The sequence below is a fragment of the Herpailurus yagouaroundi genome, unplaced genomic scaffold (assembly GCF_014898765.1).
Source record: "Herpailurus yagouaroundi ecotype Mexico unplaced genomic scaffold, PumYag 163, whole genome shotgun sequence".
Taxonomy (NCBI): Eukaryota; Metazoa; Chordata; class Mammalia; order Carnivora; family Felidae; genus Herpailurus; species Herpailurus yagouaroundi.
The window spans coordinates 41,057,073-41,119,360 of record NW_024412404.1 but is presented as its reverse complement, the minus strand read 5'-3'; the positions used below and the strand labels follow the sequence as shown (position 1 = coordinate 41,119,360).

Sequence of the window (62,288 nt, the reverse complement as noted above, 5' to 3'; positions counted from 1 at the left end):
TTTTAAGTGGCACCTGAGTGTCTCAGTCAGTTAAATACCCAACTCTTGATCTTGGCTCAGGTCACAATCTCACGGTTTGTGAGTTTGAGCCCTGCATCAAGCTCTGAGCCAACAGCACGGAGCCTGCTTGGAACTTTCTCCCCTCTCTCTGCTCTTACCCCACTTGTGCATGCTCTCTCTCTCTCTCAAGGCAAATAGATAAACTTCAAAAAAAAAATTTTTTTTTTCATAAATCTGGGGCGCCTGGGTGGCTCAGTCAGTTAAGTGTCTGACTCTTGGTTTCGGCTCAGGTCATGATCTCACAGGTCTCATGGGTTCAAGCCCTGCATTGGGTTCTGTGCTAGCAGCACAGAGCCTGCTTGGGATTCTCTGTCTCCCTCTCTATCCCTTCTCCACTTGCTCTGTCTCTCTCAAAATAAAATAAACTTAAAAAAAAAAAAAATCCTAAAAAATAAAGTCTAATATAGAAATTCCATTATGATCCAGCAATTCCACTTCTGGTATTTATGAAAAGAAAACAAGAACACTAATTCAAAAGGATATATGCACCCCATGTCTACTGCAAAAGTTACAATAGCCAAGATAGGAAACAACCTAAGTGTTCACTGACTAATGGATAAAGATGTAGCGTGTGTGTATATACACAATATGTGTATATACACTCAGTTGTAAGAAAAGAATATGATCTTGCTATTTGCAACAACAAACACTGTATGATTTCACTCACATGTAGAATCTAAAAAACAAGCCACAAAACAGGAAGACTCAAAAATACAGGGAACACTGGTGGCTGCCAGAATGAAGAGGAGTGGGGAGATGTGTGAAATAGGAAGGGGATTAAGTGGTACAAGCTTCCAGTTACAAGAATGTGAAGTATAGCATAAGGAATATAGCCAATAATACTATAATAAATGTATGGTGACAAATGGTAACTAGAGTTGTGATCATTTCATAATGTATACAAATATAATGCATATAAACATCGAATCTCTATATTGTACACCTGAAATATTGTATGTTAACTATACTTCAATTAAAAAAAACAATTAAGGGGCGCCCAAATGGCTCAGTTGGTTAAGCGTCTGGCTCTTGATTTCAGCTTGTCACGGTCTCGCAGTTTGTGGCATGAGCCCTGCACCCAGCTCAGCTCTGGAGTGAGCAGCCTGCTTGGGATTCTCTCTTCTGCCCCTCCTGTGTTTGCACATGCTCTCTCATAGTAAATAAAAGCTTAAAATATGTGTGTGTGTATGTATATATGTGTATATATATGTGTATATTTTATATATGTATAAAATATGTTTGTGTGTATACACACACACACACACACACACACACACACGTTATTCGTGTAGAGCAGCAGGTGCCATGGCTGGCCACAAATGTGGCAAGAAATCCCTGAAGCAGAAGAAGGTGCAGGAGATGGGAGGAAGATAAGGTTTGGAAGCAAAAACACAAAGAGAAGAAAACTTGAGCTAAAAGTGCAAGCTGTGGGGAAAGGCCTCCTGGCCATAGGTGGAATTAAGAAATGTGGCAAGAAGTAAGCTCTTCCTTGTGCCTGAGGCAATGGTGATCCTTAATTCCATTTCTGTCTTTCCTGTCATAGCATCTGTTGCTATCTATAGTTAGAATGAAGAGTTGTCTTAGATCCTGTTATACATTTAAGAATAAACTCTTGTAGGGGTGCCTGGGTGGCTCAGTCAATTGAGCCTTTGACTCTTGCTTTCAACTCAGGTCATGATCCCAGGGTTGTGGGATCAAGCCCTGCAACCCTGTATTACAACCCTGTAACACAATTAGCGTGGAGCTTGCTTAAGATTCTCTCTCCCACCCTCTCCCCGGCTTGTGCACACTCTCTAAAACAGAATAAAATAGGGGCGCCTGGGTGGGTCAGTCGGTTAAATGTCCAAATTTGGCTCAGGTCATTATCTCATAGCTCGTGGGTTCAAGCCCCACATTGGGCTCTGTGCTGACAGCTGAAGAGCCTGGAGTATGCTTTGGGTTGTGTCTCCCTCTCTCTCTGCCCTCACTCTGCTCAGGCTCTTTCTCTTAAAAATAAAATAAACATTAAAAAAAATTTATTTTTAATAGAATAAAATAAACTCTTGTAATATCCACTGTGTAGGGTCTCTGGCTGGCTCAGTCCATTGAGCATGTATGTGGCTGTTGATCTTGGGGTCATGAATTCAAGTCCCACTTTGTGGGCAGAGTTTACTTAAAAAAAAAAAAAAAAAAAAGGCACCTGGTGGCTCAGATGGTTAAGCATCTGACATTGGCTGAGATCATGATCTCCTCATGGTTCATGAGTTCAAGTCCCGCATTGGGTGAGCATGAACCCTCACTTCAGGTGAACACAGCCTGCTTTGGGTAAACAAGAGCCCTACTTCAGTTGAGCCCAGCTTCTCTCTCCCTCAAACAAACAAAAACTACTGCAGGTCTATCTGTAATAGCAAAATACTGAAAAAATCTAAACATCTACCAGTAAGTTACCGGTTTGAATAGCATTCTATTTCCATACAATGGCGTACCATGCAATCATTAAAAATGAGCTGTTATGAAATGAACTCCAAAGTTATGAAACACTGCATATAGCAAGCTACCCCATTTGTGTAAGGGAAAAAATGAGTGGATGCACGTAACAGTACATTCAGAGAAAACTATGGAGAAGACACAGAATCAAGTCCCAAGAACTAGGGCTAAGAGGGAAATTTAAACTTCACTTTATGCTATTAGATATAACAAGCATATTTGAAAATGGATGCATGAGAGGAATGAAAAAATACCAATTCTTTTAAACAGCTTAGAGTAGTGGTTTTCAATCTCAGCCTCTCATTAGCATCACCTATGAGTTTTAAAGAATATTCTAACACCCAGGCCCCACCAGAAAGCACCAGGATCTCACTCAGCTAGTCTGGGATAAGCCCTTGAGTATCACTGTTAAAAGTCCCCAGATGATTCCAATTTTCAGCCACTGTTATGAAATCACAGATTTAGACCAGGAGTTAGCAAACTTTGTCCAGAGGACCAAATAGTAAATATCAGAGGTTTTGTGGGCCATATAGAGTCAGCCTCATATTCTTTCAAGCACTTATAAAATGTAAAAATCATTCTTAGCACCTAAACATTACCAAAAAAGGCCATGGGCTGAACTCACCCATAGGCCATTTTGCCAACCCCCTATTAGACTATGCATAGCCTGGGCTATTTTGCCTGGAAAAGGCACCATGACACAAGGTATGGACAAAAGTGAACAATAAAAGTCACTAACAAGAAGGTTCTACAATGAAGTCACAAGTCTTCATTCCAGCCCTCTAACTGGCCCCCAAATTCTGGTTTGAGTAGGTGGGAGGGCTCTGAACTCAATAAAAAACTCCCAAGACACATTATAAACCAGCCAGTTTATTATTTTGTAGTAAGATGTGTAACTTTTACCATGCAGACTGATGTACCTATGTCAGCATGAACAGTGTATGTTCTTCCTAGAGGCAGTTACAGGGAAAACCAAGTAATTATCAAGTTACTTGGCAAGTGTGGAATCCAAACAAGGGGAGGCTAAACTTAAAACCTAAACCTTAAAACCTCCCTCATCCACAAAGCTAGAGCACACTTTCCCACCAAAGGAACAGCTCAGATTCGTTTGCTGTTGTCTCTTTCCTCCCCATCCTGCTCTGGCTAATAAGCACGGTCATCTCCAACAGCTTTACGATAAGCTAGCTTGGCCTCGGGAGTCTTCTTTCTGCTCACTGGTTTTTATCATTCTCTCCACTGTTACTGACAGTTAAGGTTCTGAAAGGGGCACATCGATTGCTCCCATGTTCCAACTACAAGACACCATAATCTTGTTAGGATGCGTACCAACTAACCCCACCCCACGTTAAGTCTTACCACCTAATATGCTTTATGAAGGTTCATCCTAGTTCCATTAGCACATACACAGGTTACCTATAAATTCACCTGACTAATGTAACCTAATTCCTACTGAAGACTGAGAATTTTAATTATAGCTTTTATTCTTTTGTTTCGATCAGATTTCCAACCATGTAGGAGTTAATGAAATCAATTTTGTGTCACCACTGTTACCAAGACAGAAATACCAAGTGATGTGTACTTTTCAGATTAAATTAATGTCATTTTGTTCTGTAAAATGTAAAAACCAAGACGCACTCCTCAACTTAGTACTATTAAGGGTCATCAAAAAAAGCCTTTGAACAATAGAAAAGTTTTATGTTTTCAAATTGAAAACTAAACACGTATTGCAAACATTAGGTAATGTTAAAATTACAGAAAACAAAATATTCAGACTAACCCCACAGCATTCACACAACAGAACTGTGTCTGCCAACAAAAGTGAATTTTACCCCAAAAAGTAGTTAAGTCCATGCTCGCTGAAAACCTCAGTCCTAGACCCCATGAATGGGGATGAACTACACACTGCATGCTTACCAAACATATACACATTAATCATTCTTAACTGCCTCTTCCCAGAGCACTGAGGGGTAGGACGGATGAAATGTGGACCCGTGTACTCACACAGGCAGAATTCTTCAATTATAAAAACTCGTACATGTGACCCTCACTATGTTTTAGGCAATAGCTAAGATTTTATCTGTGGGAACCCACCTCTGAAAATCACAACAAAAATCTATAGGAAATGATTTAATATAAAATATACAAATTTCTCAGTATGAGGACTTCCACAGAACAGGGAAAAGGGAATGACAACAAAAAAAAATTTTTTTTTTCTTAAAAAAAAAAAAAAAACACTCCTCTTATGTTCTCCTTACTACTCAACACTCAAAAACAAATCTGTACAAAACTACGGACACAGAAAAGGACCAGAGAAGTTGTGACAATGCAAAGTCTTCGGACCTATTCTAAACTGTCCTCACCAAGACCCTTCCTTAAGAGAGCTGATGGTTCCCAGGTCCACTGGGGAAAGCAAGTGGTCTCCAATCATCACCCTACTTCGCCACAAATGGCCCCAGGTCATTCGCTGTCAAACTTAATGGAATTGACCTGGACAGAGATGGAGCCTCCCCGGTAGCTGCCACGCTTCTTCTTGGTTTTTTCATGCCGAAACGATTTGCCTTTGGTGAACTTCAGAACCTGATTGGCTCGCTCCCCCCAGTCTCCAGCTGCACCCCGCTGGTAAGCAGAGAGAAGTGGTTAATACACAGAAGGACAATAACAAGGCCCTGTTACTTTCTTCTCTTTGCTCAAGGCAACCTGAACCCAGAGAGCTTCCCACCAACCTAAACCAAAATGCTGTCCTCTCTTCCACCCATTCCCCTCAAGAATAGCCAACACCTGCACGCCCCTCACCTTGGCATCAAAGGAGTTGTCTGCCACTCGAGCATCTACCTCGATTTCCTCCTCCCTGATCCTTCGGAATGGTGATGATGCCCTTTTTTCTCCCTGGAGAAGAATGAAGTAAGAAACTAAACATGTTCTGTCATGTAACAGAAAAGCCCTCCTCAGCTACACATAGGAGCATTTAGGGCAGGCCAGGCAGAGAGTTGTCAAGATGATCCCAGATTTTTCTTTCTACTCTTTAAAAGCGGACTCCTGAGAAAGAAATAAGATAACTTACTTTCTTCCTTTTTGGAAACGTGTTGGGGGTCTGGGGCTTTATCTTCTTGGCTTGAGGAGTCTCCGCCTCCTTGGCAGCTTCATTCTGCTTCCGCTTCTTTCCTGAACCTACAAAACAGCCAGACTCAGGAGACCAGTTTCCTATTCCTCCTCCCAAGTTCCCACACACTGAATGCATACAACTGGAAGCCTAATCGTAGGCCTCCCCTCCCTGTCCCATCCCCCAAAAGTATATCCCACCCAATTCTTTGGATATGGACCTGGCTTAGAAACTGCGGTTGTCTTTTTCTTTTCTTCTTCCTCATTGCTGTCCTTGTCTGCTTTTCCATTCTGGGTAGTCAGTGCAGAGGTCCCATTGGTCTTCAGCGCTTGTGGTCTTATATTGCCTTTGCCCTTAGGCTTCTCCTCCTCCTCCTCACTGGAATCATCAGAGGAAGAGCTGCTACTCTCAGCCTTTGCTTTCTTTGTGGCGGCTGGCTTGGAAAAGACTACCACTCCCGCTGTCTTCTGTGGCTTCTTTTTAACTGGGGATTTTGATATCTTCTCTTCCTTCTCTTCCTCACTGCTAGAGCTGTCTGAATCAGAGCTGCTGTCCCTACCACCCTGAGAGGACTGTTTGGCAGCCGGAGATGGAGCTGCTTTGGCCATTGCCTTTGACTTGGGGGTGGCCACAGTCTTCTTTGTCTTCTCCTCTTCACTAGAACTGCTCTCCTCCTCACTGGAGCTGCTATCAGCCTTTCTGGTCAGAGGCTTCTGGACATTGCCTGCACCTTGCTTGGGAGCTGTGGCTGATTTAGCTGCAGGTTGCTTGGGAGTGGCAGCTGGCTTACTTGGGAGATTCTTGGTGGTACCAGTTGACTTGGCAGGAGCTTCATTCTCAGAACTGTCAGAGTCTAGACAGAGAAGACAGAATAAACAAGTCAAATGGAAGGGAGCCCCTGGAGTCCCCACTGCCCTGATGGCCTCCATATGCTTCACCTGAGCTGTCTGAAGAACTCTCTGATGCCTTCTTTGCTGGAGCTGGTTTAATGGTTGTTTTAGAGATGACTGTCTTAGCTGGGGGTTTCTTTTCTTCTTCAGAACTCGAATCTGGAGAGAACCTATGGCATTAGGCTGGGACCGGAGTCCCGACCCAATCAAAAGCAATAAAAAGAAGGATGCAAAGACCCACACAGCCCTGTTTGTCCTGCTTCAGCGAAAAGCAAAAGAGACAGAGGTATTTTTGTCTTCCATATTCCTCATGTAGCTTCCCAGACCCAGTCTCCACAGGTAGGGACTCACCAGACTCATCACTGCTGTCCTCACTGCTCTCTACAGGCTCTTTCTTCTCTGCAGCTTTCTTGGGAGCCTGGGTTCCCAGGGACTTCTTGGATAGGGCAGCAGAAGGTGGGGGGACTGAACTATAGGGACCTGTTTAAAAAAGACAGTGTCATGGTTTTAATGTACATATAATAATTCTTTGATTCTGCTCCCTTCTAGAAATGAAGCTTAATTCCTCTTCCTTTGAGTGTGGGCTAAAATTAGTGAGTCATTTCTAACCAAAAGAATATAGCAGAGATGATGGCATATCGTTTCTGCATCTGGGTTGTAAAAAGCAATGCAGATTTCTCTGGGAGAAGCGAGCTGTCATGTCAAGCGGTTCTAAGGAGAGGTCCATGTGGTGACTGCAGAGATCCTCCTGCAGTTGGATCTGGTCACAGTCATGCAGCTTGAATCCTCATGTCCAGTTACCTGGTTTTTTCTTAATGGGTTTTTTCTGCTCCTCCTCCTCTTCACTTGAGGAGTCCTCGCTACTGGAACTCTTTTGGGTAGGGGTGGCTGCTGCTTTCACTGGAGCCTTGACCACAACTTGCTTTTTAGGTACAGTCTGCATTATACAGACAAAGTCAGTTACCACAGGAAAATGCTGGTCCAACCAATCCTGCCAGGAAATGGAGAAACCCCCACCCCCGTGCCCAGTCCTCTGGTAGAAGTTACGGCCCAAACCTTCTTAGGTATGGCTGCTGCCTCCTCCTCCTCTGAGTCATCACTACTGCTGCTGCTGCTGCTGCTCTTACTGCTGGCTGCTTTGCCATTGGCTATTTTAGGTGCCACCCGAGATGGTGTACCTAAGAAGGAAAAAAAAAGCGTTAAGAAGTATCAAGCCTGGGGGCGCCTGGGTGGCTCAGTCGGTTGGGTGTCAGACTTCAGCTCAGGTCATGATCTCACAGTCCGTGAGTTCGAGCCCCACGTCAGGCTCTGTGCTGACAGCTCAGAGCCTGGAACCTGCTTCGGATTCTGTGTCTCCCTCTCTCTCTGCCCCTTCCCTCCTCATGCTATCTCAAAAATAAATAAAACCATTAAAAAAAAAGAAGTATCAAGCCTGTAAGGGACCATAGAAACCTGTAGCTCAGAACTTAGGAGTCTACCAGTCCTCTTGCCTTTAGAGCAGGCATGAGGGGGACTGCTGTGGCTAACTATCAAAGGATGACTTTCCTGACTAATTTCAAGAATAAAACTATCTATAAGATAATGATATAATGTAAATAATTCAAATATGCTCTATGAGATCTTTCATTCCAACTTCCATTCAGAGAAGCTCCTATAAATCATAACCTGTCACCATGAGAGAACTATAGAAGTTTAAACTCTCACATGCCCTATGGAGTGAATGCACAGGAGAAATAATGGTAGTGAAAAGGACAAAGTATAGAGATAGAAATGGTCACTACAGAATGGGATCTATGAGAATATAAATCGTCTATGAAATCGACAAGAATGGCAAATGGATACCATTCTTAAAAAGTTTTCCTTACTGTAAGCTATCTCTAATACCGAACTCCTAATTACGTAATCTTCACTTATTAATAAAAAGCTTCTTAAAAAAAAGACACTAATTTTATACCTAATTGTAAACTTTGTCAGAAGTCTTGTTTTGTACTTGTTAAGCTGAACATAATTTTTGGATAATGTTTAAACATTACTTTTCATACTTGAAATAAACATTTATTTAAAAAAAAAAAAAAGACACTAATCAATACCTCTAGTTCAACAACCACTACCATTTCACTCCTGTGCTGAATGAACAATTTTGAAAACATGCTTATTTTTTTTTAAATTTTTTTTTCTATGCTTATTTATTTTTGAGAATGACAGGGAGCGCAAGCGGGGAAGGGGAAGAAGAGAGGAGGAACAGAAGATCTGAGGCTCATGCTGACAGCAGTGAGCCCAATGTGGGGCTCGAACTCATGAACCATGAGGTCATGACCTGAGCTGAAGTCGGACACTTAACCAACTGAGCCACTCGGGTGCCCCTGAATAAGCAATTTTAATACCAGTCCCCACAGCAACCCCAGACTGGGCTTTTGGGAACAGAAATAGTACCTGATTTGGCTGAGGCTTTAGCTTGAGCCTTAGCTGCCACAGGTATTGTCTTTGGCTTCTGGTTCTTTGGTGCCTCATCTTCTGAGCTTGAGTCTGAATCAGAATCAGAGCTCTTGGCCTTCTCAGGAGGAGCTTTGACTGCCTTGGGTTGTGGCTTTACTCCCTTCTGTGAGAAAACACACAATAAGGGGGAGAATCAGCAAACTTCTTGTACCCAAAGTACATCCTAAGGTAGAAACCATCCTAGACTATTTTTTAGGGGCTAACTAACAGAACAATAAAAGCAAGGGGAAGTTAAACAAGAAAGCATCTGGGAGTGGCTGGCTGGTTTAGTTGGTAGAGCATGCAACTCTTGATCTCAGGATCATGGGTTCGAGCACCATGTGTGGTACAGAGTTTACTTAGAGAAAGACAGAAACAGAAAAAAAAGAAAGACAGAAAGCAAGCAAGCATCTGAAAAGAGCACCAAACTCTTCATAAGAAACAAAAATATCAGCCCTGTCCCTGCCATTCCCTACTTAGAGCTCCCAACACCTACCTACAAAACAGACTCTTACTCTTGGGAGTCTTAGTATCCCAGAGAAACCTAATATCACCTGGGAAAACAAAACGGGTTCCTCTAGATTAAGAGTACAATTTCAACCTCGCATATCCTTTCCAAACTTCATATTTCTATCATCTCTCTCAAAGTCCTCAGATTTTCTTCTCCATGGTCATTTGTTATATACCACTGCCATCCCTTGGTTCCAAGCTATAAGCCAGGATTTCAGGTTTTTTCTAATTCCTTAAGCAACCTCTTTCCTCCCCCAAGTTGCAAACCTGAACAGGCTTTTTCTTCTTGTCCTCCTCCTCCTCATCACTGGATTCTTCACTGCTGCTGCTCTCTGTTGTTTCAGCCGAAGCCTTTCCACCATGCTGAGGCAGACTGGCCCGCTTGGCAGGTACAACTGAACAAAAGCACAGACCCCAGTGAAAATCAGCCATGGGTACTGGCAGGCTACAAATCCCTTTCTGGGAACCACTAACCCCAACTACCTGCCCACCCTTACCAGCTTTCTTAGCTGGAGGCCCTTGGGTTTCTTCCTCCTCACTGCTGTCCTCACTGCTGTCACTGGATGAAGTCTTCTTCTTAGCCTTCTTAGTCACTGGTCCGTTTACCTGTAACTTCCGCTTTGGGGCCTTGGTGGACCTGCTGAAGTAGATGAGGCTAACCTTTGAGGGCTCAGGACCTTCTCACACCAAGGAACACAGCCCGACCCCTTGGGGGGAAAAATAGCCACAGTGGTACAGGGAAGACTTACTTGAGCCAGAAGCTGTAGATGTCCAAGAGGGAAGAGGCGTTGGCGTCCTGTTGGGTCTAGAGAAGAAAAAAGAAAGGTCAATAAGAAAATTTTATCCTGGTTGTTCTAGGGGAAATTAGATCTTATTTTATTCTCTCATTAAAAGTAGCCAGTTTTATATCTGCTACATTTGCTGTAAATGTTACACCTTTGGAAGACTTCTCCGACTTGCTTAAATTAAGAGAACAATAGCCTGTTTATGTACTCCCCCAATTTTTGACATCAAAAGTTTGGGTTACTCCTGTATATAGTTTTTGGCACCATCTATTCCCAGTTCAGTCCTATTTATCACAGTTTTTAAGAAAATGTGCATTCCCTTTATTTTAGCAATGCATTGCCTAGAAATGTATCCTTACCCATGAAACAAGAACACAAACATTAATACGAGAGTGTTTGCTGCAATGTGGTTTATAATACCAAATCACTGGAACCCAGCTTCCAAAACTGGTTAAAAAGCTAAGCTATATACTCAATACAAAATTCCATTCAGCTATTAATTACAGTGATATAGATTATTAGTTGATGCAACAAAAAAACATAATGGCAGGACATTACAGTATCAATAAGAGTATAGGCTCAGAATCAGATGAGTACAGGTATGAAACTCACCTCTATCTGTTACTACTGTGTGACTCTGAGCAGATTATTTAATCTTTCTGAGACTGTTTTCTTCACTATAACATGAAGATAATACTATACATCTTATTAAGTGGTTTAGAGAATTAGAGATAGCACACATAAAGGACTTAGTATCTGGAAACACCATGTAGCACTTAGTAAGCCATCCAACAAGGATTAGTTTTTGTCACATAAAAGAATCCTGATTCTCAAAGGCCCAATTCCACCCAGCCCCTTGTGGAAACACTTTCTGCAGCCTCCCTAACAGTCAATTCAAAAACTGTTCCAATATGAGGGGTGCCTGGGTGGCTCAGTCGGTTAAGCATCAGACTTCAGCTCAGGTCATGATCTCACAGTCTGTGAGTCCAAGCCCTGCATCGGGCTCTGTGCTGACAGCTCAAAGCCTGGAGCCTGCTTCAGATTCTTTGTCTTCCTCTCTTTCTGCCCCTCCCCCACGCTCTCACACTCTCCCAAAAATAAACACTAAAAAAATAAAATAAAATAAATTTTTTAAAAGTTCCAATATGAAAGCAGTTGTAGGAGATCACATGGCAGGCTGTCCCAGCTTAAAGAAGTCATTTCTAAAGCTGATTTGGTTCTGTTCTTGTGCAGCCTGATTCTGCCACAAAGAAACCTATCTTCTTAGTCAAAGGCTAAAAACACTATCAAAGACTACTACACTCTACTCTCATGTTTGCTCTTCTTGAAAGGGAGATTCCAAACCTCTCACCTCCCTAGCCACCTTCTCTTTACATGTGTTTAAAACATCTTTAATTAATATAACTATCATAACAGCTTTCGCTCATTGATGCTTCCTGAGCATCAGGCACCTAGACTGTCACTTCATATTTATGTTACTAAAATTCACAAAAATCCTATAAAGTGGATGATGACATTCCCCATAGGAATAGAAACAGAATCAGAGAGATTGGGCAAGCTGCTCAGGTTATACATCCTAAAAAGTGACAGAGCCTGGTCCCAAATCTAAATGTGCCTGATTCCACAAGTCGAAGATCCAAGACCACTGCTTGCTAGGGCTTTGATGCCTTTGATGCCATCTTATTTTGTTCTTTACTAACGAAAAATCCCATCCTTCATTTATATATAAAAGCAATTTTATCATTGAGTCCCGGGTAAATTCTGAGAGTTATGGTCAAGTCACGCTTTGCATCAACCAGCGTAAAACCCAAAGGAGAAACCAAGAGCCCCCAATGCCTCCGGCAGGACACCACGCTCCCTCCTCGCCGCACTCCGCCAGCCACGTGACCTGGGCCACGAGGATCCCACGCTGCTGTCGTTGCACCGCTCACCAGAAAAAAGCAAGACTCTGCGCTATCTACTGAGATCTCGTGGGAGACCAGGTGCGGAGACTCTAGGCTCTAGGCTCTCGGCTCACCGCCAGGAGCTCAGCACAAAGGGTCCGCAGATACTGCACTGGCAGACCCCAGAGACCTCCGTACCCGGAAACCTGAACCTGTCAGGGCCCTAAGTCCTGTGGTCCTCCCACCCCAGCCTTTGCCCCAAGCCCGCACTCACAGCGCCTGTTGCCTTGGCGAATTTATTGGCCACCTCCGACAGCTGGTTATCGCGCAAAAAGCCGAGCACGAGCGGATACAGGTCGCTGGGAACCACGCGGCGCAAGCCGGCGTCCGCCATCCTCCGGGCAATACGCGTCACTACCGTTGCTGACGCGCGCAACGCAGGAACTCGGGAACCCGGCGGAACGACGGCGGATCCGTTGTGACGTCATCGCGCGGCGCGGGGGCACAGCGGAAGGGGCGGGCACTCCCCACAGGGCAGTTCCGCCTCCACTTTGGAGGCAGGATCGAGGCGAAATCTGTAAGGTCTTTCCGGTGCCACAAGTGTCGCCATCTTGGTAAGGGCGGAGCCCTTCGTCCGCCACCTTGTGAAGGCGGAGCCCTGACGTCACGTGTCCCGCCCTCGGTAGTGGCGGGAAATCTCCAGCCTTCCCGCGCTCTGCTAGAGCCCCTTTTTTTCAGAGCTGCGGTTTCCGGAGCCGCAGCTGGGATTCGCATTCCAGAGTGAGCCGGGAGGCTTGAGCGGTCCTTGGACTCTCTAGACTAGGGTCACAGGCTCTCCCAATCACTACCGTTCGCACGGCCAGAGAATTCCCACCCTTCATCTTCCCTGTCTCCACTAAGCAGAAGAGGCCGTTAGATACCACCCCAGCCCCTGTACTCCCACCTCAAATACAGAGGATCCTTCATTTTATCCATGGTAATAGAGGGACGATTCCCCAAAAATGCCCCTACCTCATGATTTGCCCATGAGACAACCCCTTCCTCTCTTACATATTCATTCAGCATTAGGTCAGCTCCATGAAATGTAAAGCCATTGCACCAACCCTGAGCAATACAGCAGCAGCAATCTCTTCAAATCTATAATCCTGGAAATAATCCTCCTACCTCCGAGTCACAGTTCACACCTGAACTCTCCCTGTGGGAGAACTAGAAAACCCTCCCAAGTGTCTGTCATGATATTCAAAAATCAATGCCCAGGCCTGCCAAGTTAATTCCAAGTTTTATCACATTTCAGTTCACATTAGCAGACATCAATCCCTTTATCCACTACCCTTTGACTACTTCCCATTAATAAACCTTCTGAAGGGTAAGGACCCACTTTCTCAGGGGACCCATGTCTCCTTTGCTTTTCTCAAAATAGGCACTCTGCTAACAGATATAACTCCTACAACTCCCTCTTTCCCAGAGGTCTGTCCACATGCATGTGTTCTTCTGAGTACCTCTTGTGTACCAAGCGTGCTCAAGCTAAAATGGTACATGTACACAGAAGTTTCTGTTTAGAGATCCTTCATTTGGAACAACTGCAAACTTCCTCCAGGTTCTTGATGGTGAAATCCCTTCCTTGAGACTACAGCATCAGCATCCCTTTGTTTGAAATGCAGAATCTCAGGCTCCACCCCAGAAGTCAGAATCTACATTCTGAAGAGATCCCTTTTAAAGTTTGAGAAACACTGCCCTAGAAGACTGATTTCACAGACAACACAACCTGAGGAGACAAGTATCAAGTCCAATAGGATTTTGCATCAAACCAAAGAGGGGTCCTAGGAACTAAATGGAGGTAAGCACGTCCCTGATTGTATTCAGACTGGAAAAGTGAGTATGTCTGGCACTAGCACCATTGAAAGAAGCACAACAGCACTTGGAAATTGTTTGTAGTTCGTGTTTATTGGTCTGCATAGTGCCTTAGAACTTCCAAACACAGGGGAACCCCTCAGCCCCATCTTAACATAGGAATGAGTTAACTTGTTTCAATGCCTGTTATAAAAAAACAAATAACCCTTCAAAAATCTGATTTAACACATTTTTTATTTCACTTTTTTCCATTTCTTTATAAAACAGTCATCTCACTAGCAGCTCTCTCCCCTAAATTGGGGGAGGGGAGGGTGGAGGAGGTTGGACACCTCCAAAGAAAGAGGGAAGGGGGAGAAGGGCCCAGGGTTACCTCCTGAGGTTCTTCTGGGCCTGTTTCAACAATGTGTCAAAGTCAAGAGAATCAAATTTGCTCTTTACAGGAGCAGGGTCAAAGTCTTCCCGGTTGGAGTCTATAAAAATAGAGACAGACATCAAGGTCTCTGACAATACTTCCCAATCACAGGGTCCTCAAATGGCCAGCCTCCTCCCACCCCAATAATGGATGGAATAACATCAATCACCCTGGTTTTAAGTAAATAAGACTAAAGAGCCCCCATTTCTCCTCTCATCCCACCCCCTTTGTGTTCTTTGTGTGTCACATAGAGACAAGTCTACCTAGCTCCACTCTCAAAAGGCTGGAAACCCTTCTGGGGACAATATGAAGTATACCAAAGCCTCGGGGTCTCCTCCACTCACCAAGATCAGAATAGCTTCTCTTGCAGAACTGCCTGCGGCCCCCAAAGCAGAGATCAAAGGGCTGCTCATCTGCCTGCCTTAGCTTGTGGCCACTCTCGATGGCTGCAAATGCCTCTTCAGCATAGCGGTAAGTGACGAAGCCGTAGTTGTCACTGGTGAGGAAGGTGAGGCAGAGGCTGGGATGGCTATTTAGGCACTTGCCAAGGAGAAGAGATACTTCCCAGGGTAGAGAGAGACTCGGGTAGTTCTTCTTCCCCAAATGGCCAACCCTCTGACTAGGAGTGAAGGTGTCATCCTACATTGCCTAACACACCAAAGGAAGGAAGGGGGAAAGACAAAGCAGCATCAAGGTAGACAAATGGGGTGGAAAGGACATTCTGACCTATAGGTCCAACCTTACCCTTGGACACGGAAGTGGATAGTGCACTCCTCAATCTCTCCAAAAACAGAGAACCTCTGTTTCAATTCTGACCGAGTCATGCGGCCAGGTATCTTCCCAATGAAGACCACTCTTCTCTCCTCCTATGTTGAGACAAGGAAAATTGACACACCATGAGCCAAGGCCACTGCTGCAGAAGGCTCTCCAAGCTCATGGCTCAGGGGCAAGCCCCATCCTCCCAGGACCTATTGCTCTACTCACTATTGCACGCTCCTTCTGCAGCACTCTCTGCCTTTGGTAATGGTCATGTGAACGATAAGAGCTGTACCTGACATGAAAAGAAGGTGCCATCAGCCCTCCAGACATTAGACAACTCAAGTCTCAGAACGCTCAAATTTGGGATTTGCATCCCAGATACAGACTCCCTGATCACACACTCACCTCCGCCTCCTGTCACTTCTTCGGCGGGGGGATGGGGAGCGGGACCGGCTTCGGGAACTGGATGACGAAGATGAGGAAGATGAGGAAGATGAGGAAGATGAGGAGGAGGACGAGGAAGAGCATCTTCGGGAACGTCCAGAAGAACTGCAACTGGATCTAGAGAATAAAGAGGCACGCAGGAATGCTGGGAGTGGTACAGATATATTCTGCTTACCTCACCTTGGCCCCAACCTTGCCTCCCTGTCCGGAAGCTCAGGACCAAAGGCAAAACAGAGGAAAAAAGATCTAGAAGAACTCCACAGATGACCAAACTGAACCCTCATGAATTTTAGGCGTTTTTGGAATGTTTTAGAGTGTTCTCACATAGATCATAGTTATTTTCAACTATGCAATTAACAACAAAAACGTTTAACAAGTCAAAGAAAAATAAATGGAGACTTGGGAATAAAGGGCTGGGCCCTAGGTCTAGCTGGGGATGCCAGGCCTGGGTCTCTGGGTTCCTGCTCCCCTAACATGTCTCATAGCAGTACTGTGACCAGGATGTAAAAAGGAGGTGACTTGCTAGACATGGAGTAGAGGTCATTTCTTAAGAGGTCATTCTGGCTCAGGGGCACCTGGGTGGCTCAGACGGTTAAGCGTCCCACTTCAGCCAGGTCATGATCTCACGGTTAGTGAGGCTGAGCGCCACATTGGGCTCTGTGCTGACAGCTCAGAGCCTGGAACCTGTTTTGGATTCTGTGTCTCCCTCTCTCTGCCCCTCCCCAACTCGTGCTCTGTCTTGGCTCTCAGAAAATGAATAAACATTAAAAAAATTTTTTTAAAAAAGAGATTATTCTGGTTTAAAAACAAAAAATTACTCATGGATTAAGTAGGAAAATCTTGGTCTTTAACTGAGAAAAAGGTATTGCCAGAAAACGTATGAGGCCACAGTGACAACCAAAGGAACTGCCCAGACTCTTTCCTGGACAGATGATTAGAAGAGCTGCCATTAACAAGCTACTTATCCCACCTTCCAATTTCCCACAAGAAAAGAGCAGAAGTGAGGACTGATAAAGTATGTAAAGGATCAAACACGGGCGAGACGCAAGCCTAATGGTCTCCCCAAGGCAGGGGTCAAGGAAGCAGCAGACCTCGGTGATCCCCAAACTCAAACAGGGTATAGAAGCTAAATTCTCACAGCTTGCCTCCTTCAATAATCCAGGAAAGGGGGAGAAGACAAAAGCCAAGGACAGAAGTAGAAGCCTTAATGCCTGAAAGCATCAAGCTCAATATGCAAAAGCTTTCTAAATAAACCAGAGGAGAGCCCATGGACTTCCTAAATGAAGAGGACCTAACAGGCCATCAGAGCTCACCTTCGCCACCTCTTGTGTGGGGGGGAGAGGGACCGGGACCGGGACCGGGATGAGGAAGACGACGATGAGGATGAGGAGGAAGATGCTTCGCTGGTCCGGTTGGACCCAGAGCTGATAGAACGGCTGCTGCGGCCACGGCAGCCCTGCCAGCCCCGGCTTGGGGGGCTGGCCGACCTGCAGGCTTTTCGGTAACAGCGCACCGACCGCTGCTTGGCTGAGGGCTCAGGGGGAGTCCTAGTGTTCATGTCATTCCGGCAAGGTGAGGCCTCAGGGGAGAGCAAGGCGGATGGGGCAAGGCAAGTTGCTGGGGCATCTGCCTGCTCACTGCTAGTCCTGTGATCAAGTGGCTCCTGGGAGGCAGCTGTGCGTGGGGGCAGGGGGGCGGCCAGGCCCAGGGACAAGACGGGTTTGATGGTGATGTCCTGATGGCGTTTGACGTTCCATCGGGAGCCCACCTCTGGAATGACTAAGGCAGGCGTCTTTTTGGGGGGAGTCCTGCTCCGGACACAATAGTCATGGTCCCCAGAGCCCACATGGACTGGACTAGGGCCATGGACCCCTTCTTGGAGGCAGGCTGCAGCTGGATGTTTGGCCTCTGTAACTCCTTCAGGCTTCAGGGTTCCCTCCTGGGCGGTGGACTTAGGAGATTTGGCTTTGGCCAGCAGTGAAACAGCAGCCAGGGGCTTCCATAATTGGTGGGGAGGGGTGGCTGGTGGGGTGAGCCCTGTGAGGGGAGGGAGGATGGAGATAGCAGGATGAGATCCGATTCTACACTTCCAGGGGCTCCAGAGACCCCTACCTCATGTCACAAAGTACACCAAAGGTCAACAGCCCAACTTCTCCCACTATTGCAACTATTCCTTCCCCCAAGTTCCCCATCTTGGGGACCAAGCAATATAAACCCAGACAGCTAGCGTCCTCCTGAACCCCTCAGCCTCTCACTGCCCAAACCTAGTTAGTGACCAGCTCCTATATGGTCTACCTCTCCATTCTTAGACCCAGCCCTCCCCCTACACTGCCTGGGCTGCATCTGCCTGGACTCCTGTAATCACCTTCCAATGATCTCCTGCCTGGGGCTTCATGCCCATCCACCTGTTTTCTACATTCCTGCTACAGGGAACACCCCATAACCAATTGCTTCTTCAATGCAAAGATAAAGTCCAAACAGCTTAACATGGCATTCAAAGTTCCCTTCATCTGACTTCCTACTTAACACTTCAGCTTTATCTCTTGCTTTAGTTCTGCCCACCACCCTCATCAGCCACTACACTCCAGTCAAATCAAACAACTCATAATTCCCCAAAACATACCAGGCTGGTTTCATTTCTTCAGTTCTCCAGCAGCTCCATCTCCCCAGAATGCCCCATCCCCTAAATCTAATTGGTATTAGTGATCTTCTCAAACCTCTGCCTCAGGGATAACACCAACTGTACATGACCCTCCCCTGACTGACCCATTTCAGATCCCACTATAAACCACAAAGGCTCCTTTAACATACGATCTCTGATACTCAACATGCTCGTTTATACATCTGCTCCCTGGACTGTGAGAATCTCAAGGATGAGGATCAGATCTCTGTATTCCCAACAACTACACACACCCAGTGCAGGGCAGACTCTACAAACATTCGCTGCATAAACTAATCAAAGGCAGAATTCCCCACCCTGAACCCACCTGCCACGTTGGCCAGTTCTGGGGCTTGTAACCGGTCTAGGGGCCTCTTCTCCTGGGGAGTGTCAACGTTGCTGGCGGGGGAAAAGGGAAAGCCTGGTTCATTGCCTCCTCAACATCTTGTATATGTTTTCCTCATAAAGCAACGGGAGAGGGGTGTGTGCAGAGAAGAATAGGATACACAAACTGCCCCTATCATTCTCCTCCAGCACAAATGCGATCTTACTGACTGAATGTAGTTTGGGTCTCAGCTCAGCTCTGTCCAATTCTAGGAGGCAGGCTGGCTATGACCTTAAATACCCCCCACCTCCTTTAAGCCAGGAGACTTGCCTGCCTAGCTCAAACCAACCCAAAATCAACATGGATGGGAATATGCTTGGCAGAACAGGATAGGGTACTATGAACATGAAAAATGAAAAAAGGCCTCTCAGTGCTGGAAGACTGAGGAACAAGGAGGTCCAGGGTACTTCGTCCAAGGAGTCAGGAGAGCCCTAGCCACCAACATCTTACCCCACTTGATCTTTTATCATCACTAGTGTTGAGCAAGCTTAGCACTTGATAAAAGGAAGGAAAGAAATCCCCAAAGGCACAATTTGCCAGAAGACAAAAGGCAACTCCAGGACATCTGGAATTCCAGACTGGAATCAGCCAGAGGATGGTACACACCCTCCTACCTACCACCCAAGACAGTGCCCAGTAGTGATGAGCTGAGGAGGGGAGGGGGAAACAGGGAAAGACTCTAAAGCTGACTAAAAGCCCTGTAACAGAGGCATCCAGTTGACAGTCCTGAAGCACCGGCCGGCTGCTGACCAACAGCTGTAGGGTAACTCGCTCATATGTCTCCATACTCACCCTGAGTTTCCTACAGCCAAGCTGTCAGCAGGAGCCGGGGGAGGGCACTCCTTTTTGGCTGCAAAGAAACCAAATTAGTTAAAAGGCCAACCAGATGTTCCAGATTGAGGAGGCACAGAAGGGCTGGCTCTGAGACCCAAAGAAGAAAAATCCACTTTGTGTACATATTTCACTGGACTCTCCCCAGAGAGATCCATTCTCTTCTAGTAGGTACCCAGGTACTATTTTTAATCATGTTTCTGCTCAGAAATATCTGTTAACTTCCCAGTGAATCTGAGATAGAGTCCAAACTTCTAAGACTAGCGTTCAAGGTTCTATATGACCTAACTTCCCAGTCTTGGTCTATTCTGGTTCTACACTTATACCATATTACATTTTTCCTTGTATTGTAGATAACTTGTTACTAACTCAGGGGACATTTATGTAATTTTCCTCCCCTATTAGACCATAAGCTCCTTACGAACAGGACATAGTATCCTCCAGAGCACCTAGATCCTTGCTTTGTACTGAGTAAGCTCAGCTATCCACTGTCTTCCAAACATACAATCCTTATACTTCTGCCTTTATTCACTACACACGCATCCTGTATTTCAGAGCCCAGCTTAAGAGCCAGTTTTCTAGAAAAATGTCCCCAACCAACCCAACCCACCGGGACCTCCACATCCAACTACTCTTTATAATTCTTGCCATGCTTACTGCCACCTGTCCCTGGCTTAGACTGTATTGTCCATGAACCTGGTCTTCCCCTTGCAATCAGATTGAAACTACTTCTCTGGGACTGAGACCGCCCCTCCACCATTCCCTTCCTTCCACCTAAGCAACTACAGGGCTGGGCCCAAATAAAGCATCAATAAAAAGGGGTTATAGGATAGCTACCTAGGTGCCCTCACCTTCAGATTTCTCAAACTGCTCCAGCAGACTGGACAGGTCCGATGCCTCAATTCCTGTGGAAGTACACAACACAGGATTGGAATCCAGCCCCTATCGACTGAGTGCCCAGGTCCTGGAATTCCCAAGTCATCTCCCAAATCAATTCCCTTGATGCTGTCCCTAACCACTGTACTAAGCAAACCAAGGCAGCAACACAAAGCAGAAATCAAACAAACCCAGAGCTCTGTCTCTCAAGAACCCTCCAAAAAAACAAAGAACCCTCCAAACAAATCTGACAAAGACCAGTCCCTATGAGAGTGGTTTATCGTGTTCTATGGAGGACACTCCCCATCCAACCCCCATGCCTTTCACATCAACTAAACCATGTGGCACTTACCAATCTCACTGATGAAAGCCTGCACCACGTCCTCAGGGCCTTGAGTCCGTGGGGTAGGCAGGAAGGAGAGTTTCCTTAGACGGGCTGGGTGGACAGCAGGCACCTTAGTTACAGTGCTCTGCTTTAGTGTGGGTGTAGGAACAACCTTGGTAACAGGAGAGGGGGGCTTCTCCCTGGGCCTTGTCTCCTGGATCTCAGGCTTTAGCCTCTCTGATGCAGGCTCCTCAACATCCACACTCTCAGCAGACAAACACGGTAGAGCCTTAATCTGGGGGCTTTGCATTGGGGAGGACACCTTAGGTTTCAGATGAGGAGACACAGGCACTGACTTGACTTCCACCTTGGTGGGCTCCACCTTGGTGGGCTCTATCTGCAGAGCTCCCTGGCCAGTTGACCCAAGACTGAGAGGAGGAGCCATTGGCACAGAAAGTACACTTTCAGGAGGGCCAGCTGGGATGCCACTGGGCTCCACCTTGGGTGGGGGAGCAGCTCTCCCAACAGATGCCAGAGGCAAAGGAGGTGGTGGCATAGAAGGCCAGAATGGAGGGTGTTGCAGCCCTGGACCCCATCCCAAGGGCCCATAGGCACAGCTGGAGCTGTAAGGTGGGACTGGGGCTGGAGGGGGTACCCAAGGCACATTGCAAGTGGGGGGCACAGCATAGGTGCCAGGAGTACCAGATACTAGGGGCACTGTTGGTGGCGGGGGGAGGCATGGGTAGCCAGAAGGGGACACAGGGGGATAACAAGGCCAGGGTGGCACAGGAGCATAATGAGTATAGGGATCAGGTGGCACTGGTCCCATAGACATTGGAAGACTGGGAGGCTGCAAGGGAGGTGGGGGCAGACTGGGGATCCCTTGCCCACCTGTAGGAAGGGGCATCATGGGAGTCATGCCTAGCCCACCTGGGGGAAAAGGCAAAGCAGTGGGCATTGTGGAGGGCATGGACTGCACAGTAGGAGGTGGAAGTCTTGCTGGTAGTGGCATCTCTTGGGATGGCACCTGTTCAGTGGGAGTTGAGGCCACAGGTTTGCTTGCAGGTGGCTCAGGACTAGGAGAAGCAGGGCTGGGACCCATAGGCACAAAGCAAGCCTCAGGAGGAACCTCAGGGCTTCTCTGCAGAGTTGTCTTCTTGGCTGGGGCTGGTGGGATGACAAGACAAGGGATGTCTGCCAGCCCTGTGGGGGTCTCTGGGAGACTAGGCCACTTCCCAGCTGGGGGCTGGGGACTCCTCTCTTCTGCATCTGCTTGGCGCTGCTGCCTTCGTCGCCGGTACTCTGATAGGCTAAGAGGCCGAGGTCTGGCTTCCTGGGTTGTGGCACTGGTACTACTTTCTACCTTCAAAGGACCCACAACCTCCCGGACTTCGGGGATGATGGCCTTTAGGGGGTCCAAGGATTCTGACTCCAGAAGTAACTGGGGAGCTGGACTCCCCTGGACTGAAGACACTGCACCACGTCTGGGATCAGATGGCCTAGATTTAACTAGCACAGGATCAACTGGAGCCAGGTCACTGGGAACAGAGTCAACTGGTGCTGAGTCGGCTGGGACAGGGTCACCTGGTGGCAAGTCATCTGAGATGGGAACAACCACTGTAGGGTCAATTTCTGCTGAGTCAGCCAGGACTGGGTCAGCTGGGAGAGGGTCAACCAGCTCTGAGTTGGATGAAGCAAAGTCAACCAATGCAGGATCAACAGGTACAGGGTCAACTTGAACAGGGTTAACTGCAGTGGGATCAGTTTCAACAGAGTCAAGTGGCATGGGGTCAGCTGGAGCAGAATCAACCAGTGAGAGAGGAGTTGGAACAGGGTTAGCGTGGATGCTGTCTACCAGGTTGGAATAAAGGTCTAGAGGATCTTCTTTAGCAGCACTAGCTTGTCCAGCACTACTCTCCAAGTTCCCAGAGCTAGGTTTCTCCAAGGCAGCTGCCCAGGCCCGAGCCCAAGCCCGGGGCTTCCCTCTACTACGGGGAGGTGCGACCTCTCTTTTAAGTTCCTCCTGAGGCAAATTTCCTGCCTGTGAAGTTATCTCTGTGGCCACAGTAGATTGCCCACGAGAAGATGACCTCAGCCTCCTGGCATAGCCTTCTGTACAGGCTGCTGGCTGCTCTTTGCTCTTCTTCCTCCTGCCCTTTCGAGCTCTCTGGGAACTCAGCATTGTGTTGGCTGGTGGGTTCTGAGACTCCTTGGGCATCATTGGTTCTATGACCTCCTTGGGCTCTAACAAGCAGACTGACTCCAGCTTTTCCTCTGACAACCCCTCTTTCTGAGGGCAGAGGTTTTCCTTGGGCACAGCAGCCTCTGTCTCTGACTCTAGTGTAGGCATGAGTAGCTTCAAAGCTGGACTGGCCTCTAGTGAGTCATCCAGAAGCACAGGCTGGGGTCCACTAGGAATCTTCCGTACCACAACTGGGATCTCCAGGTCATTGCCAGCTGTGGCTGCCTGGCCCACAATCTCTAGCACCACACAATCCTCAGGCAGTGTCAAATCATCCGGCTGCTCCTGAAGCTCATCCTCGAGTGATGTCAGGTGGGTGAGGTTGGGCAAGCAGTATGGATGCATGGCCCGCACCAGCTCACTCAAGGAGGAGATGCTCTCGTCGCCAGCTGCCTGCACTGCCATCTCTGCTGCTGCTGTTTTATCTTCCTCCTCCGGGCAGGCCAGGTGCATAGGGAAGTCTGGAATACTGCTCACGGAGTTGTCGAGCTCCCCAGCAAGCATCTGGCCACTAAAGCTGGCCACCTCCTCCTCTTCTTCCCCATCGCTACGCTGCTGGGGAGGAGGGGATTGGCCCCAGCGGGCTCTTGATCTTGAGGGTCTCCAGCTAGGAAGCTTAGGGAAGGAAGTCTCTAAGAAGGAGGGTGGGGAGAAGTCCCAAGGGGGATCTGAGAGAGACATCTCAACCTGCGGAAGAGAAAAGAAGCTACAGATGTTTTCGCCAAGGATATATTTTTCCAGGCCTGTCCCCACATACTTCTCCCTCCTGGGAGTCTCCGAGGCTCCCTAGGTCAGGCTTACCCCACTCACTCTATTACTGCCTGTGCTGGGCCCCAGTGGGTCAACTGGGGTGATGAGGTCACGTTCTGGAGGTGTCCGGGAGAGGGTGAGCAGCTTGTGCAGCTGACAGGGAGAAAAAGACGTGAGATGAGTTTGTGCTTCACAACTATATAAGTAGGCCCACAGTCATGGTTCTAACATTTGCACCAACCACATACCCTCTTCCCCTGGTCCCACACTCACAGAGGAGCCCTCCCGAGGTGACACAAGCAGTTCTGAGTCAGGAATGCTGTCAAACGGAGACAGGTTCTCGGAATCTGCATTGTCCAAGATCTCTGTCAGAGCTGTGAGCAGTGACACTTCATTCTGGTCCTCCAGAGATAACCTGCTCTGCTCCAGAAAGACAAAAGGAAGTTCCTACCATTATTCCTAATGGTCTACTGGCCACTCAGAATGACTGCAAGCCAAGAGAATCAGCCTCTCAGGCTCAGTTCAGCTCAATTTGCTAGAGTGCCAGGAGGCATGGGCTCTAATCTCATCTCCCACCCCTCTAATGCCAACAGAGGCCTGTCAGAATTGATACTTAGGCTTATGTTTCACATACTCCTTCCACCCCTAGATGTGGGATGGCTCAGCAGACAACCCTCGGCTAGGCTGGAACTGAACTCAAAACACAGATGGGAACCCCCCTGGACATGTAAGTTGGGGGCCCATGCAGGACTACAGTCCAAGCCTGCCAGGGCATGTTCACATGGGATATAATCTGGCAGCTTGTAGCCCAATTCTCCTGGAGAAATGAGAAACACACTTCAAGGACTCAGTTTGGGTATCCAGGAGCCAAGATCCTGGGAAAGCAGAGCCACCGGGCCATACCCTCCAATGCAAAGCTCCCACCTGAAGACCTCCAAACCCAGTCCCAGCTCACCTCCCCAAGGCTCCCAAAATCTTCAATGAGGGAGATGAGGGAGGCATCCATGTAGCTCTGCATGGTCCCCAGCAGTGTCTCATCCTGTAGTATCAGCTCCTCCATCTCCAGGTCCTTGTCCCTCAGACAGGGGCCAAGCCGAGACAGACTGACAAAACCAGAATCGTCCCCTTCCTCATGCAGCAGCACCTGAGGCAAACAGGACAGTCAGAAGGGTGTAAAGTCTGCAGAGCACGGGGCACCTAGGGCAGCTGAATGATATGCTCTGTAAACCAGGTGCCCAAGCTTCCACCAATGGCCCCAGACTCAGCAGGAGCCCCAACAAAGCCAAACCTCTGGACTTGCTGGGCAGAGAGAAGTACAACCCACGAAACAAAGCCCCAGTCAGGATGGCAGTGTTCATAGATCTTCTGAGCAAAAAAAAAAAAAAAAGTCTGGACTCCATCCAGAAACAGTTAGAGCCACTGAAGATCACTAAACCAGGGAGTAAAAACATCAGAAAGGACAAGATTTTTCAGAAGAGTCAAACAGTCTGAGAGGTACACCAAAAGAGTGGTGGTTAGCAAACAGGCAATTTCAGCTCCAACCACCTTCCCTCTCCCAAATCCTGCCTAGGCCTCTCTTCTCTGCTTAGCTCAAACCCTACCTTCTTCAAGATAACTCAGGCTTCCCCAATCCATGCTGATCTCTCCTCACACCCCTGAATTCATTCGGGTTTCTGTACCAGTGGCAATTACATCTTGTCCCCTCTCCACCCCATGATAGTCCTAGCATCATTACTAAAACTAAATTCTAAGTTCCTTTGGGGCAAAATAACCCTTTGTACAATATTAGCCTATATCCTTCTTTGATCTTGGAAGGGTTTAAACTGTTCTTATACTTCCTAATTATTCGTGATGCCTAGCACCATGTCTTATACACAGCTGTGATTCACACTTAATTCACACTTTTATTTTGAAGGCCCTACAGTGTGCCACTGAACCTCTCAATGGTAGTCCCAAAGGAAAAGTCTCCTCCCTACTCCTACCATGTGAGAGCAGAAGAAGAGAAAGCTTGATTCCTTGAGTCAGTACATGGAAAAGCCACACCCCACTACTTGCCTGGGAACCAGCAACATCTTCAGCCTTGTCAGGCAGGGAGCCACCCGCCCAGGCCTGTCAAGAGTGTGGGTGTGGGCAGAGCCAGAAGTAGCTGGAATGGGACTGGCAAGGCCAGAGGCCAAAGCCAGGGGTATCTCCACTATAGGAAACAGATGATGGAAAGACTGAATAGAAACAAATACAAGCCTCCCTCCCCCACTCAGCAAAGGGAAACTCTGCACCTCTTTCAAGAGAAAACAAAAAACAAAAACACAGGTGTGACTATACCTTCCAAACCCACCCCCCTAACCAAGCTGAGGAGTTCAAATGCCCAGAGAGGAAAGGCTAGATACACTTTAGGAGACCAAGTCCAGAGAGGAAGTGAAAGGTGGCAGGTTTTAGGCACTAACTCCTCCCAGACCTTCACAATCCTATAATTACAACCAGCAGCTGAATAGCACCTGGCTCAGCAAACACTCCTCCTGGGTGAGCAAGGAGACTGCATCTCAACTTGCCCTGCCACCTACCTGACCCAGCCACCAGGCCAGAATCTTTAAGACAATGCCCAGCTCTGGGAACCACTCACCACCTCCATCAGGCAGGTACTGGAGCCCTAGTCAGAGACAACCCTCTCTTCACCTGACAGCACCTATCCCTCAATCCTCACACAGCACAGCTCCCAGATACCAAGATCATCTAGCAGAGAAACCCATCTGGCTTTCTCACATCCAGTCTTGTCCCTACAGGGTTCAAAAACAACTACAAGTTATTAAGAATACACATCTGATCACTTTGAGACTCTTCCTAAACCCTTCCAATAGCAGTTTACTGCTCTTAGCATTAGGTTTAAACTCCTTAATATGTCTTACAGGGGTCCTGATCTTCCCTACTAGGCTCTTCTCCAGTATGTCCTCTTACTACTGTGCCTCTCTCTCTATGCATCAGCCATACAGGTTTCTGTTTCTTCAATAAGCCATATTGAAGCCTCCCACTTCAAGGCCTTTCCATACTATTTCCTCTGATGAAAACTTCCCTCCCTCACCTCAACTTAAAATATCCCTTCCCAGACTTCACAATATAGATTACTACTGCTGATTATATAATCCCAAATATGCTGCACTTTTCCTTTCGTGCCACTTATTATTTATTTATTGCCTATCACGATAAAACTGGACGATACTGGAGAACACGGACCATGTGTGGTTTTACCACAGCATCCCTCGTGTCTGAATACAGTATCTCAATAAATAGTTGGTTGACTAGCTTTCACATGCCCGTCTTTTGGGGGGAGGACGTAAGGCAAGAGATATACATAATCTCTCCATGAGACCATCTCCAACCACCAATAACCACCTAATTTGGATTACAGCTGGATCGTGGATCCTTCCTGCCTCTCCTCCACAAGGTGGGCAGCTCCCAAGCTATGTCCCCAAAATCATGGGTCCGAACTGGTCTGCTGGAACTGACATTACCTGGTAGCCTGCGGCCCAATTCCCACCTAAAACCAAAACAAAAAAACCCAAAAGCTTTCAAGGACTCAGCTTAATTGCTTAAGAGAGATAACTTTTCAGACTGAGTCCAGCCCACTGGCAACTTTTAAGAAGCCCTCTGCAGAGGAGTGTGATAACACTTTCTCAGTATGGAGAACTGAAGGCCAAGCCAATAGAATCTGACAGAAAGAAACCACCCTTGTCCAATAAATGTTCAACTAGTGGTGAATAGCTCTCAAATGGCCTCTAACTTTTCCCCATCCCCAGCAAAATTCCAAAGAGGCTTAAATACAGACCACCTCAATTTTTTGTGTGTCAATAAAAGAAGCAGGCCTTAGCCGCCGCCTCAAAAGAGACGCTGGAGGAAAAAGTGGGGGAAGGAGAAAGGATTCTCTTTACCTTACTTAGGCTTATCCCATGTATATGTTGACACTCCCCATGCCCCTTGTATCAGGAATGAAGCAGGTCCGAAAGCAACCAAAACGCCAGTGTCCATGACTCACAACCCACCACAAGCCGGTCAGACAGAAGCCGCCACAAGCTTACTTCACAGCCCTTCAACCTCAGCCTTCTACACTGCCCAACACACTCTAACATCCACAGGGAACTGACTCCCCGCACATCTGGAGAGTCCTTCACCATCCCCTGTCGAGGCGCCGTGGATCAATGCACGAGAAAAAAAACTCCAAGGCTCTGCGCAAAGTTTACTCTAGCAGCCCCTACCTTCCTTCCCAGCCAGGGGCCCCCCCAGCCCCGCCGGAGATGGCGGGACGGGCTGAGACACACCCAGTTCCCAGCAGTGCGGCTCCAACGCCGATACGAGATGCCGGGCAGCCTGGAGCGGGAGCCACGTGGACATCCCCTCCCCGCCCCCACGTGGACCCGAGGGCCACCCCCCCACCAGAAGCCCAACCCACGTGGGTGCCAGGGCCGCCTAGAGGGGGAGGGGAAGCCGACAAGTTCTCCCTGGAAAATTGCTCCCCCCCCAATCCCACGTGGCTCCGAAAAGGCATTGCGGCGCGGTGCTAGGGGCACCCCCACTCGGCATCCTTAGAGGAAGGTCTTAGACCACGATTCCAAGTCCGAATCCCTGACCCCCCACCACGGGCCGTTTCCATTACCCGACTATGCCCCTCCAGCATTCCGGAGGAATGGCCATGGGGACCCCGCCTCTGCCTGCATCCCTCCAGCAAACAGCCCAGGTCCATTCAGCCCAACCTGTCTTCCGCAGCCACCCGCATAGCCTCCCGAGCGCTTCCTCCCTTTCCTGTGGCGTCCACGTGTCATCGCCCGGCACACGCTGCTTTGCTGCCAGCCGCGGGCCGCCAGCCAGCCTCTCACCTGCTCCCCACCACTCACAGCGCCCACAGTCCCATACGGCGCTTGGCTTCGACTCCCCCAACTGCTGCCGCGCACTCCACCCCCGGGGTCGGGTCCGGGGCCCCCACTTGGTGACGGCGCGACTCCGTCTCTCCGTCCCCGGCGCGCCGCCATCTTGGCCCCTGAACACTCAGCGCAGCTCTGGTCGCCGGCACTGCCTCGCCCAGCAGATTGTGGGAAAGGAACTACAATTCCCGGAAGACACTGCAAGACTGCGGATCCCAAAAGGCCTTGCGGCAAGACCCACTCGCACCTGGGAAGAGGGCCCTGGCCTCGCAAGGGAGCCTGGGAGTAGTAGTTGCTTTAAGGGGAGCCAAGCGGCACGTGCTGCAGACATACTGTCATGCTTAATTTTGTGTTCCGCTGGGGGGAACCTAGTTGGGGAGCGCGAGGTAATAAGAGGAGAGTTACCATTTGCGCATCTCTTTATTGTCCTAATTTGTCCAACTGTCGGAACGCCCTCTCTATCTGACGTTCTATAATGCGGTACTTTCCTTTCCCCTTAGACCAAGTGGGCCTGTGTTTTGAAACAGCACCCCCGAGTGGGCACCCGCACTCCCGGAACTAACCTTCACCTAATCTGCGCCACTCCTGCTAGTTTAATCTTTTTTTTTTTTTTTTTTTAACTTCTGGTTTCATTAGGAAATGAAATAATTAACACACATCACTGTACAACTTTAAGGCATATGCTATATGATTGTTTGATTTACATGTACTGTGATTACCACCATACGTTCAGCTAACCCATCTTCGTATATAGATAAAATAAAAAAATTTTCCCCTTGTGATGAGATTTCCTTTTTAACAACTTTCCTATATACCATACAGAAGTGTTAGTTATGTAATGTTGCATATTACATACCTACTACTAATAACTGGAAGTTTGTAGAGTTTAATCTTAAAACACCGCGTTCGAGGGATCTCCTTAGGGCTTCTCAGAAACCCACACTGGCACCTCATTGCCAAATGTATTTCCCGCTGCTGCACTTTATCTTTCTGTCCTCCAAAGACAACTGGTGTTCTCCTACCTTTGTTTTTCTGTTTGGAATATTCGAACTTGGAAATATCTTTCATGCCCTCTTTTATCTAGGAAAGCTTTTTTGATCATTGCAATCAACCATGGTCCCTCTGTATATTTTCTACAGTCCATCACTATCACTGCTATTCATTCGTCATTTCAAAGATGTTTCTTATTGTTTTTTTTTTTAATTTTTTCAACGTTTATTTATTTTTGGGACAGAGAGAGACAGAGCATGAATGGGGAAGGGGCAGAGAGAGAGGGAGACACAGAATCGGAAACAGGCTCCAGGCTCTGAGCCATCAGGCCAGAGCCTGACGCGGGGCTTGAACTCACGGACCGCGAGATCGTGACCAGGCTGAAGTTGGACGCCTAACCGACTGCGCCACCCAGGCGCCCCTCTTATTGTTTTCTTTAAAAAAAAAAAAAAAAAAAAGTTTTCTACTCAAGTTTAAAAATAATTTCAAATAGTGCAAAACTATATGTAAAATTATATTAAAAATTACACTTGGCAAATTCCAGCTCTGCTCCCCAGATTTGACCCTTGTTGCTTTTGGTGTGTATTCATCCACACTTTTTCTTTTTTTTTTTTTTTTTATTTATATATGAAATTTATTGTCAAATTGGTTTCCATACAACACCCAGTGCTCATCCCAAAAGGTGCCCTCCTCAATACCCATCACCCACCCTCTCCTCCCTCCCACCCCCCATCATCCACACTTTTTCTATGCATGTAAAAATATATATGGACACACACTGATCTTTTTTTGTTGTTGTTCAAAAATGTGACCCTTCTGGGGCACTAGGGTGGATCAGTTGGTTGTGTCTGACTTTGGCTCAGGTCATGATCTCAGGATTCCTGAGTTTGAGCCCCATGTCAGGCTCTGTGCTGACAGCTCAGAGCCTGGAGCCTGCTTCGGATTCTGTGTCTCCCTTTCTCTCTGCCCCTCTGCCGCTTGCACTCTTCTCTCTCTCTCCCTCTCAAAAATAAATAAACATTAAAAAAAAAAAAAGTGACATTTCTGGGAGCACCTGGGTAGCTTAGTCATTAAGCATCTGACTTCGACTCAGGTCATGATCTCACGGTTCCTGAGTTCAAGCCCCATATGGGCCTCCCTGGGGACAGTGCAGAGCCTGCTGGAGATTCCCTCTCTTTCCCTCTCCCTCCCTGCCCTGCCCCTGCTCATTCTCTCTCTCTCTCAAAAATAAATAAAAATAAACATTAAAATGGGAATGCAAGCTGGTGCAACCACTCTGGAAAACAGTATGGAGTTTCCTCAAAAAACTAAAAATAGAACTATCCTAGGACCCAGCAATTGCACGACTAGGCATTTATCCACGGGATACAGGTGTGCTGTTTTGAAGGGACACATGCACCCCCATGTTTATAGCAGCACTATCAACAATAGCCAAAGTATGGAAAGAGCCCAAATGTCCATCGATGGATAAATGGATAAAGAAGATGTGGTATATATATGCAATGGAGTATTATTCGGCAATCAAAAAGAATGAAATCTTGCCATTTGCAATTACATGGATGGAACTGGAGGGTATTATACTAAGTGAAATTACTCAGAGAAAGACAAAAATCATATTACTTCACACCATTACTTCACTCATATTACTTCACAGAGACAAAACAGATGAACATAAGGGAAGGGAAACAAAAATAATACAAAAACAGGGAGGAGGACAAAACAGAAGAGACTCATAAATATGGGGAACAAACGGGGTTACTGGAGGGGTTGTGGGAGGGAGGATGGGCTAAATGGGTAAGGGGCATTAAGGAATCTACTCCTGAAATCATTGTTTCACTATATGCTAACTAATTTGGATGTAAATTTTTAAAAATAAAAAATAAAATTAAAAAAATAATAAACATTAAAAAAAAAAAAATGTGACCATTCCAGGGGCACCTGGCTGGCTCAGTCAGTAGAGCATATGACCCTTGGTCTCAGGGTTGAAAGTTTGAGCCCCACACTGGGTGTAGAGATTACTTAAAAATTAAAGAAAAAATCTCGGGGCACCTGGGTGGCCCAGTTGGTTAAACCTCTAACTTTGACACAGGTCATGATCTCAGGGTTCGTGGGTTCAAGCTCTGTGTAAGGCTCTGTGCTGACAGCTCAAAGCCTGAAGCCTGCTTTAGATTCTGTGTCTCCCTCTCTCTCTCCCCCTCCCCTGTTCACACTCTCTCTCACTCTCTCTCTCTCTGTCTCTCAAAAGTAAATAAACATTAAAAACAATTTTTTTAATTAAAGAATAAATCTTTACAAAAAATGTGACCATTCCATACATATGGTTCTACAACTTGCTTTTTTTCATATAACACTATAATAGTCTTTACTGAGATCTTACTTACTGATACTTTAGTAAGTATCCATTCTATTATATGACTATACTAATATTTAAGTTATTTCCAATTTTTTACTATTAAAAATTATTTTTTTAATTTAAATCTTAGTTAATGTACAGTGCAATATTGGTTTCAGGAGTAGAATTCAGTGATTCATCATTTACATACAACACCCAGAGCTCGTTACAAGTGCCCTCCTTTGTACCCATCACCCATGTAGCCCATCTCCCACCCACCTCCCTCCATCAACCCATAGTTTGTTCTCTATCATTAAGAGTCTCTTGTGGTTTAGGGCACTGGGGTGGTTCAGTTGGTTAAGCATCCAACTCTTGGTTTGGGCTCAGGTCATGATCTCACAGTTCATGGGATCGGGCCCTGAGATGGGTTCTGCACTGACAAGGGTGGAACCTGCTTAGGATTCTCTCTCTCTCTCTCTCTGCCTCTCCCCACTCGCACTCTCTCTTTCCCTCTCAAAATAAATAAACATTTAAAAAAAAACATTAAAAAAGAGTCTCTTGTGGTTTATTTCCCTCTCTTCCCTCCCTTCCCAATGTTCATCTGTTTTGTTTCTTAAATGCCACATACGAGTGAAGTCATATGGTATTTGCCTTTCTCTGACTGACTTATTTCGCTTAGTATAATACATTCTAGCTTCATCCATGTCATTGCAAACGGCAACATTTAATTATTTTTAATGACTAATAATTATATATATGTGTGTGTGTATATATATGTGTGTGTGTGTGTGTGTGTCACATCTTCTTTATCCATTCATCAGTCAATGGACTTTTGGAAAAACTGAATTACAGTGAACAGGTGTACCTGGGTGGCTCAGTCAGTTAAGCATCCAACTTCAGCTCAGGTCATGATCTCAAAGTTCGTGAGTTCAAGCCCCGCATTGGGCTCTCCACTGTCAGTGTGGAGCCCACTTCAGATCCTCTGTCCCACTCTCTCTCTGCCCCTCCCCTGCTTGCATGTGCTCTCTCTCTCTCACACACAAAAATAAATAATAAAACATTTTTTAAAAAGTTATAGTGAACATTCTGGTACATGTGTACATGTATCTTTGCACTTTTTTACACTCTTCCTATGGGATAGTTTCCTTGAAATAAGATTGCTGAATTAAAGGAGGTATACATTTGCAATTTCAGTGGATAGTGCCAAACTGCCTTTTAGGAAGGCTGCATCAATATACATTCACACACACACACACACACACACACACACACACACACACACACACAATTCATGAGTGGGGAGGCCTCTGTTATAGGCTTTATTTTTTTTTTAAGTTTATTTATTTATTTTGAGAGAGGCAGAGAGAGAGAGAGAGAGAGAGGGAGAGAGAGAGAGAGAGATTGAGCATGAGTGGGGAGGGGCAGAGAGAGAGAGAGAGGGAGAGAAAGAGAATCCTAAGCAGGTTCTGAGCCATCAACACAGAGCCCATTGTGGGGCTTGAACTCATGGACCGTGAGATCATGGCCTGGGCCCAAACCAAGAGTCGGACACTTAACCCACTGAGCCACCCGAGTGCCCTTCCCATATAGGCTTTAAAAGCCATAAATTCATGGGGTGCTGATTTTGGCTCAGGTCATGATCTCATGGTTTGTGAGTTTGAGCCCTACATGGGCTGTCTGCTGTAGGCACAGAGCTTACTTTGGATCCTCTGTCCTTCTTTTGCTCTGCCCCTCCCCCACAATCTCTCCCTCTCTCTCTCTCTCTCCCCCTTCCCTCCTTCAAAAATAAACATTTTTATTTATTTATTTATTTTTTATTTTTTATTTTTTATTTTTTTTTCAACGTTTATTTATTTTTGGGACAGAGAGAGACAGAGCATGAACGGGGGAGGGGCAGAGAGAGAGGGAGACACAGAATCGGAAACAGGCTCCAGGCTCTGAGCCATCAGCCCAGAGCCCGACGCGGGGCTCGAACTCGGACCGCGAGATCGTGACCTGGCTGAAGTCGGACGCTCAACCGACTGCGCCACCCAGGCGCCCCAAAAAAATAAACATTTTTAAAAGCCATAAACTCAGAAACTGAATCTTTTCACATTTTTTTCATAAAATAGTCAAATGAGGGCAACAATAAATTTTATTTGCAATAAATCTGGGAATAACTTGCCTATAAGAAATTATTAACAACCAATACAGGATGGTACAATTCTTCCCCTATGGAAGAAACATATTCTAAGAGATGCCCTGCACATACTGGCCACTTGGGCTCTAATTATGGTTATTACTTCGGTGATTGGGCTTTGGGAAGAAGATTAATGTTAAAGCAGAAAGTTGTGCCATTTTTGCTTTTTTACCATCTAATGAAACAATCTATTCACATAAGTATGATGTCTGCATGGAATCTACTAAAAAAATAAGTATGTCTTTGGATCTCCAATGACACCTAGACAGGCGTGTCATGGTTGATTCCTTGGCAGGTACATTTCTAAGAGCCATAAAAAACCTCAGGGGCACCTGGCTGGCTCAGTTGATAGGGCATACATAGGACCCTTGATCTTGGGGTTGTGTGCTCAACGAGCCCCATGCTGGAGGTATAGACAGTACTTCAAAAAATTTTGTTTATAAATTAAAAAAAAAAAAAAAAAAGGAAAACCTCAGAAACCTAAGCCATCAAACTCTGGGCACCTCCAATCATGTATCCTTGCCTGACTCCATGCTCACCAAAGACTCACCTGGTAATAGTAACTGACTTCCCATATCATTTTCTATGTTGAGAAAGCGTGTTGATCAAGTGAGACAAAATGTCCAGTTTGCATGACGTATTTTTCAGTGAGAATTAACAAATCAGCACTCCGGTTTATTTATTATTGAGTGCCTACTATGTGCCAGGCACTGTTTTAGGCACTGGAGATACAGCAAGACAAAACAGACCAAATAAACAAAAACAAAAACCCTCCCTAGTGGTGCTCAAATTCTACTGGAGAGATAATCTGCAAGTAAATAAAGAATCAAAATAATATCGGCCATAAATGCTATCAGAAAATAAACAAGTTGGAGAGTGTAAACGGTAGTCGGAAACAATTTCATATGGTGTGAACAGGTAAGGCCTCCGAGGAGACATTTGAAGTAAGACCAGAAGCACAGGGAGGACCTAGCAATTCAAAGAGTATATGTTGGGGCAGCTGGGTGGCTCAGGTAAGTGTCTAACTCTTAATTTTGGCTCAGATCACGATCTCACAGTTCTTGAGATCTAGCCCCACAATGGGCTCTGCGTTGAGCAAGGAGCCTACATGGGATTCTCTCCCCCACCCAGCTGCCCCTCCCCTGCTTGCACTCTCTCTGTCTCTCTCAAAATAAATAAATAAACTTAGAAAAATAAATAAAAGCAAAGAGCAGCAAAAAGAACAGTCAGTGCATAGGTTCTGAAGTGGAAATCCATTTGTTGTGTTCAAAAGGAAGACTAGTTTGGGGCGCCTGGGTGGCGCAGTCAGTTAAGCGTCCGACTTCAGCCAGGTCACGATCTCGCGGTCCGGGAGTTCGAGCCCCGCGTCAGGCTCTGGGCTGATGGCTCGGAGCCTGGAGCCTGTTTCCGATTCTGTGTCTCCCTCTCTCTCTGCCCCTCCCCCGTTCATGCTCTGTCTCTCTCTGTCCCAAAAAATAAAATTAAAAAAAAAACGTTGAAAAAGAAAAAAAAAAATTTAAAAAAGGAAGACTAGTTTAACTAAAGTATTCCAGAGAAGAATGAGAGTAGTACCTAGAAAGTGTTTCATATGTATTTAATTTGTATGATTCAGTCTCCTGAAAGTGATGTATCCCGATTCACTGCCTAAATTGGATCTCTAGGTCTGCAACATTGAAGACCAGACCTCGTATGATCAGAAACCCTCACATGGCTCCCAATAATCTCTACCTCTTATTATTCGCACTCTTATTAGCCCCACCCCCAAATCGTAGCAGGCAGGGTTTATCTATGTGACCAATAACACAAAGCAGACATGATGATATATCACCTCTGAGATTAGGTTACAAAAAGACTGAGGCTTTCAAGCCAGGGGCTCTTGTCTGTCTCCCTCTCTTTCTCTTTCTCTCATCTCTTACTCTAGTAAAACTAATGTGCCATGTTGTGCCTATGGAGAGCCCACATGGCAAAAAATTAAAGCTTCTGTCCAACAGCCGTCGAAGAACTGAGGCCTGCCAACAACCATCACAGTGAACTTGGAAGCAGATTCTCCAGCCCCAGTCAAACCTTGCAGACCTGGACAACAGCTTAACTTATCTTGTGAGAACCCCTAAGTCGAAACACCAACTAAGCCACTTCTGTGTTCCTGACCCTCAGACACTGAGTGAAATAATAAAAGTCTATTGCCTTAAAATGTTAAACTTTTTTTTTTTTTTTAACATTTATTTATTTTTGAGACAGAGAGAGACAGAGCATGAACGGGGGAGGGGCAGAGAGAGAGGGAGACACAGAATCTGAAACAGGCTCCAGGCTCTGAGCTGTCAGCACAGAGCCCGACGCGGGGCTCGAACTCACGGACTGTGAGATCGTGACCTGAGCCGAAGTCGGACGCTCAACCGACTGAGCCACCCAGGCGCCCCTTAAAATGTTAAACTTGAGGGTAACTTGTTACACAGCATTAGATAATTAATATACCTGGATTGCAGATATTCTGCTAGGGAGCTGCAACCCTTCAGGCACTATCTCTTTTAGCACTTAATTTTTAGTCCCCCAAACCCAGTTTTGAGGAACGGTTTACACTCTTTAGCTTGCTGTCACATATCACCTATCATCGAATCCTTGCAATATCCCCAGAAGAATTAGAAAAGCAAAGATTAGGGGCACTGAGGTGGCTCAGTTGGTTGAGCGTTGGACTTCAGCTCAGGTCACGATCTCAGTTTGTGAGTTTGAGCCCCGCATCAGGCTCTGTGCTGACAGCTCAGAGCCTGGAGTCTGCATCAGATTCTGTGTGTGTGTGTCTCTCCCTGCCCCTTTCCTGCTTGTGCTCTCTCTCTCAAAAATAAATAAACATCGGGGCGCCTGGGTGGCTCAGTCGGTTAGGCGGCCGACTTCGGCTCATGTCATGATCTCGCGGTCCGTGAGTTCAAGCCCCGCATCGGGGTCTGTGCTGACAGCTCTGAGCCTGGAGCCTGTTTCAGATTCTGTGTCTCCCTCTCTCTGACCCTCCCCTATTCATGTTCTGTCACTCTCTGTCTCAAAAATAAATAAACGTTAAAAAAATAAATACATAAATAAATAAACAAACAAACATTAAACAAAAAATTTAAGAAAAGCAAAGATTACTATCCCCTTTCTACTGAGGAAGGAATTGAGGCTAAGGAAGGGCTGATTCATTTTCATAGAGACACACAGTGAGCAAATTATTGTTTTCTTTGGCTCATTGGTTCCATCACTGTACTAAGCAGTTGCTTATGGAAAGAGAAATGAATGAATAAGTTTCATCCACTTGGTGGGAATGCTCTGAAGGCCAGGGGCCCTTTTAGGGAAAAAAAAAAAAAATTATTCCCAAATACTGGCATGCATAAGAATCACCAGAGAAACTTCTTTAAAATGCAGGCTCTCGTAGGGGCACCTGGGTGGTTAAGCACAGAGCCTGATGTAGGGCCCCAACTCAAGAACCTCAAGATCATGACCTGAGCCAAAATCGAGAGTTGGGTGCTTAACTGACTGAACCACCCAAGTGCCCTAAGATTTTACTTTTAAGTAGTCTCTACACCCAAATTGACCTTATAATCCCCAAATCAAGAGTTGTATACTCTAATGACTGGGGCAGCTAGGCGCCCCTTCCTGAGAGTTTTTTGCACACTTTAAGAAACTCCTTTGGCAGAGAAAGAAGTGGTGGTTGTACATGGTGATGGTGATAATGATGGTAAATGGAGAACAGGGAAAGGAGTCATATGTTGGGGCAGGGAAAGGTAAATCCTGTCAAAATTCTTATAATCATTCAACAAAGTTATAGGACACATAGTAGGTTCTAGGCACTCTGTTTTAGATGCTAGGGCTATAGTCATCAATAAGATATATATCATCTACCATCTCAGTGGAAAAAGAAAATTCCTTGAAATAGAGTGATGCCAATAATATTTGTGGATGTTTCAGGGGTAAAGAAATGTGGGAGAAAATAGAGTAGGCCGAGGTCTGTTAGAAATAAGCCCGTCGACCTAATCAAAGAAGGGACACAGAGACTCAGAACACAGTGAAGGGGGGCTTTAATCAACATTCTTGCACGAGTGGGTGTCTGATGGACAGGCACATTCAGGGCAGTTACAGCAGACAATTTATCTCCTAGCATGCAAGTCCTTTCCCTGGTTCCTCATTGGCTGAGTACTACAGTGGTTACAGCCTTACCCAGACGTCACCTATGCCCATGTAAGGCAAAAAGTAGTCTGACTGGAACAAATGTGCATTCCCTGAGGTCACACAGAGACTTTCAGTCCCTCCTCCTTTCGTCGCATGCTCATTGCAAAGCCCATGAAAATAAGCCAGGGAAATGGAGAGGGGAAGAAAAACTAGGCAGTGAAGTGTTTAAGGGTTTGGGACTCCATCGTGGGGGGGGGGGGGGGGGGGGGGGGGTTTCGTACGTATTTCCAACAGGTGGTAAACCTATTAATTAGCACAGTTTTTATTTGGTATTTCTGAAAATGAATCATCTCCTTTACCTCTCACCGGTCAAGGTCAGGAGAGGGACTTGCGTGGGACAGGTTCTAGGAGCCAGAAGAAGCAGAAGCCCACCTCTCTCTGGGAACAAGCTTACCCAGTTGCTTCTGCTGCTTGTCTCTCTGTGGGGCTCCTCTCCCCCTTTCCTCACCTCACCTCTCTCCTCAGTACCTCCTACTTCACTTCATCCCCTGTGTCTATAGTTCATCTTGCACTAATGACTGGTATTAAAAAAACACTGGAATGCTACTGAATTGTTCACTTTAAAATGATTAATTTGTATCATGTAATTTCACCTCAAAAAAAAAAAAAAAAAAAAAAAAAAAAAGCTAGGTGCTCATATTCATCCATCCAAATCAGCTAAGCCTGCCATCCTCCAGGACATGTCATTAAATTAAAGACCTTCCACAGCTATAACTTCTCTTCCTATTTTTGCCTTCACCACAGTTCCCAAAGCTGCTCCAAAGATGTTCTCTCCTTCCCCAGGTCTGGTCCATACTAGAAGATAGGAGGAAGGGCACTAGGTTGAGTACTTGTTGACTGTGTGACCTTGCACAAGATACATAACCTACCTAAGCTTGGTTCCTCAAGGACTTAAACCATTTACTTTAATCACTCATTCAAAAGCACTGAGATGGTATTTCCTTAAAGAAAACAGGGCCACTAGATCAGCTGGGATGGGAGTGGGAGGGGTTCCTTCCCAGGGGAGGTGAAGCTAGAAACTGAGGTTTAAAGGAGGCATTAATTAATTAGTAGGCAAAGAAGAGGGAGAAGAGTGTTTTACAGACAAGTTCAAATTTATAAATCTGAATTTCAGTTTTCTTGCTCGTTCAATGGAGGTAATAACATCTTCCTCCAAAGGTCGTTATGAAAAGTAAATGAGATCTCAGGTTTGTGAAAAACTTAGCACGGTGCCTGTTACACTGTATGCTCAACAAATGCTGTTTTTGCTTCTTCCTTGACTTCCAACTTGCATTGTGTAATCTAGAAGGGAACCTCAGATTCAGAGGAGGCAAAGTCCCCTATAGGGTGGGTTACAAGCCCCTTTGTCCACCCAAGTGATTGGTGATCACCGTGGAATCTGGTTAAGCTAGTTGTTTGGAATGAGTGGCCTCAGGGGTAAGTGGTCACAGGATTGGGGGAAGGCAACTTCATGGACAGTAGAGAATGAAAGGGGTCATAGCAGACAGCCCCTCTTCTCCACACTAGCTCTAATCCTTCAGCCAATCCAGACCACTATTGACACTCTTGAAATAACAGATAACCTCATGGAAAGTAGGAAGGGGCTAACATATATTGAGAACTGACTACATGGCTGGCATGAGGCTAGGTGACTGGGCATACATGTCTAGTGATTCTCACCAAGCTGCAGGTACCAATTACAGAGGTTAAAGCCAGAGCTCAGAGTAGGGAAGTCAGTTGTCTCAGGTCATTTGCTCTGTAATACAAATCTAGGTATCCCAAATTCCAGGCATGGGTTCTGTTGCTTTTGGTTCTCCTTAATCCTTCTAGTGCCGACCTCTGCCTGGGGGAATGTGAGGAGGAAGTGGACAGAGGCAGGGGATGCTGCCAAACAAAATACCTGTATAAGTATGGATGGCTTCAGTCAGGTCCCCCTGCAGCCCCTGAGGTAAGGGAATACACAGCGTGGATGAGAATGCTGGAGTTAAGAGTGTGGCTGTGCTCCCAGCTCCCTTGCCCCATCTTCTCCTAAGCATATGGAGGGGGTCCAAGCATCTCTGGGTAGGCTGTCTTTTCAATCCCCAGACTATGCATCTGTCCATCATTCCGTGCTCCCTCAGCAAAAGCAATGATAGAGAGAAGGGGTCTCACACTTAAACCTTCACATCTTGACAGCTGGTCAAGCCAGCTGTGCAAACTTTGGGCAGGAGTGGGGGCCATCAAGCCCTCCCCCGCCCCCGCCAAGTAATGAAGAGGAGGGGGACCCCCTACCTAGTCTGGGCCAGATGCCCTAGAGAGGGGACACCAGCCCAGGTCCAGAGTGTCTACTCCTTGGAGCCAACCTTGAAACTTAAGCTGGCAGCTGGGGACCCCCCAGAAGGGAGAGGGGCCAGCTCTTTCTTCCAGACAGCTCCCTTCCCCTCCCTCTTCCCTGCTAATAGGTATTTCCTGTTTATGAGGCAGCTAAGGCTGGGCTTTTGGGAAGGGATGGTGATGGAGGCTCTCCCCGCCCCCCTCTCCTTCCTAGGGCTGGGCTGGGGAGTCCTTGAGGAGTGCCTGAAGGTTGGGAGGCTCCTCCCTGGGGAAGGAGTGTTCCTTACATTGACCATCCAGATCATCTTTCCTCCTACCCCCTACCAACCCCGCAGCCCCTACGGGTAGGAGGCACTGGAGGGGTCTGCTTCCTGTTGTCTCGTCTCGAGGCCCTCAAAGGAGAGAAGCTTGCATGCGAGGGGGAGTTGGGGGAGGCCGAGACTGGATGGAAAAAGGGGGAAGGGAGGAGAGCGTTTTGACTGATGAGTCAGAGCCCGCAAGGGGGAAGGATGGCCTGCAGATTACCCCCTCCCCAGACCAACCTGACGGTCATTCCACTGCCCTCCTCCCCCCAGCAAAACGCAGATCTCAGCCCTAGGGCAGGGGAGGGCGGGGACCATACTTAATTAACCCTTTTGGTTCTAGTTCTAACTGGTTTAGCAGGCAAGGGAGGGGTGGTTAATTTAGGGAGGAGGTGAGTTGGGTTGCTACAGGAATTAGGATAGTGCTTTTCCCCGCCCAGGTTGGGGTGGGGGGCACATGATAAAGGCCCTCCGGAATAAGACAGTAATCTCAGCAGAGAGCTTGGGCGGGGGTCGGCAGTCCCTTTTCCCTCCCAGAGCGTGGCCGGGGTGGAGGGAGAGCTACACCTCAGGCCCACCCTGGCTCCGCCTCTCCCAGTCCCAGCTCCCGCTCCCGCTCCGTCTCAGCTACGCTCCCAACTCGGAGGCACCCGGAGGACGGACACCGAGTGTGAGGCTTCGCCTCTCATTCCTCCCACCGCCCTCCCCCTCTGGGGTCTCTGCCTCCGTCTCCTTTTTTAAAAGCTGCGTCACATGCATGCCGTTCCCCGAACGCTCCCGGCCCCTTGCCGCCCGCCTGCCGCGCGGCGCACGCACGTCGTCGCTCGCTGCGCGCTCGCCCGGGTCACTTTGACACGGCTCTCCCCTCCCACTAGCAGGCAATTAGCATATTAATAAAGCCCAGCCCAGCCCGGCTGGGGCTGGAGAGCGGGCGCCTACGAGAGCTAGTGCGCGAGCGAACGCGGGAGGGAGAGGGGGGCGAGCGGCGGCGGCGTTGGCGGCGGGGAGGGCGGCGGGAGCGCACAGACACGCACACGCACACGCGCACACACGGACACACACTCCGGGGACGCACACCCGCGCGCGCACACGCAGAGGCAGCTCGCCTTCCTGCCTGGCTTCCTTCCTGTCTGCTCCGCGCCTGACAGGCCCCTCGCTGCAGCCAGGGGCCGCCCGCACCGGGCCGAGGCCGGGCCGGGCCGGCGGCGAGGGCAGCGGGGCCGCGGGCGGCGGCGGCGGCTCATGCCCGGCCTGTCCCCGAGCGGGGCGGGCACCGTGACTCGGCTGGGCCCCCAGCGGCGGGCGATGTGAAGATGTCAGTGGGCTGTGCCTGTCCTGGTGAGTGGGGCGCGCGGTCGCCCGGCCCCTCCCTCCCTAGCCCTCTCGGCAGATCCCTCACCCCTTGTTTGGCATGAACTTGTGTGGGGGGCGTCGATGGCACGGCGGAGGTCGGGGGCTCTGAGGGGTATAGCGGGCCTTAGTCCGGGGGAGGGTTCTCCCCAACTGCAAATGCGCAGCAGCATAGAGGCAGGGGAGGGGGTGCTAGTGGAGGGGGGGAGAGAAAGAGAGGGAGAGAGTGTGAGTGTGAGTGTGTGTGTGTGTGTGTGTGTGTGTGTGTGTGTGTGTGTTTTGGTGGGGGAGGCTAATTGAGGAGGGGTTTGGGGGGCTGAAATTCCCAGAATTCCAGGGTGTTAGCCAATCAGAAGTGAGTTTGGACTTTTGACCCCCCCCCTCAGGTCACCATAGAGTTTTGATTGGCTGGTTTGGGTTGCCCCCCCTTCTTGCTGCCTATTCGCTTTTACATATCCTGTGATACCCCCCTCAGGGCTCTTTCTGAGGACTGTTTTTGGGAGGAGGGATTGGTTGGGGCCCATCTTGCTCCCCTCCAAATTTTCCTGCCTGTTGCCAGGGAAGGTTAGCCCTCCTGAGGGACGTGAGGTACTCTGGGGAGGGGGGGGGGGGCTCAGATAATTGGGCCCTCAGGTCTGGCGTCTCCACCGTAGTGGGAGGGGGAAATGTGGCAGCTCCAGCAAGTTAGGAAATAAAGTGGTTTGTGGGAATTGAGTTGAGGGGAGCAGTACTTGACCTCAAAGTGAGAACTTGGGACAGGACTTAGGCCCAGATCCCCATCTCCCCAAAACGTTTACCAGCTCTTGCTAGTGACAGCCTGGGTCTGAGTTCTTTCCTGGGGAAGGAGAAGGTTGTACCTCACTGCCAGGAGAAAAGAGGGAGGCTATGTGACTGGAGAGGTGGTCTTCAGAGGGCCCCCAAACACTGTCTATCCCCATTCTCAGGACTCTGGGTTCTTGCATTATGTTCAGGACCCCCTCTTGTCCCAGGCTGGAGTTAGCTTTATTCTGAAAGTCAGGTGTCCCAGGATCTAGCCTGGTTTGGATCCTTTGCTTCTCCACATGCCTTTTCTCTGGGAGCCCCATACTCCACAACTGAACCCTTGCCACACGCACGCACACGCACACACACACACACACACACACACACACACACACACCCCCGTCCCCAAGGGAAGCTGCCAGTGCGGAAGCTTCCTTGAAAATCATGTGACACAGGCCAAGCTGGGCTGGGCACACATTTAAAGTGCCTGCTGAGGCTGATGTTTAAGGGGCATGGGGCCCAGAGGTAGGGCTAGTAGAGTCTGAGGATCCTGGAGTATCTGGGTGTGGGAACCCCTGACTCCTGCTTGTAGAGGGTGGGGAGGGGAGGAAAGGGAAGAGCTTGCCAAGCTGGAATCCTGCCTGGCACCATCATTCCTTCTCATACCAGCTTGGTGTGGATGTTTGTATGTGTATTTTCTTTATAATTGCCCTATGCTGGGTACCCCTTCAGATCCTTCCATGCTCGGAGTCCTCCTCATGGCCTTCATCCTCCATTACCACACATAAACATAGCAGAAACTAAGGCTGTGAACAAGCTAGAGTCCTGAGTCTTAAATTTTGATTCTTAGTTCCTACAAATGGTGGGTAGGAGATGGGTATGGAAGGGTTGTCAGGTTGGAGGTAGATAAGAGGTTGTTCCTGAAGTTGGGGCAGGGTGCCTGGGTCCAGTAGGAGAAAGGATAAAGTTTCTCCCTCATTTTCTTTGGGAGCAGCATGGGGACAGGAAGAGGACCCATGCACAGAGATGTGCGTGAGGAGGGACAGCTTCAATCAGTGTCTCAAAACACATGTTCCTTTTGTGTGTCTGGGTGGCGTGGCTAGAGGAGAGGGGGCAAAAGATGGTTAAGAGTGGGGTCTTTTTTCCTTAATATGAAGAAGTCTTATGGGTTAATGCCACTGAGAATGGATGGAGGTTAGACTTCAAGGAGAACCAAATGGGGAGGGGACTGAGAGTGGCCTGGGGGTGGGGAATGTTAGGAGTTGGAGTGAGGGAGGGGACCAGACTGGATGGATGGGTGGGAGCACATGGTTGAATACAAGGGCATCCTGGCAGCATGTACAGTACAGGCCCAAAGATCCACCCCCCAACTTGAGCAGGCCTGGGGTGGGGGCCGAGGCGCCCTGGCAGGCCGCCTGCCTGCTGCCTGCCTGCCTGTCTGAGTCTCTCCTTTGTGCTCTGCTGTCTCCCGGCTCCTCCTCCTCCCCCAGCCCAGCAGAGACAGCACATGCCCCACACATGTGACTGAAGGAAGCCAGAGCATACGCAGACCCACACACATGCACACACGGAAGGAAACACCACAAGATACACACACACACACACAGACACACACACATATATACCCCCAGCTCCCACAGTGCTCCTGGGGTAGGTAATAGCTCCTGAAGCTTTGGTCAGGAGCAGGGAGAACCTCTGCTAAGGGGCATCACCCAGGCATGGCAGGTTGCTGAGGGGACCAGGGCCTGTCTGGGGCAGCATGTGGCTCAGAAGGGTTAAGGCAGGGAGGAGTAGGGGGAGGGGAGGAGGCAGCAGTGGTGGCGGCTGGGAGCCAGGAGAGGAGGATGGCAGAGCGCCAGGCCAACGGGAGGCCGGGCACAGACAAAGGAAGGGGGGCAGGCACACTGGAGGCCTGGGTCAGGGAGCCCCAGGGGCCCGGGCAGGGGGCAGTGCTGGTACCTTATCCTGTGGGTTGGGGCAGGCTGCTGCCCTTCAGAGTTCCCACCTCCAGGAGGGGTACTCTTCCTCTTCGCTCTTTCATCACCTTTGTTATTCTTTGCTGCTCTGCTTTCTCCCCACTGCCCCCCCCCCATCCCCTCCCCTCCCTGCTCCACCAATTTTAGGGCCATCTAACTCAGACTTGCTTTCTTTAGTTGTACCTCTTCTGCTCCTGTGCAAATGGGGGAATTAAGTCAGAAATGAGAGAGGAGCAGCCTTGCTAGAAAAGGGGAACCAGAAGAAGGGCCCCGTTTTGAATGATGTGCCAGAGTCTTGATACATCTTGGTATTTAGGGGCCCTTCCTTCTGAAATTTGAGGAAACAAAGTGGGGGTTCTGAGCTCTAGACTGGGGGCAGAAGCCCGAGCACACGCCCATCCCTCTTTCCCGTGTAGACAGTCATTTGGGGCCTGGAGTGGCCATTCCTTGGAGGGGGGAGGGAATAGGAATGGTTGTAGTGCCCCAGGGCTGGGCTTGTATGAGTGGGGTTAGAAGTCCAGGGTTCCAGCTCAGGCCCTCCTGTCTCGCTATAATCTGTTCGAGTGAGCATAATATTTGGCCCTGTATTCAGTAAGAATCTCTTGAGGTATGGCCTACGAATGAACTTTGGAAAGTTTAAAGGCATGAAACAAACGACAGGAATTGTCCCGTAAGTGGAAGATAAGTGTAGTCATCCTAGAGTTGTGCTGTTAATTTGGGACTCAGTGGAATATTTCAGTTCCTGGTGGTTTCAATTCTGGGCAGAATGTTGCAGGGTCTGGCTGAATGTTATAGATTTCAGTATGTTTGTGAAAGCTGGAGCATATCATATGGCTAGATATGTGGTGGAGAATGGTGTGCGGGTTTCAGGGAGGGTGGTTTATGGGGTTAAGTCTCTGGGTAACAAATGGCCAGGGTGTGCACATAATAGTCTGTCACAGGTTCTGGAGGCATAATGCAGTTTGGGTGTGTGTATTGGGGTCCAAGGGCATGTGTTACAGGTCCCAGTGTGTAAAGAAGCCAAAGTATGTCATAGGCTATGTGTGTGTCCTGGGTTTGGGTTTATCTTGCATTTGAGGTATGTCGCAGGTTGAAGTGTGTATTAGGGACTGACTTATGTAAAAGTAAAATGAGTTTTTTACGTGAGGAGAATGTTCACAGAGTCAGATGCAATATTATTGCACAACCAGTGTGTCTATCATGAGAAACCTTGTCATGGGGCTGTGTGAATGTAGTTGGCGCGGCAAGGTGGGGCATAGGGAACAGAGACTCAAATTGCAAAGAGGTAGGAAGGCTGTATGGCTGCACCCCCTCGTGTGTTGTGTGCTGTGGTGTGTGTGTGTGTTTCCTTTTTCCTATGTGTCCGGGTAGTAGACCTGGACCACTACCCAAGTTTTGGAAACACCTCCTCTCTTGGGAATTCCCCCCCTTGCATTGGAGAACATGCTTTACTTCAGTAACCACATACCTTTTTTTTCCCCTGGGATGGTGGGAGGATTCAGCAGCAGACGAGGCCCTTTCTGGGGACCCTTGGATGGGCAAATTTGCCTTCCCCAGTTCTGACAGTGCCTCTTTCCCCTGCACCCACCTGACTCTTATGGTGGGGGTTAGGGAAGGGGGCTAGGAACTTAGCTGGGTTGAGGGCAGGGAGCCTGGGGTGCCCCCCTCCCTGCAATCACTGTTTACAGGTTGAAGCAGAGTGTGGCTCTGTCAAAAATAACCCCTTGGAGGTTTCCCCCAGCTGCTCTGGGATTTCACCAGGGGCTGAAGCCCAGGGTGGCAGCTCAGGCCAACCTTCAACCCCAGAGATCACAGGGGAGAGGAAGAGAGATTTAGGGGACATTGGGGAAGCAGTTTGAAGATACTGGGAGTCTCCAGGGAAGAGAGCACTCCTCTCCATCCCTGTCAGTGGCTCCAGCCCTCCTGCTCACCCCTGAGCACCAAGCTTGGGGCTGGGATGGGGGCATTTCAATTCCTGGCCCCACACACCTCCCCTCCATCCAGGTCTCTCCCCAGGCCCAATCTGTTCTGTCTCCATCTCTCCCTCCCATCTCTCTCGGTCTCTGTCTCTCTTTTGTTTTTCTCAGCAGTCCTCCCTGCCTGCCTCCGTCTCTCCCTCCCTCCCTCTCTCTCTCCCTCTTCCTCTTTCCTCGCAGGGAGGGGGCGGGGCCAGTGGGGGCAGCTCCACCCTCCGCCCGCCCTGGGGCCTCATTCTGAGAGAGGCTCGGAGAGCGGAGAGCGAGCGGGGAGGGAGGGCTAGAAAGGGAGAAAAGGCAGGGAGCCGGCGGGCGCTGCGTGTGTCTGTGCGTGTGCAAGTGTGAGTGAGTGTGAGTGCTGGGCCCTGTCTCTCCTGGTGCCCTGGCGGAGGGGCCTGGTGGCCTGGGGAGGGCGGGCGGGCTGCTTGGAGGCAGAGGCAGCGAGAGGCGGCGGCGGGGAGAGCCGAAGAGGAGGAGGAGGAGAGAGGAAAGAGCGGAGCAGCCATTGTTGAGGGAAACCTTGCAAACAAAGAAGGCTCCGGACTCCCCGCGGCCCCCCGCCCCCCAGGCCGGCCCCCTGGCCCCTAGCCCCCGGCCCAGTGGCCATTGTAACTTTCCCCCGGGGCTGTGGCCGCCGCGGGGCGGGCCGAGGCTGTGTGTGCGAGTCTTTGTGCGGCCCGCGGAGTGGAGCTCTCAGCCAGGCCTGCCTGTCCCACTTGGGACATGAGCGGCTGAAGTTGGCCCCCTCAGCCCTCACCCCTGCCAGGGCTCCGCTGGGCTTCCAGCCGCTCCCCGCACCTCTCTTGGCCCCCTCAGTTCTCCCAGGTAAGTCTGGGCACCGTGCAAGCCTGTTGGGGGTGGGCGGAAGATCCTGGGTCTGGCCCAGGCCCGGTATGCTAGCTGGGGCAGAGGTGCCCCAGCTCAGAGAGGCCAGGGCTCTCAGGCTTGCTGACCTATGGTCAGCCCCCAAAGGAAGGGGGCCTGCCCTCAGGTCAGGCTGGTTACCATGGAAATGCTCAGCTGGAGGTGCCCCCCTCAGCCCCAGGATGCAGCTTCCATCCTGAGAAACTTTACTAGTTCTGGGCTCTTCCTCTCTTCTCCCTCCTCCTAAGGGCTCCCAGATTGCTTGGGGATGGGGGGGTGTATGTGTGACTCCGAGGCTGATGACACATCCCCTTCACCCCCACCCCCACCTTGCTCTCTCTACCCCTGTTGCTGGGGACAGGCAGTAACAGGGACAGATGGTCTGGGTGATGTTCCCTCCCCTTCTCTTCTCACTCCCAAGCCCTTGTGCTGGGGCTACTGGGAGTTGCTATGGCTCTGGAGAGATGCTGAGTTTGTGTCCATTCACTGGAGGTATAAATAGAGGCCTCAGAGCTTCAGGCTTTAGCTCTTCAGAGCTGTTCCCCAGCCCCAGGCAATGTTTGTCAGGTCTCTGGTGAGAGAAATTGAAGCTCTGAAACTTTTTTCAGAATCAGAGAGGAACCCAGGTGTGCTTCCTCCCTTCTGAGGGTCCTGAGCTGACATTTCTTCAGATAGCCCTGAGACTGTGGGGCAGGGCCAGTGATGCCTTTAGGGAAAGGATGGCTTCCTTAGGGGGCAAGGGCAAGGTCTGGTAATCTAGACTCTTGGGTTCATTGACTAGACCCAGCCTCTGGTAGACTTTGGGAGTTTGGGCTTCCTATGTGGCTTTAGTATACCTGTCTGTGGAGTGGGGAGACTTGGAGCTGGGTGGCACTGTCTCTTTCCTAAGGATACAGGCTCCTCATTCAGTCCAAACTGGCATGTGAAGGTTGTGTGTGCTGTGCTGGGAGCATGTGGATGTGGCCTGCGAGAGAGCATGAACGGGGCAAGGGCCTGTTGCAGCCACCCTGATCCTGCCTGGGGCTGCTGGGTTCCAGCTCTTGGTAGGCATGTTGGAACGAGCTGAGGGTGGAAGCCTGCTAGGCAGGATGAGGCACACGCGTGTGCAGGCACACACAAGCTTTGAGTCTTGGCACCTTCAGGAACTGTGTAGTGTAAGCCCCTCTGGGACCCTCCGTTTGCCCATATTGTGAGGAGGGGGCCCTGGAGAGATAATTAAATGATGTGTGTTGGCACAGGGTCTTCCTTTGTCTCTTTCCCCTAAGGAACAAAATAGATTTTGTATTTAATTTGGGGAGGGGGCTTAGATACGGCCAATATGGCTGCCCTTCCAAATGCAAACAAGTTTTGGGGTGGCTAGGAAGCACCTATGACTGGGTTTACAACCTTTGGTGCTGTGTCTCAGTTTCCCTTCCTATCTGGTTGGGAGGGGGAAAATAGAACTGTAGGGGTGCCTGGCTCGTACCCAACTATGAATGTAATACTTCTAGTCAGGAAATAGTATACCAGGAACAGTGTGCTGCTCATTGAGGTGGAGAGGTGACACATGTGCACATACACAGAGACACGTGAGCAGAGACCCCTGTCTAGTTACCACTTGCCTCCTAGACTAATCCCCCTGGAGCCTAGATTTCCTCCTTCCGAGACCTAGGTTTGTAAGTAGAGTGGAATCCATTGGAGGCCTGTCTATCTCCCTCCCCCACTGCAAGTCTCAGAAGTGAGAGGAGGTTGAGGCTTTGGGTTTCTGGTTTGGAGACAATACTAGACCCATGGTAGCTGTGGGGGAGGGGGCTGGGCTGATAAGGGAGTGGCCGTTGGTGGGGGAGGCAGAAGGCCCAACTGGTTATCTGGTGGGAGGCACCCAGCAGGCACCCACTCCCCTTTATCTTTCTATCCCCTGCCCTCCTGAGACCCTGGGGGTGGAGGAGGGGCAGGGAGTTGGCAAAATCCCGGTTCCGGTTCCGTTCCCCAAGCTTGGTCTCCAGAGGGCATTAGAGGGGTGGAAATACTATAGGATATGGGAATCAGATCTGGGCTCAAGTCCTAGCTCTGCCAATTGCTACCTCTGTGATCTTGGCAAGTCCCCTCGAGCTTTCCGTTGCCTCATCTGTAAAATGGGGATTTTATAGTTGACCCTGCTACCTCACAAGGTTGTTGTGATGAGTGAACAATACTGGGTGGATGTAAAGGGAATTTATCAAAATTAAATTGTAATGTTTGGATATTCATTTATTCTATGGTGTTGACATTTCTTTGCTGCTTCAATTCTATCATCCAGGGCTCAGCACATGAAGAAATGGGGTCTTGGGTATTAGGGCTGAGTACTTCTAGTTTCATAATAAAATAAAATTGGAGGCAGATTTAGCAGCAGAGGTAGGTGTTCCATAGGGTAGTCCCCCTCCCCTAGTCCACCCACTCTGGGTTCTCTGGAAGACCAGTCCCTTTCCACACAATCTAGTAGACTTCCAGGAAAGCTCCCTGGGACTCAGGGCACCACTTCTCTTTTTCCCTTCTAGGTTGTTCCTCAAAGTCATTCAAGCTGTACTCGCCGAAGGAGCCCCCGAACGGCAACGCCTTCCCTCCTTTCCATCCCGGCACCATGCTAGATCGGGATGTGGGGTGAGTCTTATCTACTTCCCATCCCTTCTCCAGATGGGATCCTGCCTGAAAGGGGGAGGGAGTGACACCCCCAATAATTCCTGTCTTCCACTCCCATTCTCATAGCCTCTTCCCTTACACAGCCCAACTCCCATGTACCCGCCTACGTATCTGGAGCCCGGGATTGGGTAAGTGGAGTCCAGTGAGGAGGGAGGTGCTTTCCATTACATGGGGGAAGGCAGAAGTGGGGGTGGGGTGGAGTGGGGAGACCCTCTTTCTATTGACCTCCCTTCTTCACTTTTCCCAGGAGGCACACACCATATGGCAACCAAACTGACTACAGAATATTCGAGCTTAACAAACGGCTTCAAAACTGGACAGAGGTATGGCAAGGGGAAAGCGGCTGGGAAGGGGGAGGGCCATCTGGGAACCCCTGGGATGTCTTCTGACATACACACACAAACACCTTTCCCTGTGCTCCTTAGGAGTGTGACAATCTCTGGTGGGATGCTTTCACAACTGAGTTCTTTGAGGATGATGCCATGTTAACCATCACTTTCTGCCTGGAGGATGGACCAAAGAGATATAGTGAGTGGCCTTTGGGGGTCCTGCTGGTTCTGCTATGAGAGCATATACTTCCTATGTCCTTCTAAGGACTGGGAGTAGGTATTTGTCTCCGGGGATCTGTCTTGGCGGTTATGGCATCTGCCTGACCCTCTTACAAGTCCTTCTGTTCTAATGAGTTTGTCCCATCTCTACAGCCATTGGCCGGACCTTGATCCCACGCTATTTCCGCAGCATCTTTGAAGGGGGTGCTACGGAACTGTACTATGTGCTTAAGCACCCCAAGGAGGCATTCCACAGCAACTTTGTGTCCCTTGACTGTGACCAAGGCAGCATGGTGACGCAGCATGGCAAACCCATGTTCACCCAGGTCAGCAACCCAGCTGGATGTGGAATACTGAAGCACCTGGGTTTGATTCCCCTCCTTTCTCCCAAAATGTACTCAGCTGTTCCCTAGGGAGGCAAAAGGGGAAGTGGCAAGACCAGAAGGGAGGGGCAGGCATGGTGCAACATCCATCAGATGCTTACTAAGTTTGTACATGACAGTTTTCTGGGCTGCAGGGGCACACCAGTGAATGAGAGCCTGCCCTCATAGAGTTTATAGCAGATGAGTGTATCACTAGCTACTTGGGAAGAGGACAAGGGTCTGTTAAAGCATTTCCACTTTGTGTGTGTATGTGTGTAAGGGCCAGGGGTGTGACAGGTAGATGAGGGAATGGTCTTTGTCAGTTATGCACCCAGATTTATGTGCAAGTGGCAGAAGTGTGTTCAGTGGGAGAGTTGTGAGCAAACGGGAGAGCAGGTATATTTTCAGGCACGTGGGGAGAGGGCAGAGATGTGACAAGCTTGTCTCCAGGTGTGTGTGGAGGGCCGGTTGTACCTAGAGTTCATGTTTGACGACATGATGCGGATAAAGACGTGGCACTTCAGCATCCGGCAGCACCGAGAGCTCATCCCCCGCAGCATCCTTGCCATGCATGTGAGTTGTGGGCAGGACCCAAAATGCAAGGGTGAGGGCAGGCAGTGGGAAGAATGGATGGAATAAGGTCTGCCATTTCCTGACAGTGACCTCAGACAGAGGGTTAGAGTATCTCCATCTGAAAAATGGGTTTCATAACAGCCCCTCTTCTCTCTCTGGAGTGTCATGAGGCTCAGTGATAGGGCAGGTGAGCAGATGCAACCCAGGTTCTAGTCTTTTTCTCCCCATCTAGGCCCAGGACCCCCAGATGTTGGATCAGCTCTCCAAAAATATCACCCGGTGTGGGTTGTCCAATTCCACTCTCAACTACCTCCGAGTGAGTCCTTGATCACCCAGTTTCTGCCCCATCCCATTTGGAGTCAGCTCCATGTCTCTCTCCTGACAAGCCACCTCCTCATCTCCCCCCAGCTCTGTGTGATACTCGAGCCCATGCAGGAGCTCATGTCCCGCCACAAGACCTACAGCCTCAGCCCCCGTGACTGCCTCAAGACCTGCCTTTTCCAGAAGTGGCAGCGCATGGTAGCACCCCCCGGTGAGTGCCTTGCACCTGCACCTGCTCTAACCAGGATCTGATAAAGCTCCCCAACGCTCTCTCTCTGTCTCCTCATGAAGCCCCTTTCTCACTCTTGGGTCTGCAAGATTGGGATCAGGGTAGGCTCAGGCTCCTTAGGAGCCAGAATGGGGAACAAGGGACCCAGGGCCTTGCCCTTCCTGAGTCTCCTTTTCCTTGGCACAGCGGAGCCCGCGCGGCAGCAGCCCAGCAAACGGCGGAAACGAAAGATGTCAGGGGGCAGCACCATGAGCTCGGGGGGTGGCAACACCAACAACAGCAACAGCAAGAAGAAAAGCCCAGCCAGCACCTTCGCCCTCTCCAGCCAGGTACCTGTAAGCATCTCGGCTTTCTTCTCTCTTCTGGGCTGCCCTACTGCTGACCCCTGACCCTTGACCCTGTCCCAGCCTGAGCTCACTAGCAGGCATAGAAGCAAAAACAGTTTTTCCTGGTGTAATGTGCCAGCATGAGCTGGCTCCTGTCACTGATGAGAGTCCTTGTCAGTCAAATGCCATGGTTGTGATCACAGACTCAGACAGAACATAGGACATAAAGGGGCAGAGACAGCCATGAGACCATTTGGGTGTTCAGGATAGACAGCTTAGGGGCACACATACCATCAGAGACCCACACACTCACACTGACAGAGGGACACATAAATTTGAACGTGTGCGAATCTAGAATACACATATGTACGTGCACACGCTTTCCCCATTGGTGTTTTTCTTTTTTTTTTCTTTTAATCTGCTCCCTCCCTATTATATGTGGACAGAAGTTTAGGAGCCCCCTGAAGTTTGGGGGAGAGGAACTAGGGAGCTAGGGGAGTAGATTGACTTCTAGAATCTAGTACGTGTGGGTCAAAGCCTGTGATGCTCTGCAGTCCTTCAGTGGGAAGGATTCCAGGGGCTGAGGGTGTCAGAGGATTTGGGGTTTTAAACTTGGGTATGAGAAGGGGTTGGGGGTGTTGAGTTTCCTGGGTGGGTATTGGGGCTCTGGGGGTATCTGCTGCCCTGGGCCGGGCGAGCCCCTGCCCCGATTATGTTTGGGGACCTCCGCCACTCTCAGGATGTGATGGTGGTGGGGGAGCCCACCCTGATGGGCGGGGAGTTCGGGGACGAGGACGAGAGGCTCATCACCCGGCTGGAGAACACCCAGTTTGACGCGGCCAACGGCATTGACGACGAGGACAGCTTTAACAACTCCCCCGCCCTGGGCGCCAACAGCCCCTGGAACAGCAAGCCTCCATCCAGCCAAGAAAGCAAATCGGAGAACCCCACGTCACAGGCCTCCCAGTAAAGGCCTTTCCATGGCCACCCAGCGCTCTGCCTGCCTGCCCCACCCCTCGCAGCCCCAGGGAGCAGAAGACAGAATGAAGAGACTGAGCATCTAAAATGGGCAGCCTCCATCCACCCACTTCAGGGAGGAACTGGACTCGCTGGGGGCAGGTGCCAAGATTTGCCCCCCAGTGGCCCTGGGCGGGGCCTGGCCTCTGCAGAGCCTTTTTGGGGGAAGGGGGTACTCATGTGGATGCCTACATGGACCCTGGGCCTCTGAGAAATGTCCTGATCACCCCCCAGGGCATTTGCATCCATCCTCACCCCAGGTTCTGGGTTCCCAATCCTCCTGACTTCACCCCCTTCAAGCCTGGGGTTGTCTATTCCACAGCCCTTAGGGACTTAAAATTATGGGGCTTGGTTGAGTGCCCCTTTCCTAAACCTTCCCCTAGGTGGCTGGTAGTAGAGGGGTAAACCTCTGGCTCCTCCCTGCAGCCACCTATCCCAGCTCCCAAGTTTTTTAAAAAATAATATTATTAAAAATGTAAGTTTAAAAAAAAAAGTCACACATGTACCCCCTCTTCCCCTTATTAAAAGTCCAGCTACCTCCCTACTCCAGGCAAATCCGGGGCTTAGGGCCCACGTGGAGGTGAGTGTGGGGTGTGGGGGGGGTATGCATTAACATTTTATACAGTTTGAGAGCTTCAGACCAAGGACATACTTTGCCATCTCTCTTCCCTTTTCCTCTGGGTGACTGGAGTTGGGGAAGGCATGCCTTGGGGTAGGGGGCCGTTGATGGCCTCACCTTTGTGACAACCCCCTGCTGTTGTCTCTGTCTTCCCATCCTCCAGGACTCTGGCCTGCCCTCCTAGTGCTTGTGACTCCCTCCCAGCCCCAACCCCCTCCCCCATGGTGTGTATATTCTTTACAAGTCCTCCACTAGAGCAGCTGTCTTGGATGGGGGGAAGGGAGGCTCCCTCCCTTAGGAAGTGTGGAGGGAAGGGAGCAACCTTGTTTGTTGCTGTTTTTTTGTTTTGTCTCAGTTGGGCAGGCATGGGATGGAGGGGGAGGGGCTTGTCCACTCTCTCCAGCACTCTCTTTCCCCAACTCCTCAAACTGTGTATCTGGTCCTCCCCTGTCCTCCACAGAGGGGAAGGAGCCACTGAGGATGGCCCAGCTCTAAGCCCACCTGGGAGCAATAGACCTGTGTCCCCCAGCTGAAGTAAAGGTCTTCATCTCCAATATCCCTTCCATCCCTTTCCTCATAGAAGGGAGTGGGGAAGCAGCCAGGATCCTCAGCTCTATTTCACAGTTGGACACACGGATGCTCTGGGCCCAGGGTGAGGCCAGGAGCAGGGTCCCGTAGGTCTGGGCCCAGCTCTGTGGCTTCGCTGCCTTTTCCTGTGGCCGGTTCCAGAAGTGTTAGCACCACCTCTCTCCCCACTCTTCCTTCTGGATTCTCGGGTCCCCCACACCCAGTTTCCTTAACTCCAGCTGCCACTGTTGGAAGGGTATTGTGTCAGGAGCTGAGGGGTGGGGTGGGGAAGATGGATGTCCCACCCCAAATGTAATGCCTTTTTTTTTTTTTTTTTTTTTTTTTTTTGGGCCATTTGAGTCATGTATGGTACCGATCAATAAAGAGACTTTTTGGTTTGAGAGTGTCTTGGTTGGTCATTGCTGCCTAATAACCACTAAGTTCCAGGCAGTCTTTTCTCCCTCCTTCATGCAGTCCCTTAGGGACAATGACTGGTCCCTAAGACCAGTCATTGGAAAGGAGGTAGGAATTAAGCTTGTGGATCCCCCTTCAGTCTCATCTCACAATGCCCCTCACTCTTGCACCGTTGCTCCTCCTGTCCCAGGCTGGCCCTGTCTCCCTCAAAAGTTGACTTTTCCACCCTCTGGGGCTGTTGTTCCTTGCCCCTAGCTGTCCTGGCTGCCAGACAGGTGGCCCTGAGGCAGGGTTCCTGGGACAGAAGGCCTTGGATCAGGCTTTTGGAGGGGGAGGGATCCTTGCGGAGGAGGGCGCTTGGGTTTGAGGAGCTTTGGGTGGTTAGAATGACTGGGAGATTTGGTCCTATTTTTGATAGATTCCTGCCCCTATCCAGCCTCCAGCCTCCTGCTCCTATCGGGCCCAGCCCAGCTGATAACAGAATCCACCAGGATTCCCTGGTGTTAGGTCTTGGGTGGGGAAGTAAGAGTAGCTTGATTGATTGTACCCTTGCTGACTTTGGGTGGGGACACAGGAGGATGCCTGAAGTTCCTTAGGTGGAAGGAAGAATAGGGTGCTTTCCAGATTCCTTTCCAGGTGTTTACTCCCCCCGGCCCCAAGTCCCCTCCTCTCCCACCATTAAAGAAGATTGGCAAGATAGGGAAACCCTGCTGTGGATTGGGGACGGAATCTTAGCACCTACCAAATCCCCCTATCCAGACTCCCATTTTCATCCCAGGGAGGGGAATCGGGCCTTTCAGACTATTCCCCCACTAAATTCTCTGGATTTGAAGCAAGTCCTCATAGATGTGTACCTCTACCCTCACCTCCCCAGCTGGCAGGAAGAAACCAGAGGAAAGGACTACATGGCCCATTCCACCCCTCTCCAATCCATATGGTTACCTTGGCCCTGCCCTGCTGCCAGCCCAGCTCCTCATTGCCCATTGCCTTAGGACCCCAAAGGCTTGCATTTGTGCACATGCCCACTTCACTCCTCTGCAGGCCTGACCTGATGGAAGGACATTGACCAGCCAGCTGCTACCACCAACTTACCTGGGAGTGCTAGGTAACACCTACCTGTGGTGTGTCTGCTTTTGTAACTAGGTGTACATCTGGCTTTCTTGCCTGAATGTGTGCCAGGGTATGTATGTGACTGGGCTGGGAGAGGGCTTGGATATGGGTGTGTAAGGAAGCATTGCATGTGTGAATATGTATGTCGGCTTGTCTATGCATTTGTGGGATGTGTCTTGGTGGATTCATTAATTCAGCTAATGTTCATTGAGCCCTCTCTAGGTGCAAGGCCAAACTTTAGGTACTAGAGAGATGGTGCTGAACAAAGCAGAAAGGCGTGACTACTGGGTGTGAATGAGAGGCTACAAGTACATAAATAAGAATATGTTGTTGAATGTGTGGCTTGGCGGTATTGTGTTGGGTTATGGGGTTGCTGGGCCAGGAATTGTGTGACAAGGTTCATATCCTGTATGTGTGGCGTGTGTGGGTGTGTGGGTGTTTGTGTTTTGGAAGAGGCAGTGTTCTAGTGAAAAGGTAGATTGTCAGGCCTGGACTCTGCCCTGCTTGGGGGAAGGGAGTGAGTCAGAGAGACAGGGAACCCACTTTTTAAACTCAGGAAGCATAGTGGCCAGCGACTTCCTCTGGAGCCCCAGATCTGGCTCCTCCCTGTTTGCCTCAGCAGCCCCTCTGGGGAAGACCTTGGTCTGGAGGAATTGCTAGGGTTGGGGAAGGAAAAGGCCCTTTAAGGCCCAGCCTCAGGTCCCAGCATGATCCTGAAAAATTTGTTTCACCCCAACTGTGTACTCCAGCCAGCCCCAATGCAGACACAGGCCCTCAACCCTGAGACCCCCTAGCTCAGCCTGAGCCCAGCTTCCTCCCCATGTTTCCTATTCTAACTCAATCCAACCTGACCTCCAGCCCCTTTGTTAGAAGTTCCAGCACAATCTCCAGTACCTCTTTTATACTCTTAGCCCAGTCCAGCCTGACCTCTAACCCCTTCCCCAAAGGTAAGATTCCAGCCCAGCCAGCCCTGTCTGGTTCCATCTAACCCCAGATCCCTTCCCATAAAGTGAAAAGCTCTTAAACTGTTCCCCTAGGGCCTTCCCTAACCTTTATTTCACAAAATAGGGCCTTATCTTAGGGACTGTAGAAGTTCAGGTGAGGGTACAGGATTGGAACTACAGCCTGGATGAAGAAGGGATGAGCAGGGAAAGCAGGCAAAGGAATTACAAAAAGTGCTGAGAATGGCCCAGGAGTGTTCTGGGCCAGGCTGAAAGGAAAGGGATATGTAAGAAGTTTTGATTCAGCAGCCCCCTAGTTCCAAGCTGAACTTCAAAGATGCTGGGTTTGACCACTGATGGTCCCAGCTCGCCAGTATCCAGAATATTTACAACTCTCTACCATGTGGCCACAGCCTCATCTCTCAGGACTCAATTCTGAGGCTCCTCCCCACCTCCCAACCCCACCCTGAGGTCTTTGACAAAGCAGAACAGGAAATGAGTGGAAGCCTACTCACCTGCAGTTCTTAGACTGGGGAGTGGGGGAAGCTGGATAGGAATGGAAGCTGCCCCACATCTCTTGGTTCCTACTCCAGCCTTGGGAATGGTCCATTTTCCCACCAATTCCGGGACCCTTTTCCTGAAGTAGCCAAACCCTGGATTACTCCCCTCCCTGCTGCCCCACCGGCTCACTTCTGCAGGAGGAGAACCTAGAGACTGTCTCTGGAGAAAAGACCCCATAGAGAGGATTGAGGTAGAAGAATCTTTTCCCCATTGCTCCCAAACAAGTAAGTCTGTCTGGAGAAGGTAAGCATAATTTCTCCCCTTTTCCTTTAAAGATATCAGATGCACAGAGTTAGATCAATCATGACTTTGGTTCATGACACATTCTTTTCATTTCTTCATGCACAAGACACATTTATTTATTTAGAACACTGTCCTCAAAACTCATCACACGAAAGTGAAGACCTTGGCAATAACTGAAATCTGTGGTCCATCCCCATCCCACTCCCCTCCCCTCCCATCATTCTGTCATTCTTTTATCCTTTTTATATATTTATCTTCACTATACGTACAGATTTCCCCCACTATCTGAAAGTAGAGCATTCCTATGAAACCTGTAACATGAAATGGTGTAAAGCAAAGAAGCAATTACCATTAATTTATATGGAAAACATTTTGAGCATTCCCAGACTCAGAAAATAAGACTCACACTCAGGCTTTTCTGATACCCCAGGAGACATCTTGCTAAGGGACGCACAAAATAGAGATAAAGCACAAATGCTCAGACACAGTTCAAACCTGTGGAGGTTTGGTGCAGAGAAGCTGAGTGTCGTTCCCAGGAACTGAGCTTCTTGGTGGGGCCACTCTTGTTGCTCTGGGTGTGTGTTGCCTCTGTAATGGCTTACTGCAAAACAAACGCTGAACTCTCTTTTTTCCTTTTTTCATAAAAGTGAAAATCTTCAGATTTTTTTCTGTTATTGAAAATAGGTCCTAATGTAGGTCTTTCATAAAAGTGAAGTGGTATAACATGAACTTTTTTTTTTTAACATGAACTTTTGAAAATCGGGCAATACTTGTATTCCTAAAACTTTTTTTTTTAATGTTAGGTTTTTTTTTAACTTATTATAAAGAAATACTGCTATATATAATTTTTGGCAGCTTATTATTTTTACATAGTATTATATTGTAAGGTTCCTATTATGTATTGCTGTGGTTCGTCTTGAGGTCTGTGTAATATTCTATGGTAGGACTATACCACAGGTCTTCATTCTTCTGTCACTGGACATTTGGGTTGTTTCTAGGATTTTACTATCATGAAGAGCACTTCTATGAATGTTTTTGTTCCTATTTTCTTTTTTTTTTTTAATTTTTTCTAATATTTATTCTTTTTTGAGAGAGAGAGAGAGAGAGAGCACAAGTAGGGGAGGGGCAGAGAGAGAGGGAGACACAGAGTCTGAAACAAACTCCAGGCTCTGGGCTGTCAGCACAGAGCCCGACATGGGGCCTGAACCCACGAACCATGAGATTATGACCTGAGCTGAAGTCCAGATGCCCAACCAACTGAGCCACCCAGGTGCCCCTATTTTCTTTTGTACATGTGAAGAGTTTTTCCTGGTTATATATTTAGATATGATCTCTGCAAACTCCTGTTTGCAACTCTGAAGCCCATGTCTGAGTGCTTTCACTATGGCAGAGGGTCTAAGGTTAACTTGGATTAAAGTTCAAGTATGTGTTGAGTACCTGCTATATAAACCACTTTGTCTATTTCTTCATTCAGCAGCCAAGATGCTGTTGAGCATCTACAACATGCCGGGAACTAGAGATAGAACAGTGAGCAAGACAACTTAGCACATACAGTTGAGCAAGGAAACATTTTTAAAAAATTTTTTTAATATTTATTTATTTATTTTATTTTTTTAATGTTTACTTATTTTTGAGAGAGAGAGAGACAGAGCATGAATGGGGGAGGGGCAGAGAGAGAGGGAGACACAGAATCGGAAGCAGGCTCCAGGCTCCGAGCCATCAGCCCAGAGCCTGACACGGGGCTCGAACTCACGAACTGAGAGATCGTGACCTGAGCTGAAGTCGGACGCTCAACCGACTGAGCCACCCAGGCGCCCCATTATTTATTTATTTTTGAGAGAGAGATTGACAGAGCATGAGCAGGGGAGAGGCAAAGAGAGAGAGAGGGAGACATAGAATCCGAAGCAGGCTCCAGGCTCTGAGCTGCCAGCGCAGAGGCTGACACGGGCCTCGAACTCACAAATCGCGAGATCATGACCTGAGTGAAATCGGATGCTTAACCAACTGAACCACCCAAGCACCCCGAGTGAGGAAACATATTAAACAAAAGTTCACATATATATGCAGTTACAATTTATGATATAACTGAACAGATCAGGATAAATACATAATAGGGAGGCCCGATTTAAACTGGTGTGTTAGGGAAGTCTTCTCCAAATTCTATCAGCTAATACATGAAGGACGAGGAAGACTTCACCAGGTGAAGAGCGTAGGGAAGAGGATTTCAGATAGAGGAAACAGGTTCTGATGCTGAAAGTGTTTGGCAGGTTGGAAGAATAGAACACCAGTGGGTTCTGAGTCTAGTTAGCAAGGGGAAATGGTCACAAGAGAGAGGCTAAGGCCATATGGGACAATACCGTGGTGTCCACGACAATGACGATGACGACGACGACGATGATAGCAGTTAACGTCCATTCTGTACCAGGTATTGTGAGAAATCCCTTCTATCAGTGATCTCATTAAAAGCTAACCACAATTTTGTGTTTAGGCACTGTTGTTATCTCCCATTAACAGGAGAACTCTAAGAGCCAGAAACTAAGGGGGAAAACTAAGGGCCAGGAGAAGCCAATGAACTTGCCCAAGATCATAGAGTCAGCAAGGATTTTGAATTTCATCTAAATGTAATGGGAAGTGAATGTAAATGTCAGTGAAGGTCAGTAAAGCAGGTCATAATTAAGACCTGGTCCCTGCCCTCCAGAAACTCCCAGAGCAGGGGAAAGTTAGACCTTGCCATAATATGAGTAAAAAGCCCACATCAGGGAGCAGCATTACAAACCTACAAAGTGCTATAAAGACTATAAGGAGAGAAATTTGTTTTGACCTAAGAGATCTGGAAAGGCTTCTTGCTAAAGGCGAAATTGGTTGTGATTGTTGAAGGGAGGTGGACCTGTGGCAGGTGATTTTGGTGAGGACCTACAGACATTCTAAATTGAGGGAAGATACTGAAGCAGGAGGGTCTAGGGAGAAGACAACTAAGCAAGTTAAGTAGGTCTGTAGCAGCAAAGGAGGCACTGTGGCCGTTTCCAGTGTCGACAAAAGGAATAGTGTGTACTTGGAGGGATGGCAGAGAAGGCATCAGCAAGACTGCCCTCCAAGTCTTCTTAAATTGTAAAGAGTTTTGAATGACAGGCTGAGAAGTTTGACTTAATTTTATTGGAGTGGGAAGCCACCAACAGTTTTTGAGCAGAGAAGTGACCTAGTTAGATCTATTTTTTAAAAGATTAGTTTTGGGGCGCCTGGGTGGCGCAGTCGGGTAAGCGTCCGACTTTGGCCAGGTCACGATCTCGCGGTCTGGGAGTTCGAGCCCCGCGTCGGGCTCTGGGCTGATGGCTCGGAGCCTGGAGCCTGCTTCCGATTCTGTGTCTCCCTCTCTCTCTGCCCCTCCCCCGTTCATGCTCTGTCTCTCTCTGTCCCAAAAAATAAATAAACGTTGAAAAAAAATTTTTTAAAAAGATTAGTTTTGGCATGGTGTATAGGACTAGGGAAGGGGAGCCACTTAGGAGGCAATGAAGTCCATGCAACTTAGAAACTTAGCTAGCAACTTAGAAAACCAAAACGAAAAGATCCCAACTTATCATAAAATTAGAGATTAAATAATTAAATGCAAGCAAATAAAATTAGAAGAAAATAGATGAAATGGTATTCATTAGCCTTCTAAGAGTATGTGTGGGGAGGATAAACTTACAAGGTTAAATACCACAGAAATCAGAAAGGAAAAGAGTGAATTTCACTTCAATATAAAAAAGAAAAAACAAATGGACTCAAGAGTAACCAATTACAAATTTTTTAATTTATTAAAAAAAATTTTTAATGTTTATTTTTGAGAGAGAGACAGACAGACAGAGCACAAGCGGGGGAGGGGCAGAGAGAGAAGGAGATGCAAAATCCCAAGCAGGTTCCAGGTTCTGAGCTGTCAGCACAGAGCCTGATGTGGAGCTCAAACTCACAAGCTGTGAGATCATGACC

The 62,288-nt window shown here is 48.6% G+C and overlaps 3 protein-coding genes and 1 long non-coding RNA gene across 11 annotated transcripts; 2 read left to right on the top strand and 2 right to left on the bottom strand.

Moving 5' to 3' along the window:
• Positions 1-3,376: 3,376 nt before the first annotated feature.
• NOLC1 (nucleolar and coiled-body phosphoprotein 1) lies at positions 3,377-12,623 on the bottom strand. Of its 2 annotated transcripts, none has more exons than XM_040486260.1 (13): positions 12,444-12,623; positions 10,251-10,306; positions 9,999-10,138; positions 9,769-9,896; positions 8,950-9,115; positions 7,573-7,694; positions 7,318-7,453; positions 6,868-6,996; positions 6,565-6,675; positions 5,847-6,479; positions 5,588-5,694; positions 5,320-5,412; positions 3,377-5,142 (listed from the first exon to the last, which is right to left on the bottom strand). In XM_040486260.1, exons 1-13 carry the CDS (start codon positions 12,561-12,563, stop codon positions 4,984-4,986), a joined length of 2,100 nt encoding a protein of 699 aa, XP_040342194.1. In that variant the 5' UTR covers positions 12,564-12,623; the 3' UTR covers positions 3,377-4,983. The 2 variants fall into 2 exon arrangements, with proteins under 2 accessions (XP_040342194.1, XP_040342193.1); XM_040486259.1 differs by having other exon boundaries at positions 9,999-10,141; positions 12,444-12,622.
• An 85-nt stretch (positions 12,624-12,708) lies between these two features.
• On the top strand, positions 12,709-14,770 carry LOC121037154 (uncharacterized). The gene is made up of 3 exons (XR_005793630.1): positions 12,709-12,783; positions 13,767-14,006; positions 14,684-14,770. It is a non-coding gene; the product is annotated as an uncharacterized LOC121037154 (long non-coding RNA).
• Positions 14,095-28,776, bottom strand: PPRC1 (PPARG related coactivator 1). Of its 4 annotated transcripts, none has more exons than XM_040486257.1 (14): positions 28,587-28,776; positions 24,659-24,847; positions 23,977-24,123; positions 23,755-23,856; positions 20,739-23,640; positions 20,362-20,415; positions 19,472-19,529; positions 18,623-18,693; positions 16,949-17,672; positions 15,597-15,752; positions 15,417-15,483; positions 15,177-15,298; positions 14,777-14,928; positions 14,095-14,490 (listed from the first exon to the last, which is right to left on the bottom strand). In XM_040486257.1, exons 1-14 carry the CDS (start codon positions 28,719-28,721, stop codon positions 14,387-14,389), a joined length of 4,983 nt encoding a protein of 1,660 aa, XP_040342191.1. In that variant the 5' UTR covers positions 28,722-28,776; the 3' UTR covers positions 14,095-14,386. The 4 variants fall into 4 exon arrangements, with proteins under 4 accessions (XP_040342191.1, XP_040342188.1, XP_040342189.1 ...); XM_040486254.1 differs by having other exon boundaries at positions 28,569-28,775; XM_040486255.1 differs by having other exon boundaries at positions 23,764-23,856; positions 28,569-28,775.
• Positions 28,777-42,114: 13,338 nt separating this feature from the next.
• On the top strand, positions 42,115-54,411 carry LDB1 (LIM domain binding 1). Of its 4 annotated transcripts, none has more exons than XM_040486252.1 (11): positions 42,115-42,243; positions 50,350-50,452; positions 50,575-50,619; positions 50,739-50,814; positions 50,917-51,019; positions 51,193-51,365; positions 51,852-51,974; positions 52,207-52,290; positions 52,383-52,506; positions 52,711-52,853; positions 53,590-53,820. In XM_040486252.1, exons 1-11 carry the CDS (start codon positions 42,219-42,221, stop codon positions 53,818-53,820), a joined length of 1,230 nt encoding a protein of 409 aa, XP_040342186.1. In that variant the 5' UTR covers positions 42,115-42,218. The 4 variants fall into 4 exon arrangements, with proteins under 4 accessions (XP_040342186.1, XP_040342184.1, XP_040342185.1 ...); XM_040486250.1 differs by having other exon boundaries at positions 42,219-42,243; positions 52,711-52,859; positions 53,590-54,411; XM_040486251.1 differs by having other exon boundaries at positions 42,236-42,243; positions 50,558-50,619; positions 52,711-52,859.
• Positions 54,412-62,288: the final 7,877 nt, after the last annotated feature.

Bases quoted from the DNA above. Each gene is read 5' to 3' on its own strand.
- NOLC1 (XM_040486259.1), bottom strand. From the start codon at position 12,563: ATGGCGGACGCCGGCTTGCGCCGCGTGGTTCCCAGCGACCTGTATCCG. The intron at 10,142-10,250 runs GTAAGTCTTCCC...CATCTACTTCAG, and splicing joins ATCTACAGCTTCTGGCTCAA to CAGGTCCACCAAGGCCCCAA. The intron at 5,413-5,587 runs GTAAGTTATCTT...ATTCTTCTCCAG, and splicing joins CGTTTCCAAAAAGGAAGAAA to GGAGAAAAAAGGGCATCATC.
- PPRC1 (XM_040486254.1), bottom strand. From the start codon at position 28,721: ATGGCGGCGCGCCGGGGACGGAGAGACGGAGTCGCGCCGTCACCAAGT. The intron at 24,124-24,658 runs GTGAGCTGGGAC...TTTCTGGAGCAG, and splicing joins ATTTTGGGAGCCTTGGGGAG to AGCAGGTTATCTCTGGAGGA. The intron at 20,416-20,738 runs GTAAGTGCCACA...GTACTTCCACAG, and splicing joins GGCTTTCATCAGTGAGATTG to GAATTGAGGCATCGGACCTG.
- LDB1 (XM_040486250.1), top strand. From the start codon at position 42,219: ATGTCAGTGGGCTGTGCCTGTCCTG. The intron at 51,975-52,206 runs GTGAGTTGTGGG...CTCCCCATCTAG, and splicing joins GCAGCATCCTTGCCATGCAT to GCCCAGGACCCCCAGATGTT. The intron at 52,291-52,382 runs GTGAGTCCTTGA...ATCTCCCCCCAG, and splicing joins CCACTCTCAACTACCTCCGA to CTCTGTGTGATACTCGAGCC.